This window comes from Cryptomeria japonica, chromosome 2 (genome assembly GCF_030272615.1).
Source record: "Cryptomeria japonica chromosome 2, Sugi_1.0, whole genome shotgun sequence".
Lineage (NCBI taxonomy): Eukaryota > Viridiplantae > Streptophyta > Pinopsida > Cupressales > Cupressaceae > Cryptomeria > Cryptomeria japonica.
In genome coordinates this window covers 516,006,355-516,078,443 of record NC_081406.1, presented here as the reverse complement: position 1 = coordinate 516,078,443, position 72,089 = coordinate 516,006,355, and the positions used below count along the sequence as shown (strand labels likewise).

General features: G+C 36.0%; 2 non-coding genes across 2 annotated transcripts; both read left to right on the top strand.

Moving 5' to 3' along the window:
- Positions 1-38,374: 38,374 nt before the first annotated feature.
- Positions 38,375-38,448, top strand: TRNAV-AAC (transfer RNA valine (anticodon AAC)). The gene has a single exon. It is a non-coding gene; the product is annotated as a tRNA-Val (tRNA).
- A 7,622-nt stretch (positions 38,449-46,070) lies between these two features.
- Positions 46,071-46,144, top strand: TRNAV-AAC (transfer RNA valine (anticodon AAC)). Its single transcript has one exon. It is a non-coding gene; the product is annotated as a tRNA-Val (tRNA).
- The last annotated feature ends 25,945 nt before the right edge of the window (positions 46,145-72,089 follow it).

The window sequence follows — 72,089 nt, the reverse complement described above, 5'->3', positions numbered from 1 at the left end:
TTTTTTGAAACATGTTTTGAATTTTATGTCCTTTTGTTGGATCAAGATCAAGGGATGGAAAAGGTGGTATGGATAGTGATAGGATATCCAAATATGATAAGCAAGATAAAAACAATGAATAAGGGACATGGATTGAAAGTTGTGATAGGCTAAGGGATAGTGAGAGGAGGTTGCCATAAGCTAAGGAATATGGATGAAAGGTTGTAATAAGCCAATGGATAAATACCAAAAGTTGTGATAGACTGAAAGTTGCGAATAGGATGCAAGACGCTCATGAAGATCCTCAACCTTGTCAAGATCAAAGGTGGAAAAGGGAATATGGACATGAGGTATAATAGGATAACAAAGGGTATAACAGGGGTATGATAGCATATGAAGGGTATGCCAAGAGTGTGATAGGATAATAGGATAATGAAGGACGATAGGATATGATAGCATAAATGAAATGTGCCTCCAAGTATGGTATGCAATAATTTCATGGATTACGCATGACGCCTGTTTGCCAAGCTTTCATCATGGTACTTGCCCAAGGTGCCTGTTTGCCAAGTTTTCACCAATGGACGAATTATTTTTCTTTACTATTTTTTTTTCTTTTCAATTTTTGCTTTCTTTTTTGACTTTTTTAATAAAAAATGGACACATGATAGAGGATGGAAGAAGGACTCAAGCATCTTTGTGTTTGGATAGTAGCCTTGAAAAATGGACAATGACCTTTAAAAGTATGCTCAAAGATGCTGGCATGATAATGACATGGATATGCAATAAAACTAAGGTAAAGGTTTATGTAAAAGATTCAATAAGAGGGATGGAAGGATGAAAAATATGGACTGGATAATGGAAGAATTGGGCTTGAGCAGATGGAAATGTTGGCAAGATCAACATTGGCACACATCTTGAGAGTTGGTGGACTGATGGAGGAAAAGTTGATTTTGGATATGGAGATTTTGATGGAGGAATAGCTAGGGATTTTGGGACATAAGGACCCAAAATGGATGAAGGAGGTGATGGAGGAATATATTTTAAATGTTTGGATATAGGAACAACAATTTTGGATGGCAATTTTGATGCTTCTTTTGACTGTTATGCTTTAAGGAGCTGCTTGGGAATCCACATTGTTTTGGATTTTCATGCTTTTGTGGTTCCTTGGAAAAATTGCTTGCACAAGGGATTAGGGAACCCATATAGCTTTGTACTTTAATTTATGAGTAATTAGCCTTTGTGGCCTTTTGGATATTTCATTTTCTTTTTGGATCATATTTTTCTTTGTTTTGACATGTTGATTAGATGGGACATGGTGATCCTTGAATGCATGTGGATTTTTGGACTTATGACTTTTATACTTGGCATCCAAATTTCTTAGAGGGGGAAAGGAATGTATGGATGGGTAGGAATGAAATAGAGGTTGTTTGGATGGATGGAAGGTGCTCAAGGATGTGTCTCTTTGATGACCTTGAATAGGGAATGAAGGGATATAAGGACCTAAGATGGATGGAAGGGATGAAGGGGAAGGTGCATGTTTGGATTTTGGAGGGATCTTGGATTTAGCAAGGGTACCAATGTCTTGATAAATGTCATTGAGGCCATGATCATTAGGATTTATTTAACATGGAGGGGTTCTTGCTTGTGCAGGTTTACACCTTTTCCTTTATAAATATTTTGACCTGTAGGATACTCTCTTCTTCGGGAACAAGATGCGAGTCTATTATGAGGTGGATATGAAATCAAAGGAATGATGAGATCATGAAGTGGCTCAGACTAGACCAAAGTGGAGGAACCCATTGTGCATGTAGGGGGTTCATGAACACTTCTTTCCAACATATTAAAATCATGAGGGGGATTAGGATCAATGACATTCTCTTCATGAGATGGAATGAGAGGAATAATGAGATCATAAAAATAAATGAGATCTTGGAGTGTACATGGAGGATTAGGATATTGAGATGGAGGAATGATAACATCTTGTGGTGGATATAAAGCTGAAAGGATACCCTGGTCTAGAAAAGGAGGAAGATCATTGAATTCCTCTTTAAAGGTGCTCTACTCTTGGATTACAATGGGATCATTAGAAAGGATGGAAGGGATATCTTGACCTCGCTCGGGGAGCAGAATGTCAATGAGACTTAAAAAGGTGTTTTGTTCTTGGATAGGAATAGGGGGATCACCATGACTGTTTGTGAAGATGGGATCGTAGTCAATAATTGGATGGGATGATAAGGTTATGAGATCTTGACCTTGATATTTTTTAGGACTCATTTCTTGGTGCTTTAAATCATCCTCTTGACATGGGGTATGATTTCGGATACATGTGAGGGATTCTGGCAAGGAATCAATGCCTTGACATGGGGGAGACAGACTTTGAATGGGGTCCTCTATAATAGGTTTGATGTAAAATTAAGCACATGATGGCATTGGGTCTAGCACTTCTAAAGCATGGTAGGGACGTACATCATGAATATGATTAGCTTGGAAATCAATCGTGGATACCCCTTGGGGGATTTCATCCTTGGGTGTATTGTTTGATCAGGATGATATGTAAGGCTCTTTAAAATCTTTCAAAGGTGTAGGAATACATGCCATTAGAGAATCAATTTTCTTATGAGGGGATGAGCCATTGCTAGACATAGGTGCATGATTTTGATCTTTCTAAGAAAAATCACTTAGGACTCACTTTAAAAGCTTTGTAATAGAGCTACCTTTCTTTGGAGATGCATTTGAATCCTTGTGAGGTTTAGACATGTTTGGGTTTTGATTTTGAACTTGTTTGAAAGGGGTTTGGTTTTGGTTTGGTGTTACATTTTGATTTTGAATTGGGTTTTGGTTGAATTGGTCTGACATGTTTGAAAATTGGCTTGGTATGAGTTGCAACTTTGGTTTTTGAATTTTTGGTTGTAGTTGTTGATACTAACTTGTTGATTGGATTTGATGTTTGTACTCCATATTTGGTTGAATGAATTGTTGAAATTGTATGTTTGGTTGAGCATTTTGTTGAAATTGCACGATCGACTGTGTTGGTTGGACATATTGGACTATTGGTTGTTGTTGGATCATTGGTTGTGTTGGTTGGACATGTTGGACCATTGGTTATTAATTCATCATTGGTTGTTGGTTCAAAATTTTATTGAACGAAGTTTGATCAAATAAGGTTTGACTTGGGATTTAGTCAAAATTTGTGTTTGTTTCTTGAAATTGTTTCATCATCTCCATTTGAGAGATGAGAGTTGGTATGTCTGATCATTTGATAAGAGATCTTACATCAACTAGCTCAATATTTGGATTCAGACCTGAAAATTTTTGAAACATTTTGGACATGTGTGATCTATTCTTCTCAATGTTTGTCACTCTTTGTTCTAATATCTTTGTTTCTCTAGCTAGTTTCTCCTCTAGTTTTTGTACTTGGACACTTGTTTCATCATAAAAAGTTTGACCAATGTTATCTTGTTGTTGGGTTGGATAGAATTGTGATTGCCTTGGATCAAAACTTGATTGCATTGTGTTATTCATTGGACCAATCATTGGTTGATATGTCAAACTTTGTTGCATCATAAGAACTTGGAACCTTGTTTCAATAGGCTCGTCACTACGTAATATTTTTGGGTTTTTTTAATTTTTGGATGATGTATGCAATTAATGCAACCTAGATTATTGACAATGCAACTAAGTTTTTTTGGACCTTTTAAATTTTTGGAGTGATGATGGTATGCAACTAAATGCAGTTTTGGGATATGAGAGTGCAACCTATGTTTTTTTATTTTCAAAATTTGGATAAACTTTTGGAATGCAAAGCTAAAGACCTAACCTTGGTAAATTAAAATGATGTCAAGACCTAGAAAGGACAAAGGAAAAAATGATGAGAGGATAAGTTGATAAAGTCTCACCTATACGCTTGGATACTAAGCTAGGTTTGACAAATTGATATTGATAAAAGGACAAATGTTGGACAAGGTCAAGACTTCCTAACAATAACTTAGGGTTTGATCTAAAGTTTTGATTTTTCAAGTTTGGAAAACCTAATTTTGGAGACTAAATGCAAGAAGATAATTGATAATGATAATGACCTAGGGATATGATATGATCTAGGGATATGATATGATATGATATGACAAAATCAAGCTAAGACGAGACTTGGGTTTGTGACAACGTAATGATGAAGCCAATGTGATAAGGATAAAGAATTGATGCAAATATGACCTAAGTTAAGACCTAATTTTGGGATGATAATGAGATGCAAGATGTAACCTAATACAAGGCCTAGTTTTGGTATGATAATGATAATGATAATGCAATGGAAATGAAGGACCGAGACCTAAGAAAATAATTTTGAAACCTAGATCCAAAGGGAATTATGATAATGCAAAAGGACTATTATGAAGGCAATGTGAATGTCCCAAGACCTAAGTTTGAACTATGCAAGAGCTAACCCTAAGTGACATGAATTTTGAAATAAGGATATTCAATGTTTTGACAAGCCATGTTTATGAAGCCTTTTTGAATGTTGGATGGATAATTTGAAATATTTTAGACCAAGTTTGACTTTGTTTGAGATTTTTTTGGACACTTGTTTACTTTTGATAGCCAAAGTTGATTATGACTGCTTTTGGAAATTTGATTTGTTTTCCAATGTTTGTGATGTTTATTATGTCCTTTGTTTGTGATCCACTTTTAACAAGCACCGAAAACAAAATGTTTGTTTGACTTTTGCATGAAATAAAAACATTCAATCACAATCCTAAGGCTAAAAGGACAATATTTGTTGAATCCCCTAGCCTAGAATACCACATTCAACCGAATAGTTATAAACTTGATAGCACTGGCTCCCCTCCATGACACTCACTTCTTTGGGCATAGCAAGCTTTGAATTCCTTGGGTCATCACCTCCCAAGAAATTTACTATCTCAAATTGAAGGGCACATGGGGGGTATCTTCGGCATGCACATATCACAATGCCTGATTCAACAAATAGAATGATTTTGGTAAACTACAACAATGGATTTTTAGTTTGGGACTCTCTTTTAGGCATCCATGTACGCTCTCTTGCTTGGGAGGCCTCATTCTTGTAGAACACAGGTACTAGGGAGGTCAACGCAATTAAGCAATTAGCACCCGTCGTGAAGACTTTCATCCTACATATTTTATATAGTGGTTGAGAGGTGACTGGTCTTAGCCAATTACCGCTCTAGGTTGTTCTCCACTCTCCGGCCTTATGGGCTCTCGGGGGGACAAAACCTCTATAAAATACTCCAAAAATTGAGTGTAATTTTGAAAAAATAAAAAATTGAGCATCGTTTTGACCCTTTTCTTGGGCACCCAAAAAGGGGAGAGGATAGTGTGTGTCAAAACTATGTGACCACTCACACGCACAAATTTTCCCAATAAAAGAAAACACAAGAAACCAAAACTTCATTTTAGTGCCAAAATCCAAATGTTTGCTAACTACTAAAAATGAAGACACTTTGTTTCAAGTGGTATGTCTTTGACAACATCCTGCATCAAATTGTATTAGTAGTTTTGAGATTTTCTTCTTCTCCCGATGTTCGCCAAAGTGCTGAACAGATAATCAGTAAAACATAAAACCTCTAAGTCGAGTAGAAAAAACAATATGCAAAAAGCAACATGCAAGCAACAAGAAAAAAAAGAAACATGCAACTAAAAAGAAATAGGTAAAAAAAAAGCAACATGCAAAAAGTAATATGAAAAAAGAAACATGCAAAAGGTGACATGCAATGAAAAAAAAAGCTACATGCAAATAAAAAATAACACGCAAGTGAAGAAAAGTGACATGCAAATTAAAAAAAGCAACATGCAAGCAAATAAAAACGACATGCAAATTAAAAAAGCTACATGCAAATGAAAAAAAAAAAGCAACATGCAAGTGAAGAAAAGCGACATGCAAATCAAAAAAGTTACATGCAAATCAAAAAGTTGCTTTATGGACTAATCACCTAATTAGACTATGTGCAACATTGTCAACGGAAATGAAACTTAATTAACCACCCAATTAGATCTATGTGCAATTTGTTGCATGAAATGAAACTTAATTAATAGCCTAATTAGATCTAGGTGCAATTTGTAGTAGGAAATGAAAGATTAATTCAAGCCTAATTAGGAACTAAGTGAAATTTGTAACATAAAGGAAAGATTAATCCAATCCTAATTAGGAACTAAGAGAGAGTTGTTGCATTGAAAGGAAAAATTAATCCAATACTAATTAGTAACTAAGTGTGATTTGTAGTAGAAAGGAAAGATTAAAACAATCCTAATTAGAAACTAAGTGAAATTTGTTTGTTCAATTTTAAGCCTTTGATTCGTTAAGCCTTGCAACAAGAACATTAGCTCATCTAAAACCTGCATAGAAACAATAATGAGCACAAAAATCAATAAATTTGGTCTTCTAAAACCTGTATCTAATGAAAATTCTCATGAAAAGTATTAAATTAGATGCATGTTCACATTGGGTTCACCAGAAAATGTAACTAGGAAAATGGGAAACACATCAAAGTCTAGAGTTATGCAACCATAAAACACAAGTTGTGAAATTGATCCTAATTCAATCAATAGAGCTATGAAGACAAGATAACTAAACTAAATGCAAACCATTACAAAACGTAGATATCTCCTCCATATTTCTACATTGTTTATGTTTTTCCTTCAAATGTGTTGTGGCTATCACCTACAAGGTTGCAAGTGTGATGGAAGCAAGATTGCAAAGCGAAAACGACAGCGTAAGGATATTAGAGACGTGGTTGTTGAAAATGAGCAATGAGAGCTCAATTTATAAAAAAATTGAGGATTAATTGAATGACTAAAATTGATTCAAGACTGAAATTAATTAACGTACAAGATTGAGTGCACAACAGAGTTTCCATTCAGGGAAGGATGAAGATAGAAGAAAGAAAATGAGAAGACATTATGAAAATAAATAATAAAATCTTTAATTATCTTCTCATAAAAATCAAATTAGCAGGTTGAAGAGATAAGAGAGATAAAAAACTAGAAAGTGGAAGAGCTAAGTGGGGTCATAAATAAATAAATTATTTATTTCACCCACACATAGTAATTAAATAAATTAAAAATTTAATTTAATTAGAATAATTTAGAGAAAAGGATTAAATAATTAATCATGGAAGAATAATTAGCTTAGAATAAAGGGATTAAATAATTAAATGAATTATTTAATAAAAGAGGACTAATTAGGATTAATTAATTAAGATCAAGATTAATTGATTGGAAAGGGATAATGATGAACATTAATTAAATAATAAAGATTATTTAATCAATGGTTTAGAAGAACAATAATTAAATAATTAAGAATTATTTAATTGTAGGAAACTAAAAGAAGAATATTAGTACTTGTAGACATCTAAAAATGGTCAATGCTTGCGGAATCATACTTTAACATCTGCGCATTGCCTTATTTTTAGGGTTCTTGCGTCGCATTAACATTTCCTCTATGTTGCGCACTTGGTCTTTATCATTTGCGAGCATCGAGTCCTTCTTCTACATTCCTCATTTTTCTTGCTTTTGAATTTGGTCTTGTCGATAGCAATATTCAGTTATGATTTTGGTCGATCTTATCCTGTCGCATCAATGTGAGTGCTCATTTATCATCATTTTGGACATCGTCAATCCTAATCGATGATAGAATTAGGGTTTTGTCCTCTTGTCAATCTTGTCATCTTGTGATCGATTCGTCATCGATCCTCGTTCTTGTCAATCTTGTCATCTTGCGATTGATTCGTCATCGACCCTCGTCCTTGTCAATCTTGTCTTTTTGCGATCGATTCATCATCGATCCTTGTCCTCTTGTCAATCTTGTCATTTTGCGATCGATTCGTCATCGATCGTTGTCCTTTTCAATCATGTCAGTTTGGATCAATTAGTCATTGTTCCTCATCAATTGGTGTCTATCAATTTGATCTCTTTGTCAATCTTGGTCAATTTGTCAACCAATCTCAAGCATTTATCAGCATTGGCCCTTTGTCAATCAAAATCATGATCGAATCGACATTAATTTCTTGTTGTCTTGACCTAATTCCTTGTCCTCTTATTTCTAGGGTTTTATGATTTGTTCATTTAATCCTTTTCTTCTTCTTGGTGGGTTAAATAAATCTATTTATTTAGTCCTAGGTCTTTTCATGAATTAATTAATGGATGAAAACTTATTAATTAATTCACCTAATTTCTATTTCATATTTTTCCCCAATTTACTAATTTCTCCTAATTCTTAATTTCTTTTTTCTCTTATTTTCTTCAATTTTTCTAATATTTCCTCTAAATTCATCCCCTAATTTTCTCCTATGTTTATGCTTCCATTTGTTGCAATCATGGAGGCTATTTTCTCTCTTCCCTAATTTCATGGGAATGACATAGCAATCTTGTCAATTTTGTCATAATTTGTCAATCAATCAATTTTGCATAGCAATCTTGTCAATTTTGTCATAATTTGTCAATCAATCAATCTTGCATGTCAATCTTGTCATAATTTGTCATATTTGTCATCCTTGATTTGAAATTTCCTTTCAAATCTCTTTATACTAATCTTGTCATCTCTCCAATTTGTCTATAAATTGGATGAGTTTCTTCAATCAAGGGATCAATTAATCACATTTTCAGAGAATCAATCACGCTTCTAGTATCCTTACGTTGCCATTTCATCTTGTCAATCTTGCTTTCATACTATGCCTTTGCATTTGTAAGTGAGATCCACAAACAAAGTAATTTGAAGGAGAAAGACGGACAATGGAGAATTATGAAGGAGATATTCGTGTTTGTAATGGTTTGCATTTGGTTTGATTGTTTTGTCTTCATATCTCTATTGATTGTTTTTAGGATTTCTTATCATTGCAATCTAGTTTATGATTGAGCTAGTCTAATTTCTATTTGCTTTGATGAATTTCCAAATTCCTATCTACATTTTCTAGTGAACCCGACATGAAACTAACCCCTTAACCATGTTTTTGAGTGCTTTTGAGCTGATTTGCAGGTGAAAACCCAAGAAACAGGGCAACTCAGGGCCTTCTGGACACTTTTGCGCCTGTGTAGGAGGGATCTGCACCTGTGTTAAGGAGATCTGTGCCTGTGTCAAAGAGATCTACACTTGTGTCAAGGCATTCTGCGCCTTTCTCAAGGCATTCTGCACCTGTGTTGAGACATTTTGCGCCTGTGTAAGGCCAGAAATAGAGGTGAAACCAGTGTTGTTACTTGCAAATTATTTTGTCTTCATTCTATTCTTATATTCTAGTTTTTCTTTGGTACTGATTCTCTGTGCAACACCTTGGTGTTACGTGTGACGAAGACTAAAAATGAAACTACTAACAAATCTTATGCAGGACGCGGTCAAAGACTTTTATTAAAACATCTTGCATGTGATTTTTAAAGTAGTTGCACATTTAATTTCTTAAAGGTTAATGAACACCATGCATGCTTTGTTTGTTTTCAATTTGATTGTATGTTTTAAGCCTTAGAGTTGGGCCTGCCTCCTAATTTGCCTGGCACTTCGCACAGGCATTGGTGAGAGGGAACGACCCTAAGTGGTGACGGGCTAAAACCAAGCTCTTCCGAACCACTCTAAATAACTATGGATGCAATGAAAGTTGTAGACAACAGGTGCTAGAATGGTATTGCGATGATTTATTCACCAGATCAATACCCACCCGAACGGATGCCCTTACTAGAATCTCTTGTTTTTAGAGGCCAAAATCCTTCTATCTGTTGGCTCAAGCATTGTGATACGTGCATGCTGAAGACACCTCTCATGTACTCCTTAGTTAGAGATAGCAAGTTCTTGGGAAGTGATGCCCCTTGAACTCAAAGCTTGGTATGCATGAGAAGTGAGTGCACTGTAAGGGGGAGCCAGTGCTACCAAGCGTCTAGCTATCCGGCTGAGTGTTGTATTTTATGGTTAGAGGATTCAACAAATATTGCCCTTGCCAGCCATAGGATTTGTTGTGAATGTGCTTGATTGTCTTGAGTCAAAGTCAAACAAACATTTTTGTCTTCCGTGATTGTCAAAAGTTAAATCAAAAACAAACTTTCAAAAGTGCTCATAATCAACTTGGGTTTTCCAAATCAACAACCTTCAATTCAAAAAAAAATCCAAACAAAAGTCCAAATTTGTCCAAGTATTCATCCAACATTTGAACATGGCTTATCAAAACATTAAATATCTTTGTTTCAAAATTCATGTCACTTTAGGCTAGGTTTTGCATAGTCCAACTTAGGTCCTAAGGCATATTGTCATCTCCTTTCATTTTAGTCCTTTTCATTGCAAGCGTCCTCATTTTGCACTTAGGTTCCAAATCATTTCCCTAAGTTTGCATTTCATTATCATATCCAAAACAGATTTCCATTTAGGTTGCATAGGTTGCATTTTGCATATTCCAAGTCATTGGTCTTCGCATTATCCTTATCATTGTATTGTCATATCATATCCTTAGATCATTTTCATGTCATATCCTAAGTCATTGTCATAATCATTTCCTTCCTGCATTTAGTCTCAAAAATTTGATTTGTCAAACTTGGAAAATCAAAACTTTGGATAATACCCTAAGTTGTTGTTAGGAAGTCTTGACCTGGTCTAAAAATTTGTCCTTTTATTAATATCATTTTTGTCAAACCTAGCTTAGTATCCAAGCATATAGGTGAGACATTGTCAATTTGTCCTCTTGTCATTTGGTCCTTTGTCCTTTAAGACCTTGGCTTCATTTCAACATCCTAAGGTTGAGTCTTTAGGTTTGCATTTCAAAAAGTTTGTCCAAATCTTGAAAAACAAGAAAAACATAGGTTGCATTCTTGCCATAGATTGCATTTTCATTTATTTAGGTTACACTTAGTTGCATATCATACATCATCCTTTTAAAATCAAAAAATCCCCAAAAAATATTGCATTTGCATAGTGACATGTTTGTTGAAATGAGGTCTCAACCTTCTTACAAAGCCATGTCATCACAATTGAGAAATCAATCATGTCAATCCAATCTCTACATTTCTCAAAACTTTGATCAAACTTATCATGATGATGTAAATGTCCAAATACAAAAACTAGAGGAGAAACTAGCTCAAGAAAAGGAGATTTTGGAACAAAAAGTGAAAAACAGTGAGAAGATTAGATCCCAAATGTCCAAAACATTTAAAAAATTTCAAGGTCCAAACCCAAAATTTGAGCCAATTGATGTAAAAGCTCTTATCGAACGATCAGACATACCAGCTTTCATCTCTCAAATAGAGATGATGAAACAATTTCAAAAAACAAGCACAAATTTCAATCAAGTCCCAAATCAAAATTCATTTGGTCAAATTTCATTCAATCAAATCTCGAATCAACAACATATCCAACAGACACAACCAATGGTCCAACTTATACAACCAACACAACCAATGGTCCAATTTCAACAATATGTCCAACCGACTGTCAAGTATCAACAACAAACTCAATGGACAACTCAGTATCGACAACTACAACCAAACATTCAAAAACAAAACTTGCAACATGCACCAAGCCAAATTTTGAACATGTCAAACCAATTTGATCAATATCTAGTTCAAAATCAAAACATGACATTAGACCAGAACCAACTCCTTGCCAAACAAGTTCAAATTCCAGATACAACTATGTCAAAACCTCGAAAGAAAGGTGGCTTTATTGCAAGGATCTTAAGGAAATTACCAAGTGAGTTCTTTGAGGAAGATCAAGATAATACAATTATGTCTAGCAATGCCTCATCCTCCCACAAACAAATTGACTCTCCAGTGGCATCTATCCCTACACCTTTAGAAGTTTCACAAGAACCTTCCATATTGTCCTCATCAAATAATACACCCAAGGATGCAATTATCCAAGGGCTATCCATAATTGATTCCCAAGATAATCCAATTCATGATGCACATCCTTGTCATGTTTTAGAAATACAAGACCCAATGCCACCATGCACTTTATTGCCATTACCTGTTTTAGAGGACCCCATTTGAAGTCCCTCTTCCTCATGTTCAAGCATTGATTCCTTGCCAGAATCCATCACAAATGTTCAAAGTGCATTTCCTTCATGCCAAAACATTGATCCCTTGTCAGAATCCCCCATGCATATCCAAAGTCCAACCCCATCTCAAGAGGATAATTTAGAGCATGAAGAAACGTGTCTTAAAACAGATCAAGATCAAACCTTATCATCCCATCCAATTGTTGACCAGGATCCCATTTCCCCAGACACTCGCAATGATTCCATTATTCCTGTCCATTCTATCCAAGAACACAATATCCTTTCAAATCCCATTGGCATTCCACTTCCTAAGAAAGATCAAGATATCCCTTCCATCCTTTCCGATGATCCCATTAAAAGTCAAGAGAAAATCACCTTTAAAGAGGATTCCAATGATCTTCCTCCTTGTCAAGATCAAATTATTCCTTTAAATCCTCCACAAGATCCTTTTGTTCTTCCATCTCCTTGTCTTAATGCTCCCTACACACTCTATTTATCCTGTTCCATCTCTTGAAGAGCCTATCATTGAACCATGTCCACTACACAATCCTCCTTCCCCTCATGATCCTAATCCCCCTCATGATTCTAACGTGTCAGTGCAAGATTTTCATGAACCCTCGACATGCATAATGGGTTCTTCCACTTTGGTGCAATCCGATCCACTTCAAGATCTCATTATTTCTCCCATATCATATCCACCTCATAATGGACTCGCGTCTTCTTCCCAAAGAAAAGAGTATCCTACAAGTCAAGATATTCATAAAGGCAAAGGAGTAGATCTCCATAAGCAAGAATCCCTTCATGTTAAAGAAAATATTAAGGGTCATGGCCTTAGTGAAATTCCTCAAGATGTGGGTACCCCTACTAAATCCAACATCCCTTCAAAATCCAAACATATCCCTTCCCCAGTATACTTTCCATCCATCTTAGGTCCTTATATTCCTTCATCATCTATGCAAGGTCAGCAAAGGCACACATCCTTGAGTAAATTTAATCCATCCAAAAGAACTCCATTTCATTCATATCCATCCATGCATTCCTTTCCCCCTCCAAGCAATTTGGATGCCAAGTATAAACGTCATAAGTCTAGCAATCCACATGTATTCAAGGATCAACATGTCAAAGCAAAGAAAAATATGATCCAAAAAGAAAAGGAAAAATCCAAAAGGTCACAAAGGCCCATTACTCAAAAACAAAAGTTAAAATCTATATGGGTTCCTAAATCCCTTGTGTTGGCAATGCACTCCAAGGAACCACAAAAGCATGAAAAATCAAAAACCATGTGGATCCCTAAGCGGCTCCTTGAAGCACAAAAGCCTAAAGAAACATCCAACTTGGCATCCAAATTTTCTATTCCTCCATCCAACCCTCTCAAATTTGTTCCTCCATCACCTTCTTCATCCATTTTGGGCCCTTATGTCCCAAAATCCCAAGCTATTCCTCCATCCAAATCTCACAATCTGAGATCCATTTTTCCTCCATCAATCCACCACCCGTCAAGGTGTGTGCCAATGTTGGTCTTGCCTTCATTTCCATCCAATGAAGCCCAATTCTTCCAATACCCTATCCATTATCCAATGTATATTTTCCATCCTTCCATCCCTCTAATCCCATCCTTTGCATAAATCCTTGCCTTAGTTTCATCTCATTTTTCATGTCCTTATCCTACCAACGTCTTTGAGCATACTTTTAAAGGTCATGGTCCATTTTTTTTCAAGGCTACTATCCAAAAAAAAAAAAGGGATTCTTGAGTCCTTCTTTCATCCCGTATCATGTGTCCATTTTTGACTAAAATGTCAAAATCCAAAAAAAAAAAAAAAAAGACAAAAGAAAAAAGTAAAGCAAAAATAATTAGTCCACTGGTGAAAACCTGGCACACAGGCACCTTGGGCAAGTACCGTGATGAAAACCTAGCAAAAAGGCATCATGCATAATCTATGAACTTCTTGCATATCACACTTGGGGGCAGGTTTCCTCCTTCATATCATATTGCCCTTCATTATCCTATCATACCATGTCATTACCCTTCATATCATATTGTCCCTCATGTCCAGTTTCCCTTTCCACCTTTGATCTTGACAAGGCTAAGGATCATCATGAGCATAATGCATCTTGTTTGCAGCTTTTAGTCCATCATAGCTTTTGGTCTTTATCCATTTGCTTATTACAACTTTTCATCCATATTCCCTAGCTTATTGCAACTTTCTACCACTATCCCTTAGCCAATCCCGACCTTCAGTCCATGTCCCTTATCCATTATTGGTCTTGCTTATCCTATCCATATCTTATCACTATCCATACACTCTTTTTCATTCCTTGATCTTGATCTGACATAAGGACGCAAAATTTAAACACGGTTTCCAAAGCCTCTTGACATGTCCCTCATGCCATGTCACTGCTTTACATTGTCATATCCAGTCTCTTGTCCCATCATGCAATAGCCCTTGAAAATTGCATCTGTATTGTCTCCATAATAAAAGGCCTTTGTCTTCCCTCTATCCACCAACATTTCAGAAAGCCTATTTATTCACCTGTCATATTCCTTGCCTTGCTAGACACTGGGGGCAAAAATCAAATAATGTCCTGAAAAAATCATAAAACATCAAATAATGTCCTAAAAAAATCTCTAAAAATCACATAATGTCCTGAAAAAAATCCCTAAAAAGTCAAATAAAGTCCTGAAAAAATGAACAAAAAAATTGTAAAAACTCAAAAAAACGAACAATTTTTTTTTTTCAAAACATCAAAATCCAAAAACAATTTCTTTGGCATTTTGCATTTTGTCAATAAATGATCCCTTTGTGCATAGACAGATCATTGAGCATACATCCAACGACAATCGATCAAACATTTGTGTAGACAACAAACAGATAACATGTCACAACACTGCGCTTTAATGAAATCACGCATTAACAGATAAATTGTTCGACCAAGCAAGCATTCAACCTGATCACAGTTGTCACATCAATCAAAATAGCATCAACATTACCATTGGTCCTTGTCAATATTATCATGGGTCTTATATAGGGTGTGGTATACTTGAAACCAGACTGTGTCCTGTCTTAGACAGGGTACCGCATTCCCTGAAACCAAACAACATGATCATTCTTGTTTTCCACTGACGATCAAACTGTTTGTTTGACTTGGTCGAATTTGTGAGTCTTATCTTTTTACGGATTTATCTTTGGCTTCGATCATGTTCCTATGTTGCTCAAGGATGTCACTGAGTGATTTAGAGTGACCGGGATGGTTCATGGTCCCTGTTTCTTTTCTTTGTTGGGTTTGCTATTTGTGGAATGTTTGTCACAAACTGGGGCAACTATATCATTGGGTGTCTGTGATAAGTACGTTCGCTTTGTGAATGTCGCACATACCTCAACCCTTGATGTATGCACCCTATAATGATTCACTCATTCCTTGTGTGTGATGTGTCTGTCTTTTGCAAAAGGGGTTGCTTTTCAGCTCTGGCCTTCAATGCCATGATGCTATGCATCCGCTTTGCTACATTAAATAAAGGTTCTCACCTACTTCTGTGCATTGGTGAAAGCAAGTTTTTCTTCATCTCTAACTGACCTAATCTATCTAATTTCTTCTTACTAACATTTCTTCTGTCAGTTTGGGCAGTCAGTTCAATCTAGTTCTCCGATCTCCACAAAAAAAAAAACATAAGTTGCATCCTGCATTCATTGGTTAGTACATTTGCATTATATCAAGCATTTTATCCATTTCATATTATAAATGCATCAAAAACACATAAAAATATATTCATACATGTTCCACAATGGTACATAAATAGTGCATAAGCCATCCATGCATGGAAAGTACACATCAGCCATAACACATTGCATCCCATCATATAGCTGCATATCATATCATATATCAAAAAAGTATCAGAGTACAAAATTGGACTGTCTGTCCTAAGTATGACTCGCAGGCTGAATACATAATGTCACACTATATATGTCTCTGTCATAAGGAGCACATGCCTCTATCACTAGGTGCTCCCTCTGTCCTCCTCATCCCTACCATGTCTCAAGGATGATGTCCCTCCTGCCTCGGGTCCTGGCTGTGGTGGTCTCCTAGGTCCACTCACCCCCATGTTGCTCACTGACCTCCGAGAACGTGGCCTACTCTCTATCCTTGACCGTGACCGATATGACGCTGCTCTCTGCTCTAGTGGAATTGCACTCTCATATAGTGTCCTCCAATGGCGTATCTCATCTCCGGTCTCTACCAACATTTATGTCATCTCACGTGCACTGGCATCCCTAATCGAACCAATATACTCGGTCACTCTCTGCTCTGGTTGTTGTGCCTGAGCTATTGCTGTATCTTGAGCCGCTGTCAATCTGGCTATCTCTGCTCTGAACTGATCCTACTTTGTCCTCAAGATAGCATTATGTCTCTCTACTGTCGCAATGTGATCATGTTGACTCGCTATGGTGGCCCTACATATCTCCATCTCCTCTATGCTAGCTATCTCCGGCTCTATGGGTATATCCTGCAATGACTCCTGATCGGCTGGATCTGGCTCATCCTCCTCATCCTCATCTCTATCCTCATCATCCCCTCCATCCTTGTCATCCTCCTCATCATCATCCCCCTCGTCCTCATCATCCCCCTCATCCTCATCATCTCCCTCCTCCTCTCCAGTTAGTGGGAAGTACTCTTGTCTCCTAGGTACTGGAATATCAGGATCTATCAATGGCATAGGCTATCGTCGTGCAAACCATCGCTCATACTCCTCTATCGTCCTAGCATCTACAACATCTGATCTCCAATCCTACTGTCTCCACTGTAGCTGTGTGAAGTCGGTATATGCTATGTGTGGCTGAATCATCCTCCCCCACTGACTCGTCTCTCTATGAGATTGGGCAAAGTGTGCAGTCCCTCTCGGTACATCGTGTCTCTCTCCAATGCAAGGAAACTCAGGTGCGGAAACAGCTTCCTACACTAATCTCTAGAGGAAAGTATTGTGCAAATTCTTTTAAATCCTTACAACTTCAGATTTGTTAACTACTTTAACAAAGATATTGCAGCCATATACCATGCATACAGAAAATAGAGAATGACACAATGATTTACCCTGGGGAAAACCTTTCGGTAAAAAACCCCAACACTCCAAAACCTGCACAATGTATTATCTTCAACACAAGGGTTACAACACACTTGCAATGCAAGTTCTTTTAGGAGACAATCGACACTTCAAGACAAATCCAGTAGCTCAATGTCATACCAACAATACACTCTTTTTGTATCACAGTCTGTAACCCTAAAAAAATGCTTATGTGCTTTCCTTTTTAGGGCAACTTCCAAAGATAGCCGTATTAGGGTTTTACCATTCTTCAAGAAAATAGGAACCCTAAAAAAATTTTCGGGTCAATGCCCCGAACCCCACGATTAAGGAAGAGTGTACAGTACTCAACTTTATCAGTTGCCACATGTCTTGCATGTCTTCACCCGTCATTGAAATCTCCTAGAAATAGCTCTTACGTGTCATAGGAATCCGTCATAACCGTTTTAGCCATGATCTCCTTACACACAATTCAAGATGCTGACACATCAAGTGGAGTGGCACATCAACATGCCAACTAGACATGTATACTCACACTTAATTACATTAATTGCAAGAAATACATTTTACAAAACAAATAATAAGAATAGGAATTATCCAAGGTTGAGACACCTTATTCCTAACATCCAAACTGTCGTCTCACTCTCTCTGGCGATTCACTGGTCGCCCAATCAGGTACCTCTCCTATCTGTAATAGGGTAGCTCATCGCCATCACCATCCAGGGCAATCCTGATATGGCCTCCATGTGAACTCTCTCAATCTGTCTAGCTCATGTCGCCAATACAATATGTATCCGAATGGACCCTATCTCAATGTACCCCCATAGCAGTACACATATGGTCGATGTGGTACTACCTGTCTCTCTACAATCGGTCGACATATGGCTATGTGCTCAAATGCCCATACCTGTAACAGTGTGACCTCATAGCTCAAAGTTTGAACCCTTTGATATGCTATCTGATGTAGCTGAAAATATAGCATAGCAAGCACACATGGTCCCCATGTGTACATAGTCCCCTCTATCGCCATCCCCTCTAGCACTCTTCCCCATCCAATCGGGAATCCATGTCCTCATCTATCCCTTGCTAATAAGCATGCTATAACCACTGCTATCACCACATATCACTGATTGTACTCTGCCGCCATGGTCTCCCAGCGGATCTCCCTCTCTACGATATCAAGGTCATCTGCATCGCACTCAAATAATCTACACAATGAGTCTCTCCCTGTCGCTGGGTCATATACTATCATCTCCCCATGAATCAGAATGTGGAGGATACGCCACACATCCTCTAGTGTCACCGTCGCCTCTCCAGTCGGTAGATGGAATGAGGAAGTCTCTGAATGCCATCGCTCTGCCAATGCGGTGAGCAGTCCTATGTTTGCCCTAATCTTGGGCATGAATGTAATATAGTATAATCCAAGTCCCGCTAATGTATCTTTGTCTGTGCTCCTGAGTCTATGTCACCACATGAAGCAGTCAGGTCTGTTCTCCTGCGTAATCAATGGATACTGTCGACTCTGCATCATAATTGGGGCACACATTTGTCAGTTTTAGGGTTTTCTCCTAAGGGCTACATTTCCTTGTTTCATGCACCAATCAGGGTTTTTCTTATCTATTTTGACCTATCCTACCCTTATCCCTCTTTTCGGGATCATCCGCGCGTTGTTTTCGGTCAAATTCGGGTCCTAAGTGCACAACTGCGCCTGTGTACCCTGTCCTGCGCCTGTACAGTATCAAACTACGCCTGTGTACCTTACACAGGCATAGAATGCGCCCACATAGGCACATAAGTCTCTTTTTCCTTCCTCTGTGGGCCTCGCAATGTCCCACAAGCAAGCAAAATTCATGAAATTTGACATATGGGTTTTTGAGCTACATACCGTTGCTCCTGCGTCGTCCGATCATCTGTAGGTGTGTACATGTTCCCCGAGGTGATCTGCCATTGGAATGTTCACCATCTCTATGCAAGGGTCCTTTTCCAGAGCAACAATTCCTCCACTTTGGCCAGTGCAAATGAACTCTTTTCATTCTCTTTGTCTCCTATATAGCTCTTTGTCTGTACCTAGATGGGCATGCATCCTCTCCATATTATGCTGGTCGCGGTCTTTTGCACCTTCCACTATTTGTAATTTGTGCATCCGACCTCCGATTTTTGATCCGTTCGAACCTATCGTCTTCTGTCATTCTTATCGATCAATTGGCCTCTTTTTTGGATTTTTCCGGCCAATTCCTCGAGGGGGCATGCATATGTCATTGTCATTGTCTAGGGCATTTTCATTATTCTTCTTTGAAACAACACTTAGAATCGCATTGTCTCAAAGAGGGGCAAAATGTAGACATCTAAAAATGGTCAACGCTTGCAGAGTCATACTTTAACATCTGCGCATTGCCTTATTTTTAGGGTTCTTGCATCGCATTAACATTTCCTCTATGTTGCACACTTGGTCTTTATCATTTGCGAGCATCGATTCCTTCTTCTACATCCCTCATTTTTCTCGCTTTCAAATTTGGTTTTGTCAATAACAATCTTCAGTTATGATTTTGGTCGATCTTATCCTGTCGCATCAATGTGCGTGCTCATTTATCATCATTTTGGACATCGTCAATCCTAATCGATGATAGAATTAGGGTTTTGTCCTCTTGTCAATCTTGTCATCTTGCGATCGATTCGTCATCGATCTTCATTCTTGTCAATCTTCTCATCTTGCGATCGATTCATCATCGATCCTCGTCCTTGTCAATCTTGTCATTTTGCGATCGATTCATCATTGATCCTTGTCCTCTTGTCAATCTTGTCATTTTGCGATCGATTCATCATCGATCGTTGTCCTTTTCAATCGTGTCAGTTTGGATCAATTAGTCATTGTTCCTCATCAATTGGCACCTATCAATTTGATCTCTTTGTCAATCTTGGTCAATTTGTCAACCAATCTCAATCATTTATCAACATTGGTCCTTTGTCAATCAAAATCATGATCGAATTGACATTAATTTCTTGTTGTCTTGACCTAATTCCTTGTCCTCTTATTTCTAGGGTTTTATGATTTGTTCATTTAATCCTTTTCTTCTTCTTGGTGGGTTAAATAAATCTATTTATTTAGTCCTAGGTCTTTTCATGAATTAATTAATGGATGAAAACTTATTAATTAATTCACCTAATTTCTATTTCATATTTTTCCCCAATTTACTAATTTCTCCTAATTCTTAATTTCTTTTTTCTCCTATTTTCTTCAATTTTTCTAATATTTCCTCTAAATTCATCCCCTAATTTTCTCCTATGTTTATGCTTCCATTTGTTGCAATCATGGAGGCTATTTTCTCTCTTCCCTAATTTCATGGGAATGACATAGCAATCTTGTCAATTTTGTCATAATTTGTCAATCAATCAATTTTGCATAGCAATCTTGTCAATTTTGTCATAATTTGTCAATCAATCAATCTTGCATGTCAATCTTGTCATAATTTGTCATATTTGTCATCCTTGATTTGAAATTTCCTTTCAAATCTCTTTATACTAATCTTGTCATCTCTCCAATTTGTCTATAAATTGGATGAGTTTCTTCAATCAAGGGATCAATTAATCACATTTTCAGAGAATCAATCACGCTTCTAGTATCCTTACGCTGCCATTTCATCTTGTCAATCTTGCTTTCATACTATGCCTTTGCATTTGTAAGTGAGATCCACAAACAAAGTAATTTGAAGGAGAAAGAAGGACAATGGAGAATTATGAAGGAGATATTCGCATTTGTAATGGTTTGCATTTGGTTTGATTGTTTTGTCTTCATATCTCTATTGATTGTTTTTAGGATTTCTTATCATTGCAATCTAGTTTGTGATTGAGCTAGTCTAATTTCTATTTGCTTTGATGAATTTCCAAATTCCTATCTACAGTACTAATTAAATAATTAAAATTATTTAATTAGTTTAGATGAAAAAGGTTAGTGAAAAGTATCATTGAAGACTTAGGACAATTTTCAATGTCTACAGAACTAGGAAAGAGGTGTACCTGAACCTAAATTATGTCAGAAAATTGATCAACTAATCTGCCATTTCTCAGACAAGGGCATCTGCGAAATCATACCAAAAAGTTTCATGTTTCTTACAAAGCTTAAGGAGTGATCCCATCTGAAAAGGATAGACATTCAGATCACTATCGAGGCCAAAAATGTAAGCCAACATTGAGGAAATGTCTTTTAGGTTTCCCTGTTTCAAATCACTATGTGCCAATGGGAATTTTGGAAGTTGCATGAGCTTTTTATCCATTGCACCACTGCAAAAAATTACAACATTTGTCCTCTTTCGCCAATATGACTCCAATACCTCCTAGTGGAAAATTTGTGTTTCTTTTGTGAGCATGGGGATGCACAACATGTCCCTGATGGCATCTACACTAATCTCTACCTTTAGTGAATTGCCCTAAATAACAATAAGGTTCGGACCAAAACTTTGTGCACACACTTCGATAAACTTAGGGCAATGGGGAACCATCAAGGTAATATATTGTGGAAGTCTGTAATTATAGAGCTTGACTATTGTGGAGCTTGAGTTGTTCTTCTTTTTATGCATCCTTGCACAAGAGGCTTCTCGGAGGCCCTTCGACTACTTTTGCAATTTGGGGTCATAATACTCCTCAAATTTGTCTGTAACTAGATAAGGGTTTTTGGTCATAGTTCTAGTCTTTGAATTTGTTCTTGGGTAAGTAGGCTTTGAAGGCATGGAATGAGAAGCATATGTGAGCTCTCCATACACATCCACCCAAGAATTAGATGCTGAGGAACATGGTACATCACCTGGAGCATCCATCTCTATAAACTCTTCCTTGTTTTCTGCTTCCAAATCTTTACCTTAGAGTGAATAGATATCCCTTGCAAAATTATGCAAAATTTAAAGTCGTTAATCTTCTTCAAGATGCTACATTCCTTGATTTTCATGCTAAAAAACATGTTAATTGTGTGTCTTGCTTCACACATGTGCCACCTAAGGATCGTGCGAAATTAATTTTGCATGACGCTTGCATAACTGCCACCTCAACTAAGTTGTCAAGCTATTATGTTTCCTCGCCGCTATTTGAAATGTTTGGACGCTTGCCTTGGAAAATGAACATTCCCTCATTAATTTTGACTAAAATGATCTGCAACAACATATAGAAAAGGAGAAAAGCAAAGATTTGCCAAAATAGGGAATAGTGCTACAGAAAGATGTGTGGAAAATGCTCATGCCTTACACACTCTCTGAAACCCTTCATAGCCAGATTATGATCTTTAATCAATTACTTTCACCTGTTGTGAAAATTTATGCCATGGAGCATCTTGCAGAGGCTTCTGAGCTCTTCGTGTCTCCTCTCAGCCTAAAGTCATTTCACTACTATAAATATGACTCAGGTGGGTAGCTATATTCATTCTAGCATTCAACTTAGTTATAGATAATCAGAGCTATGGATACTCCTATCAGATTGGTCAATAGTAGGTCACGGATGGCTTTCTTAAGGAATATACCAAACCGAAGTCTTCAACACATGACTGGAAGAACCAATCTGATCCTTATTAATGCTATAAAATGGGTGTTGGGAGAAGATTTTGTTGGTGTTGAAGATAGATACCGTGTAAAAACTGACATTTGTTCGTGGTTCGTGGCTTCCTTGCTAGACGTTGGCATGAATGGATAACTTGTTGCCCATCTTACTGAAATGATTTTCCTTGAAATGTACTTGGGTCGATTACTGGAGGTGGTCGAGGTTGTTGTGCCTTTTGTGGGAATTCCCTTGGATTAAAACCTGAGGATTTTCAATGATCATGGTGAGGTAGTCCCATGGATCCCTTTTGTCTTTGGCTTCAAGAATATGACCCTATCCTAGCACTAGGACAGGGTGAAACGTGATTCATATTTTTTGTTATGCCTGCATTGCTTAGTTCCTACTGATGGTGTTGCTTGGTATGCTAATTTTTTAGACTATATTTTCTCAAGAATCCTGACTCCCGATGAGACTCCGACTTTGGTGACGGTTATGCTCTTTTTAGACTCTGACTCCGACTACATGGAAGAGGAAGACACTAAAGAAGAAGAAGCACAAGAAGATGATGACTGAAAATGTGCTTCCAAATGCTCCATTTTGGCTTTACGCTATTATGCTAAGAAAAGCCTAAGATCCATTTTGTATATTATGTAAAGAAAAATAGTATATAATACAATATAATGCTTTTCACTTTCGTGTTACAATGGCTCTTGCTGAAATGTGTATTTATTTATGCTTTAATCAAGATTTTCAATTTTTAGATTATAAAAGGGCTTAAGAACTTCAAAAGCTCTAGACATAGGACAAAAACGGTCTCCGAGAAATGGGAAACACGCTATTTACAATATTTACACAATTAAAGAAAATGGAGCTTAATTGAAAGGTTTAAGATGGATCCCATTAATTGGGATCTTGAGTATTTCACCTTGCATATCTTCTATAGTGAAAGCATTGAACTACTTGCATTCAATGATACAGAAAGGGCCTTCCCACAAGTTATCGAATTTCATGTGCTGACCTAGTTTAGCAGCTCGTTCGTTATATTTCAAAACGAGGTCCTCGCACTTGAAACCTAGGTCTGAGCTCTTTTTGTTAAACCATCTCTTAATAATTTGTTGCCTATTATGGAGGGAATTGAAAACCTTCTCCCTTGTTTCTTTCAATTCTAGGAGCTCTGCCAACCTTACTTCCATAGGTTCACTATCTTCTAACTCCAAGGATTCAGAAGCTATAGAGCAGGGATCTCTAAAAAAATGAGAAATGAGATTCCTTACCATACACAATCTCATATGGGGAGTTCTTCAATATTTTTTTAGGGGTCACTCGGTCCTCCCAGAGCATAGTCCTTAAGTGTTTGTTCCATTCTTTTTTATGCTCGACTCCTACCCTTTTGATGACTCGAATCAGATTCTTGTTTGTTGACTCTGCTAAACCATTCCCTTGTGGGTAATAGTTGGAAGAGGTTTTCATGTGAATACCATAGTTGGTAAATTATGTAACCCGAGAACCCAAAAATTCTTTGGTGTTATCTGAGATGATGGTCATTGGTGGATGAAAACTTGAAACCAATTCCTCTAAGAAACCTAAGATTTCACTCTCGTTTGCATTTCTTAAGGGAACTACCTTCGTCCATCTTGTGAAGTAGTCCATTGTAGTGAGGATCTACTTGTGGCCAACCGAAGATGGTGGGTTGGTCATCCCTATGAAATCTAATCCCCATTGGGTGAAAGGTTCATCTACCATTATAGGCCTGAGTGGTATGGCCATGTTTCTACATTTTCCAGCATAGAACTGACACTCTTTACATTTGTAGACAAGAGCATGCACATCATTGAACAATGAAGGCCAGTAATACCCTGCGCGGGTGATCTTGATAGCGGTTGTTTAGGCGTAGAAGTGACCTCCTGTGGGGCCATCATGTAAATCATGTAAAATTATCTTGGAATGTTGCTTATCTACACAATTGAGTAGCACCCCATCGAAGTTTCTTTTGAATAAAACCCCTTCAATCAAGTGATATCCACTATTTTGTAATTTGTAGAATTGTCACTTATGACTAGGAAGTTCAGGGGGATACTTCCTAGTCTGCATGAATTCCATCTTGTCTGACATCCAACTAGCCTCATCTGCGAATTCATTTAGAATGACTACTTCACTTTGCTCCTTATTTGGGGCTCCTGCTTCTTGGGCTAAATAATAACACAGGCCCTTTCCTCGAACTAATTTTGTTGGCCTTACATCGATGTCGTACTCTAGGATCTTTGTAATCCAATTAGCTCTCTTTTTCAGTAATTTCCCCTTCCATTATGTATTCCCAAACACTCGAATGAGCAACATACACTATAGTTTTATTGCGGGCAATGTAATGTTTGAATTTCTTCAGTCCTTTGACAATTGCAAATGCTTTCTTTTCCATGAAGTTGTATCTAGCTTTTTACTCTTTCAAGGTTTTTGAATGGAAAGCAATCGGGTGCTCTCCTTTTCCTTGTTTGTCTGAGTCATAACCATAGCAATGCTGAAATTACTAGCATAAACATACATTTGGAAGTCTTTGGATAGGTCAGGGTTAATCAAAATAGGGGTAGATGAAACAAACTCTTTAATCTTTTGGAATGCCTCTTGATCTTCCAAAGTCCACTTAAAGTGTGAATCCTTCTTCAACATTTGAGTGATTTGTCTAACCATACTGGCAAAGTCAAAGATGAATCTGATGACAAGGTTAATTTTTCTAAGGAATGATTGGACACCCTTCTTGTTGACAGGCAGGGGAAGTTCTCTGATAGCCTTGACATGATCTGGATCAATAGATACTCCATCTTTGGGCATGACATGTCAAAGTAGTTTCACTTGAGGAACACCAAAGATACATTTTTTTAGGATAAGAGAGACCCTGAACTCCAAGCATTTCTGAAAAATGAGCACTAAATGATCAAAATGGTCTTCCTTATGCTTTGAAACCACAGTCAAATGATCTAAAAAGATAAGAATGATTTTATTTATGAGCTCATTAAAATCAATATCCATGGCTCTTTGAAAAGTGACTGCCACATTAGACAATCCAAATGGCATTTTCTGATAATCAAATGTCCCCCACTTTTTGGTGAGCGTGGTTTTATGTTGGTCTTCTAGCTTGATGAGGATTTGATTATACTTCAAGAAACCATCGAGCATAGAAAACATCTCAAAACAAGCTATTGTATGTAAAATTTGTTGCATGGAGGGAAGAGGGTAGTGATCCTTTAAGGATGTCATGTTTAGGTCTCAGAAGTCGACGCAGAGGTGGATATCTCCATTTTTATTATGTATAGGAACCAGGTTAGATACCCATGTTCTATGCTTGACCGAATAAATGATCAGGGAATCAATCGGCTTCCAAAGTTCTTGGGACATTAGAGACTCAATTTTAGGATTCACTGGCCTCTACTTTTTTCGAACTAGCTTTGCCCCTTCAGGGAGCTCAATGGTGTGCTAATTATGTCAGGTTTGTAGCCTTTAAGATCATCAAAGGACCATGTAATTACTCCCTTATACTTTTCACAAAAATGTGTTAATCTATCTTTGTCTCATTAAGGAACATTTTTACCAACTTTAAGCTTTTTGCCCTCTACAACCTGAAGGTCGGTGTAATCTCCTTTATCAACCACAAATTTTATTTTATCATTTTGTGCATCTTCACAATCAAAAATATTTTCCAATATAATCAAGCCTCTTGGGAGCTTATTTGAATTCAATTGAATCACCTAGTCACCATATGCTTCAGTGCCTTTGTGTTGCAACTGCTCAGTGAACTCGCATGATTGTTGTATGAACATTATTATTTGTTCATCGCTCTCAAAGACTTGCTAGTGCAAGTCATTGTCTGGTATAGCTGGTCTAACAATTACTCAGACCAAATACTTGTTTTCCAACAAGCTTGAGATAGGGTCAAACTAAGCTCCTATCTTAGCCATGTGGTCTGCCACTTAATTTTGTCTCTGGGAGACTCTTTGCATATTGAAGGTTTTAAAACTCTCAATTAGATCCTATACTCGATGATGATAAGAATGCATGCAGACATGTTTTGTGGCAGATATGCTTCAAACTTGATGGACTACTAACTCAGAGTCTCCAAAGACTCTAAGTTGTTTGATACCTAGGTGTCTAGCCAAACTTAATTCATGGATCAACCCCTCATATTCTGCTTCATTATTTGAGCAAGAAAAATGGAAGCAGAAAGATCTAAGAATCTATTTTCTAGAGGGGGATGTCAAGAAAATACCTGCTCCGGCTCCATTTTTACATCGAGCCCCATCAAAATTCAAGGTCCAGAGCTTTGAGAGTCGATCTTCTTCTTTCTTTTCTTTATCCTATGGGTCCTTTGACACTATGGGAATGGTCTAATCTCCATCAAATATCACATATGTCCCAAGACCCATGGCATGACAATTCCCAAATGGGCTAGCATCTATAAACTCATTGAGGAAGACCTCTTGATCTGAGGTAAGGCTATCGGTTACCTCTTCATCTTCAAGCAATTCAATTTTCTTCATCTAATATCTGGTAAAGGAGGTATGAGTGGATTCAACATTTAACATGGCTTCATCAACTACATGCTTCGTAAAAAAGGTTCAGATAGTATTTTCAACTTAGCTCTGTGTTTGGTCCTAAGAATAAGGTGAGACCAATCTAGAGAAAGACGTCCTCCAATTTTGGCAGTAAAGTCTCTAGATAGGCACACGCCAAAAATGGGGGGGTGTCAATTACCACAACTTCTTGCAGCACAGTAATTCTTGGACAAGCAAATAGAGTTAGATGGAGACTCTTAATCAGAACTATGGCCTATACCTTATTTCCATCAAGTTGCATAACTCCCTTGTCTAGGGGTTCATATTCTAATTTTAAGACCTCAATTATTTGCTTGGTCATTACCATAGTGTTGGCTCTAGAATCTATCATAGATTTGTGAAGCCGTTTATCTCCTACTATAAGAGTCAAATAGAGCTGGGTTGTTTTTGGTTTACCTACCTTGCCATTATCGGGGACTTTTTCTCCATTTGCAAGTGTTGTGGGTTGTTGTAGTTGCCTTCCGAATTCTATCTACTTTCCCTTCAAACTTGGGCCCACTGTAGGTTTAGCTGAAGGCTTATATACATCTTCCAATCCCTCTCGTAAGAGGTTTTTTTTCTTTGGAATGGCGAGGATATCCCATAAGGATACTTTTGTTGGTGCTTTCTTTAGTTACTCTACCACGTTGAGAACTAGAGGAATAGAAGCTTTTGATTCCTTAGGCTTATAATATGTAAACTCCTTGAATTTTATAATAACAGGGGATCCGGTAGGTTGCTCCAAAGGTCTGTCTGCACTTTCTTTCAACTACTGTGCAACAGGTTCACCCATAAACTGACGTTTAGAGCAGAGGTTGTAGTTAGAGTGGACCTAAAGCGTCTTCTAAGATGATAAGGAAGCGTCATTACCAAACAAGGTTTCTTCGCCTTCCATCCAAGAGAAGAGGGCGTGATTAGACATTATTTCTACCTCTTGTTCTAGAGACATCCCTTAAATTTGTTTCATAAGCGCAACATCCTGCATCCCCGGAGAAGCATACACTCTCGCATCAGGATTCACTCCCTGACTCCTCTATTCTGAGACCTTCTGCTACAAGTTTCTCTATGGGTAATTTCTGGGCATGTGGGATTTGTTACAAGAAAAACACTAGGAGTTAATATCATCAGCTAAGTTGTTCTAGCCTGCGACTAACTCCCTACTATGATTAGAAGGAACAACTTGTAAAGGCATCGATACAGGTACAATTTGATCATTAGGTTGCATCTAGGATACCCTTGGTCCTCCCTGGGATTTATTTTACTGGTATGGGGATCTACCTCCTTGATAATTCTGAAAAGGGGGCTTGGGTGGTAATGCTTGTTGCCTCTTAAGGTTGATTATTTCATTAGAAAAGGTCCTAAGCAGATTTTTCATATCACTCACTTTAGTAGCCAAAGATGAAGAGGCAAAGGCATTAGTTTTCTAGACATTTGGATAAACATACATTGATTGCGGTGCAGATGTACTTGGAGGATTCTGTTCAGGCATTTGGCTTGATAGCTCAAGGAAAATTGGCATGGGTGGCCTTGGAGGGAGCTTTCCTGCATCGATGAGATTATTCTCTGCACGAACTGCAAATTCGTAGGCGTCAGGGAGAGTATTTACCCCTAAGAACTGGATCATGACATATATGTCATAGTTAAATGCTTTGAGATAGAAAACAAAGGCCATATATGCAGGGGATGGGCTGCCAAGGGTATCCTTTGCTAGGTCTTTTGGAATCTAGAATTGAAATCTGGCATGACCTCTTAGGGAGCTCGTTTAATAGTTATGAGTTGTTGTAAAAAGGAAGACTTGTCTCCCTTTTCTCTGAAGCGTGTAAAGAACAAATCACCCAACTGATCTAGGTCAGCTATCGAGTTCGGTCAAAGAGACTGATACCATTCTTGAGGCTTTCCTTTGAAGGAGCCTTCTAGCAGCCTTAATGCCATATTTTGTTGTGACATTATGCACAACACATAAGTTCGATACGTCCTGCAAATGTTCTTGGGGGGTTTAAGAATCTTCTCCAGTAAAATTTGGTAGGGCCTTCAATGCAAAAGTTGGGATAAAATCCAACTGGTTGGGGGGGTAGGTGGAATAAGGGGACTTTTGTTATTCTAGGCAACAAAATTTTGAGGAATCGCAGCCATTTGCATAGGAGCTCGGATTTGAGCTTGTATACCTCTTGTTGAACTTCTAGCTTGGATTGTTACCAAAGGCAGAACTAACAAGTTTGGATTCAAAGTGGATTGGGATTTGGTAATAGGTCTATGGCTCATACACCCACTTAAGCTAGGGGAATTTTGGTCCCACCGAGCATGCTATAAAAAGAACTATTGATCACTAAAATTGCTTTTAGAGAAACAACCTTATGGGAAACTTAGTGATGGGAGACTTGCACGTTTTCACTAAGTGACCTCCGGGATTTTAGAAGCTGACTCTTCATTCATTGGGGAGAGAGAAGGGAAAGAAGAAAACATAAAAGTAAATCTAATCTAAAGCGATGTGCTGAATTGATTTTTCCTACCAAACTAAGTAGCATAGAGAACACATATATATGTCATTCTGAGAACTTCACATAGAGAAACATACATAGAACATCCACTAGATAAAGAGTATGAAATATGATTTGATCAGTACATGATTTAATTAGTAGAGTTTGAGCATACATGACTAAAGTCATTCCAGAATTTGAAAATACACAGAAAACCATCAATGTATAATGAACAAAGTAGTTCCAAAGGCCACTGGCATAGTTTGATTATCTAAATTCGAGGATACAACAATAGTCTTGAGGCTAAAATTTCTACCTAAAAATCCTATCTTTTATCTCTCTTAATACAAAACAAAGTTTAGATCCTTTTGCAAACACAAACAATGTACTTCTTATAGGGCGGGGCTTAACAACCCAACACTAGAAAACAAGAAACACATTTGGAAAATGCGCTGCTAGCACCTCCACAATCACCTACAAAAATAATAGGAAGCATTGCTGGCACCTCCACAATCGCTTGCAAAACTAGTAGGAAGCGCTAAAATTATAACCACTTTCAACATCTAGCGCAACTGTCTCCAACCTCCTTTCGATCATATCAAAATAGATTCACAGTCATTCCTCAACTGTCTGCGGTTTGAACAAAACACCCCACTCTCTAGAAATTGAATGCAGGGGACATCTCGACCACCACTATGAAAGACACGTGGCAATAGGAGGGAGAGACCTGGACTTTAGTAAAACTACAATCCATGACCTCCCAAGGAGCTGCCACGTGCCAGTTGATCGTGGCTCCACGATGAAGTGAAAAGTGATTCTTTGAGGATGCGTGTTGTGCCAACATGTGGGGGGTGCATGCGAGCTATGATAAAACTTACGCAAGAAAAAATAGGGGCCATTAGCTTGGACAAAAATACAAAGGATACCCCTTTAATGAGTGGTTTGGATGAATAAATCCACAATATCTGCATCAACCAAAACATAAAACACCTACACAACATATATATCTATACATACATGTAACAATAGTATCAATAATCATAATCAATCCTCAAATAAAATAACCTGAAACATATGTTAGTACATCATAATCTATCATAAACATAATACATCACCTTATATCAAAATCATTAGGAATCATTAGCTATAACTCTAATATCACCAGTAGGCCCTTAAATCATTATAACATAATCATGTCCTAAACCATAGATTATTATGCATAACCAACCTTCAATAAATGAACTGAGTATGTCTACTTCTAACATACCACTAAAGTCAACATAAATCCAAAAGAAACATAATCAATAAATGGATATAGAATGTATTACCCGAGATCATAGTTCATTTCCCAAAAGAGATCGCATAGAAAACATGGTTAGGTAATCCACTTGTCAAAAACACATTCCATCATCAACAAAGTATCATTAAATACCCACCTCCCAATTAGCACAATAAGGATATTTTCACATCACGCCTAGCCATCCTCATGACATTTAGGAAACCAAAATATTAAATTCACTGGAAGGGAGATTTAAAATCACATGCATTCTCATTTATTCATATGATGTGATATTATCCATTTCCATCTATATCTATAGAACCATATCCATGCTAACTTCAATAATTAAATATATTAGTAGAAACATTATCATCATAGTGACCACTAGATCCAACACATATCTCTGTATACTTTGATTATCACTTTAATACTTACATAATTTGCATTTAAGTGTAGGTTTTATATCATAATCCCTGCTTCATCATATGAGGGCTGGAGAGGTATTATGTAACACATTAAAAACTAAGAAGATTGGGTCATGCAAAATTTTGAGGAAGATAAATGAGAATTGTCGAATCAATTTAACTGAAGACTAGGATAATAGTCCTATCTATAAGATGATCTACACACCATATTCAACTAGAGTGAATGATGATCAAGGAGGGGATGAGAAGAATGAGTAGGAAGGTGATCATTGGATCAGATATTTGCTAAAGAAGAACAGATAGCATGTGAATTGAGTATTGGATGCTAAACTAATGACTACATTGTCCAATTCTTATAAGCTATATTTTGTTAAATGGGAAGGATCATTAGAATCTTACAACTCATGGATCATAGAAGCCAACTTGTTGAAGCATGATCTAACAACTCTAAAACTCTAGTAAGTTTAGATATTTTGAGAGGAGGGGAGGATTAATGTAGAACATCTTCCTTCAAATCTTTCCTACCCGTTAGTTGGGTTGATTGAATATTTTAGGATTTCTTCTTTCTATTTTTAGCTAAATTGTTTAGTAGTTTTATTGTTGTTGAACACCTATCATTATTCTCTAATTTTAGACTAAAGACTAAAATTAGTAATTGAATAACTACACTGACATTTTAAGTTGGATGGATGAAAATTAGGGAGTTAGTTTTTTAGGCTGGATAGAAGAAGAAGACTAGAGAAAAGAGAAGGAAAAATGTTTACCTATATTGTTATGAGTATTATTAGAATATGAATTTTATGGTGTAAGATAGATTTAATAGAGTATTTCCTAATCTCCTCTTCAATTATGTGTCTTACTTTTTTCTATATATCTTCATGAGCTAGAGATAATTGATAATTTCATATTCTTGAAGACTAACTTGTAGGTAGATCTCTCTCTCTCTCTCTCTCTCTCTCTCTCTCTCTCTCTCTCTCTCTCTCTCTCTCTCTCTCTCTCTCTCTCTCTCTCTCTCTCTCTCTCTCTCTCTCTCTCTCTCTCTCTCTCTCTCTCTCTCTCTCTCTCTCTCTCTCTCTCTCTCTACCTCTCTCCCCCTTTCTCTTCCCATATATATGTATCTCTCTCTTTTTCTATCACAACCCTCTTTTCTCTCCTTTATTAATTAATTGTTTTTTTCGGTAATTTAACAACACATAAAATACTGATTTTTATTTTAAATCAATTTGTTTATTTACTTCTAAATATCATTTGTTTATTTTCTTTTAAATATCATTTATCGTCCAAATTATGATTATGATCATTTTCAAATTTTGAAATTTTAAAAGCATATGATTTAATACAAGATTTGCATTTTGTAACTGTCGAGAGTTACAAATATAGTCATTAAGGTGTATTTATTATTCTAAGAGGAAAAAAAAATTGAGAGGGAAACTTAGAGTGGGGGCAAGGAAGAAAATGGAGAATACTAGATATTCAATACTTAATTCTTTAATATTGTCGAATAAATACTCTTCTATTGCATTATTTACGTTGTATATGTCCTTGTTATTGTTATGAATCTTAGAATTAAATATAAATTAAGGTAATATAATTCTAGATATTGTAACAAAGTTAGATATACTTGGTAAGACATATTTAATAGTAACTTATAATCATTATCGAAATTTTCAAAACATTAGCATTTTATGATTTAGAGGTTAATTTTTACATACAAGAATTTTATGATTGTTTTTAAATGAAACATTATAATTTAGTGCTACAATATCCTTTTGGATAGTTATATGTATTATATGGTTAATATTTTTGTATAGCTAGAAGATATTAAAGGGATCATCAATTAATAGTTTGATCAAAGAATAGGATTTCAAGATTACCAAATTGATATTTTAAATAATGAATGGTTATTATTCTTAGTTATCATTCTTGACCAACTTGTTATTAGGGAAAATAGTAATTATACTAATAGATACCATCAATAAATAATAATATGTTTTGGATTAAGGCAAAAACAGGTTTTGAAGGGGACCTGAAACCCTTAACAAAGAAGATTCTAAAAGGTTTAGAATCATAAATTCAAAACAAAAATACAAGACGAAACAAGCTGCAGAAGATGGAACAATACATATGGCAGCCAAAGAACCAGCAAAAAACCCAGACGGGTAATAATCCAAACATCCACAAATAGGGACCCTCAAGATTTTCCTTTCGTACTTTCCTTGTGGGAATGAAGAGTCATGTCAAAAGAGGGCATATACATCTTAGATTTATTTCCCTTAATAGTAATCTAGCCCTCTTCCACCTTAGCAATCTCATAAAACCAATCCAATGAACCCAACACTGGTCCATCAAGATTGTGAGAAAGAGCATCAACAACACCCTCCTTCTCAGAAGCGCAGTAACTCCCAACAGGCAAAGCATCAGCCTGAACAATTCCAAAATTAGCAATCACAACACAATGACTGGGTGAAGACACAAATCCGCCCAAGGAATCAGCAAGAGGGGCATGAGATTGCAGACCAGCCTCAACAACCGCTCCACCAGAAGCCAGAAAAATCGGAGAAGAGGTCGCAATATCCTGAGCCACCATTTGAGAAACCTTATGAGTTTCAATTTTCTTCTCAACCAAGTAATTCTCATTAGAAGCACCCTTCCACCATGAGGCCGACAAAGTCTTCTTTTCAAGCCTACAATGCTTAGCCACATGACTTGTTTTAAAACATCTTCGAAACCTAAAGGGAATCCCTTCATAGTCCAAGGTTTGAACCTAGCTTCCCTTAGAAGATTTGATAACAATATGAGTAGGCAGACCTTTTGAAACATCTAGCTCAACCAAAATATAGGCAAAGGTTGAGTGTAGAATGTCATACGAATCATTATCCACCAGCAGAAAATCCCCAAAAGCATTACCAACTTCTTCAAAAAGAGAATCAACCCACAAATGAAGAGGAAGATAAGGAAGCCGAACCCAAATCAAAACCTTATTAAACATTTCAAAAAAATGATTTAAATCAAAGTGCCACAGTTGAACCATTAAAAAGAATTTATCTTTCCAATAAAAATAATTATCACACAAGATTTTCTTTCTATCCTCAACATTCTCAAATTTTGCAATAAAAAATCCTTTAGCCATAGGGTAAATATGAACAATACCAGAAATAAGAGGTTCCCAATAATGGGAGATCCAATCATGTAGCTCAGGGAGATTGGGCCATCCCTAAACCAACATATAACACCATGATCAGAAAAAATAGGCACATTATGTTCTATCTCTGGCTCAATCTTCTTATTCACCTTTACTAAAATAACACAAGAGATGAGGATAAACCCTCTATCACCAAGATATCACTTAGCCACATGCTTAAGACCAGACAAAGGGCCCCCCAAGGCCGCCGCCACAACCCCACAGCCAGAAACCCTAGCCGTCACATTCGCAGCCGAAGAGGAAAATGGTGCATAATAATATGTTATTGTCTTAACTTATTATCATAATATTGGGGCAACTTATACAATTGCTTATTAAGTAGCATTATTTACATATTACTATTCTTGAATAGTAGAATTGAAAAAAATAGGTTTTGGACATGATTAAGACATGAAATGGTGATTATGATGATTGGTTAAATTATCTTCTATCCCTTTTTATGAGAGTCCCAATTATTTCTCTAATATAAAAAGATGATTCACCTTAAATAGATAAAAACATTATGTATATTAAAGTTTCTATGTCCATACAATACTTGAGATATATGTTGATAGATAAGAGGAAATTTAGAAGGTTAATACATCATATCACTAAGTGAAATTCATTTTGATAACTCTTTGACCCTAGGAAAGTCTAATACCTTCTTGTTTATGTTTTTCTTAGTTAAGGCTAGATTCAATTATGAAATTAATACACTTAGCTACATTTGATTTGTTAGGATTATGATGGCATAGGACGATATATATTATTTATTTATCGTACAAATTGGTATGTGACATTGAGATCCTTATTGTTCTCTAGTGGAACAAGTTCATTTTATTTTATGACATCTCCATGAGTTACCATACCAATAGTTTGTGTGTGTGTGTGTGTTTGATGGTAATGTCTTGATCCATGTTGAATAAATTTTTATTTCATTTAGCAAAGGTTAATCTATGGCATGTATTTGTATACCCAAATTAGTAATATTTTAAGGTTTATCAAAGCTTGGATGGGTGTCGAATATAGAATAATAAAGTAGGGTAGTTTTCTACTATTAACCTGCCTAATGATAATCGGCTTGAAAAATGCTTTAGCCAAAGCTTGCTAATCATTAGTAATAGTTACTATTAGATTATTTATTTTTCTCTTTGTCATTTAACAATATAGATACATTAGCATTTTAACATGAATTAAGATTAGATGAGATGAGTATGTTATTTAATTTTTATCTTCTTACATTTTCTTACATCTTGATGATGGATCACAGAATGTGATCTGAAACGTTGATGCAAAATAAGACAGACAATCAAATCCAAAAGAACATATTATTATTATTCCTTTGTTTTCCTCATATTCCAAAAGACTTCGGATAAGAAAATTTAAAAGATAGTTTATTAATAAAAATGAGAAGCATATAAATTGAAATGGATTTTTTTTTTATTATAAAAGTATGTTGAAAATTTAAATGATATAATATTTTTTATTATTATTATTTATGAATTAAAGAAATAATTATCTAGAATTCTTCATTATAGAATTGTCATGGTAATTGTGAGGTTGGTAGTCTACAATCAGAGTATAGGGTGAAAGAATTGTGTTCACAAAATTTATTTTTTTATATAAATTTTTTGTCTCTATCTCCATCATTATCATGCAAAACTTACAAGTTGGTTGCTCAACTTGAGCCTTCTAGAATATTGTGATAATTTTATGACATGTCTACAATAGTTTACAAACTTGGGGTGCTCTGAAAGCATGCTTTGCTACTGCACTTAGCTGCTCAATAATCTAATAATTGTTGCAATGATTAAAATTGAGTTTAAGACAAAATTAAGGAACAAAAGAGAGGATAAACACAACAATATACCTTGGAAATACCCAATGTGAGAAAATTTCATATGATGGAGTTGTTCATCCTTATCTTTGATATTGTCACATGCAAAATTTACAAGCCAATTGTTGAAGTTGAACCTTCAAGAATATTGTGGAGCTTTTGTAACACTTCTAAAATATTAGAGAAGCTTGGGGTGCTTCGAAAACATGTTCAAACAATATGCGCTACTACAATTAGCTGCTCAATAATCCAACAATTTTAGAATGATCTAGAGTCAACTATTGATTGGCATTCCTCAAGGGGTATATTTATACCATGGATAGATGTTAAATGTCATTTCTCATAAAAGAAAATTGGATAACATAAGCAAATGAACCTTCGGGAAACTCCAAACATGTGATTTATCATAGAAGGGCATTGGAGGAAATGTTTTAGCTATGGTTTTTTTTGTTATTTTAAATGTCATTTCTCATAAAAGAAAATTGGATAACATAAGCAAATGAACCATCGAGAAACTCCAAATGTCATTTATCACAAAGGGTGTTGGAGGAAATATTTTAGCTATTGTTTTTTGGTTATTTTAATTTTTGTCTTTTAATGGGAAAATTTGGCATGTGATGAATACACACAATTAATAATATTCATATAGCAAAGGCTTCCACACTTGAAACCTCATTAGGAACTAGTATATCAATATTTAAAAATATAGATAAATTATGTCGAGAGATATCTTGTAATAGAAGGGAATCTGACGATTGCAATAATATTAGTAGTATACAAGAGTTTAAAAAATATGGATAATAATAGAGTTGATTGTTCCCTTTTAAATATCATGACACTCTTTCACTATCATTTGAATGTAACGGTTTCATATAGTTGGAGACAAGTGGCAAGGGTTCTATTTTATTTGGAGTAATAAAATAACACCTCCACAAAAACCAAAAGATGACATATTTCATGCATTTACCCGTCATTTGCATGTCAAATTGTTTCAAAATTGAATTTTTGTTTATGAACATTTTGATGTCATTGTAGATGCCTCTTGGCATAATTAGGTGCTTGTTGATGATGTTCTAGACCTCTTAAAAGGTTTCATGTATTTTTTTTCAAAATTTGGAATCTCGTTAAGAAATAAACATTCATCAAGAACTTTGTCAATGATTAACTAGAAACTTAGAACCTTGGTGGAGGTTTTTAGTTCCTAATCCCTTAGGAAGCTATGATGACCTCCAAAGCCCCCTACACCTCTATGTTGGACGTTATTGCTCGTCAAGAACTCTTGAGAAGCATCACATAACATCTCTTTACGCATATAGAGTTATATTGGGAACCTTGTCAAGAGTTAGACATTCATAGGAAATTTGAGGCTGATTGGGAAATGATAATGATGATGAAAGACATTGATTTCACTCTCAGTTACATATAAATGGAAAAATGTATGACATACTCATTCAATATAAAGTCTGATTCATGGAAAGACTTGATAATCTCGGTGGATGGATGAACAAGATGATGATGTTAGACGATTTTGGAGAAGTCGGCAACATCATGAAAATTATGAGTGTGTGGAAGAGGCATATTAGCATTATAGAATATTGGAAAGTGGTCATTTTAAGGATGGTGGATAGGATCAATCTACATCTTCAGTTTGTTTGCAAAAAAATTGGTTGACAATGAGCTAGAGGTCTGAATTCTCAATGATGAAAGATTTAATGCAAATGATTAGGACTTTAAATTTTTTGGAAAGAAAGTAGATGATACAATGTTAAGGAATGCCTCAAACTCTACCTTGAAGAACTTGCAAACTTTTGGAATGCCAAAGAATGAGTTTTTGGGGCTTGAATAGATGGTATGATATGACTAAATAAAATAATATCACTTAATCTATTCTTTGATTTATTAACATAACTAATACACCTCCTTAGAATACAAAGACGAGCTACTGTAATATTACTACATGCACATGTGCTGGTGTTGTATTTATGTTTAGAAAATGAATAATGAATATCAAATCTTAGCAATGTGAGGTGCCGTGGTGTAGTTGGTTATCACGTCAGTCTAACACACTGAAGGTCTCCAGTTCAAGTCTGGGCGGCGCCATAGTTGTGGTTTTATAATCTAATATCTACGCTATGGATTGGTAAAGAACCTCTATAACGATTTTTTGAAGAATCTTTCTTTCTGCAGAAGAAATTCCACTACAGTTGAGTTCATTAATCTGCCAATGTCTAACATGATCTTACATTTTCAAGGAATTAGTGTAGAAGTTGCTGAGAAAGACATTTAAAAGATATTTTATTAATAAAAATGAGAAGCATATAAATTGAAATGGATTTTTTTAATTATGAAAGTAGGTTGAAAATTTAAATGATATAATAATTTTTTATATTATTATTTATGAATTAAATAGAATTGTCATCGTAATTGTGAGGTAGGTAGTCTACAATCACAGTATGGGGTGAAAGAGTTGTGTTCACAAAATTAATTTTTTTATATAAATATAAGAAATTTTATTGGGATTTCTTATGAGAAAAAAAATTACAACCTAACAGCTTCATTTAGTAGAAGAAGATTTCATTCGTCCTTCATTCTCTTTTTGGTAAATTTGACAATAAATTGAAAGTGTTTGAACCTAAAGAACTTATTGTGTGCTTGACATGTTTGAAACAATGCATAGAAATTGAAAGGTACCTCATTTTCAAAGAAACTGGATAAGTCAAGATCGTTGGACATTGATATCAGCTGCAAATGTTCGCATGTATCCAATATGATCCAAAGCTAAAGTTGTTAGATGTATAATTTTCATGTGAACTATATTGGAGGAATGATGGCATGATAGAGTTAATCAATATAGGTATTAAAGTTTTCTAGATGTTGTAAAGAAACAATTACAATAAGAGGATGTTTATTTGTGTATCATCAAAGGTAATTTTCTCATCATCTTAAAGTTTTACAAGATTGTTGTAGTCTTTCTTAAGTCATTGATTTTTGTAAATATTGAGGGAGAGATGTTTTAGCTATTTGTTGTTATGAGTGGAGATTGTGCATCGATAATTCATGACAAAGTGAATATTTTTTCATTTTCTACTATGTTTCAAAGTAAGTGTCATCCCTAATCTATGGTGCTCAATGTTGTTGTAGGATCATGTTTGCATTTTGAGAATCTACAAATTGTTTCCATGGATTATCACAACTAGAAACCCAACGAGTAAGGGATTCCTTTGAATTTAAATGGTGAAGAAACAAATACTAGAATGTGATTGTCCAATTTTAGTCTTAGTTTGTACTTATTTCTCAGAATTATGGAAGTATAAGATGTGACACATTTGTTTTGTCTCTTAACTCACTTGCATTTCTTGGAATGCGAGTTTACGATCCACTATAATAAGTGGAATTTGATAGATTTGAAAACCCTTTTCACTAAGGTTTATTTTTTCTTTTCTTTTCCAAGAATCAAATCGTGAACAAAGGTTTGGGTGTAGTCTTTTATTCAAAGAAAACAAACAAACATGCAAGAAGTTTACCCACTTGTTATATCATTATTCTATATTCATTTTGGGTGTTTAAATTTTCATTGTTGCCATACAAGTATTAGCGTCATTTGTTTAACCTGAATGTAATTGTTTCATCTGAGTTGACCCAGCTACAATCTATTTTCTATGTTCTATTTCTATCCAATTCTCATTTTATTGCTTCCATCTTATTTTGGTGGAAACTTATTTTTTTAATAGTATTTTCAGTAAGAAATTAAAAAGGAATATCTGATGATGAAAAATAATTTTAAAAAATCTTCAAATGGTACAATCTGTAATGGTACGAGTGGAACTTATTTAGTAGTAAGTGGGTGAAATTCTATAGTGGATTTTAATCTTATATTATATGTAATTCAGTAGTTTGTAGATGTCTCGAGGCATAAAATATGAGCTATGCAAATTGATTTGTGGTGCTAGGTCAATTGATATAGTATTCAAGTCTCTACATGGAAAGGAGAACTAATTCAATAGAATTGATGTGGGAGATAAATTTGCAATCATTCAAGATGAGTTGTAATTTTTTTTGTTGGATATGAAACAATTAATAATACATGTTTACAAGAGTAAAGTTGATAAAAAATTTCAGCTAGAAAAGTTCTTTCTATATTTTAGCTAAATGCAATGAAATCAAGTTACAAAGATTGCAATGCCTTATATGTTTTCCAATAACTATATAATGTGCATATTTTTTCCTATGACCACCTCTATTGAATATCGAACCCTTCATTTTGAATGACAATTATCTTAAAAGATTTCTTTAGGTTTGATAATTTTTTCGTAGAATTTCTTTCAATCTATGTCTAATCTCGTTTCATGGATTTAAGTCTTTTGATTTATTATGGTCAATTTGTTGCAAGTAAATAAATTTATTTTCCTTTAAGGCCATAAATTAATAGTTATAGATCTTGAAAGAAATCATTGAATCATTTTCTCAATGATGAAATTATTCTACTAAGAGTGAATCATGTACATAACTTTTAACAATCGTTGTGTCATTCTAGTTTCACTAGTGACTAAGAAAATATAGATATTTTTGTCATATGTAATAGCATATCACTTACCATTTTGAGAGAATTGAGCATATAATTGTTATTTCTGTACAAACATTGTAAACTCTCATTTTTTAATTTTCAATCTCCTCGAATATTCCAATGTTTTTATTGTTCTCTAAAAATTTATTATTTATATTCACTTATGTGCTAATTCAATGCAACATGTTACCAAAACAAACATATACAAGGGTAGGGAATTGATATTATTATAGTTATGGGTTGTCATCTACTTCTATCACATGTACATGCTCAAATACAATGCCCACAATACTATAAATAAGACTTTGAATAACTCTCTTATGCTACTACGGATACATAACAATTACAGTTTACACAATCAATGGTGTAACGAAGAAGTAGCCTACTTCATTAAGTTGTATGAGACTGAATTCTACTTCTACTTGCAATTGTAAATAAATACCATCCTTGCAGTAAATTAAATGTATAGTTTGTCATGTAGTGTAGAAATTTTTGAAGTTGCAAATAGTAAAATTAAGTAAAAGACATAAATAAGCACGAAAAGAGAGAATTAACACAACAACCGAAGATACCCACTATGGTAAACTCTAGAAGCATTGAGTTTTTTGTCTCTATCTCCATCATTATCATGCAAAATTTACAAGTTTGTTGCTCAACTTGAGCCTTCTAGAATATTGTGAGAATTTTATGTCATGTCTACAATATTTTACAAACTTGGGGTGCTTTGAAAACATGCTTTGCTACTACACTTAGCTGCTCAATAAACTAATAATTGTTGCAATGATTAAAATTGAGTTTAAGACAAAAATAAGGAACAAAAGAGAGGATAAACACAACAATATACCTTGGAAATACCCAATGTGAGAAAATTTCATATGATGGAGTTGTGTATCCTTATCTCTGATATTGTCACGTGTAAAATTTACAAGCCAATTATTGAAGTTGAACCTTCAAGAATATTGTGGAGCTTTTGTAACACTTCTACAATATTCTAAAAGCTTGGGGTGCTTCGAAAACATGTCCAAACAATATGCTTTGCTACTACAATTAGCTGCTCAATAATCCAACAATTTTAGAATGATCTAGAGTCAACTATTGATTGACATTCCTTAAGGGGTATATTTATACCATGGATAGATGTTAAATGCCATTTCTTATAAAAGAAAGTTGGGTAACATAAGCAAATGATATAGGAGTTGAGAAAATACAACACCACAGGAGCCCAAATGATCTCTGCAAGCTAAAGAACTTGTTACAAGGAGAAGCAAGGAAACAAATCACAGAAAAAACAAAAACACAGGAAAAAAATGCTCCAAAAGAGAGAGCTCAATAATCTCCAAAATGTATTGTCAATAATAATCCTTCTTCATACAATGAAAAGAAAGAACTCAACCTTTAATTGGTCAAGAAACCCTAAAAGGGAAAACCCTAGGCTTGCATATAACAATTAATAAAAGAATTAATTATTATGCACCTAAAGTTAGCTTAAGTGTAAAAGAGATAAAGGGAACTTAAATAATTAAACAAATATTGTTTAATTAATCAAGTAAATACCCGAATACTCTAATACCCCCCTTAAGCTAGACTTAGGGAGAAGCTAAAACCTAGAACAGCTACTGAAAGCAATAAAGATGGGTCCCGACAACAAGGCCTGATCAGGTACCCAAATACAATGAAATCTCTATGAACTGGAGAAATAGAGAAAACCACATGGGAACAAAACTCTACTCCAAAAAGAGATGGAAAAAAATACCACTGAAGCATGAAGAACCTGAAAACTCTATTGAAGAATAACTGCTGATCTGAAGAACCTCCACTGAAATAGAACATGACCAGGTAGAGAAGACTGTACTCTGTATGAGTGCCCTCAAATGACACTACTCGAATCAGATGGCAAACAAGGCAAACACTGAACTCGAAGATACAGATAGCATGAGAAACCAAAGCCTGAAGAGCTGATCAATCAAATCACGAAAGTATTAGAACCAATAGGACAAACCTCCCCATAATGCAGAAGTGGGAGAGGGACAGGAACACTGAAAAGATCGGCCAATAAGAACTGCATGATGAAGAACCAGGAACATCAAAGGTGTTGAGAAAAGTACATGGTGTCGTGGAAGTAACACTCACTTGACACACATCATGAGGTGAATGTTGTGGAAGGAACACTCACTGGACAAAGGAAGATGGAAAACAACAGGCAAACATCAACCCCCTCATGACACTTTATAAGTAGTGCATGTACAACAAGGCACAAGATATGCAAGATCCCAAGTAAACAATGTATGATGGCACTTTATCTCAGTGTGTTTGTATAAATACAAGCTACAATGATAAGAAGACTGGAAATAGAAACGAGAACCAAAATAGAGACATCCGAACCAGACAAGAGATCCCAGGACCTGAAACAACCAAGATATCCACTAGAGTGCTGAAAAACAAAAAACTGAATAAAATATGCATGGAGAAGAATCTAGAAATAAAACTTATATGGCTGGAAATTACACAACACACGCTTTCGAAAAATATAAACTTTTTGAAAAATGGAGTTCAGATGCTCATTCTATGTCTCCTGGAGTGCAAAAACAAGACCTCACTTTAACTGAAAAAAAACACAGTCAAACAGCAAAATCGGAAAAAAAATACCAACATGACGAGGTTCGGCTTGGAACCAGCTTTCTGACACCTATTCGTTTTCGAAAAATGACTCTATATGCCCAAGATAAGGCCAAAAAACCAAACCCCCCTGAAAGAGGCAAAAAAGGTAGTCTGGTGGCTCTGGCAGGCGGAGGTGGCCAGGGAGTGGTGCTTTGGTGGTGGCCGGGTGGTTCTCCGGTGGCTGGCATGGGCGGCGGGTGGCGGGGTCCGGGGAGTTGTGACAGCAGTGGGTGGGAGAAGCCAGTAGCGGGGGGTGGGAGAAGCCAGCGGCAGGCGGCCGTTGAGTCGCAGGCGGCACGACGAGTGGAGGAGGCCGCAGGAAGCGTAGCGGCCGGTGAGTGGAGCAGCGGCTGGGGAAGCGCATGGAGCCGGCGGAGGCCACAGGGAGGTCGGCAGCGGGGCCGGAGGGAGCTACCGGTGGGGGCCAGGGATAGCTACCGGCGGGGACCGAAATGGTGTCGACGGCGGCGTACGGGGCCTGCAGCATGGCAGGGGCCCCACGGTACCCTGTGTATCGTAGGAACCACCCCCCCCCCCCTCCCCCGCCCCCAATTTTTTTGCTAAAAAACAAAAACAAAAAATTTAAACCCTTGTTTTTTTTCCACCCTTTTGCTTTTTGATTTTTTTAATTTTTTTTAAAGAAAATTTTGGCCTGCATGCCGTAAAAAGGCAAAAAAAATTGAAATTTTTTCTCGAACTATGTGCCAAGGTCGTACGACCTGGATCTGGAGAAAAAATACTCCCAGAGGCTCAAGAACCAAAATAGGTCAAATTTTATATGACCATAGAGGTTTTCAGGCCTTCTGAACACAATGGCGAGGTTCATTTAGGCCCAAAGTGCTCAGAAAAAAAGCCTATCCCTAGGTGCATAAAAAGTTTCTGAAACCCCAGATCTGCTTCCAATACAAAAAATCTCAAAACAAGAACAAACAGTTGCAAATCTGAAGCTCTGATACCATATAGGAGTTGAGAAAATACAACACCATAGGAGCCCAAATGATCTCTGCAAGCTGAAAAACCTGTTACAAGGAGAAGCAAGGAAGCAAATCACAGAAGGAACAAAAACATAGGAAAAATATGCTCCAAAAGAGAGAGCTCAATAATCTCCAAAATGTATTGTCAATAATAATCCTTCTTCATACAATGAAAAGAAAGAACTCAACCTTTAATAGGTCAAGAAACCCTAAAAGGGAAACCCTAGGCTTGCACATAATAATTAATAAAAGAATTAATTATTATGCACCTAAAGTTAGCTTAAGTGTAAAAGAGATAAAGGGAACTTAAATAATTAAACAAATATTGTTTAATTAATCAAGTAAATACCCGAATACTCTAACAAATGAACCATCGGGAAACTCCAAATGTCATTTATCACCGAAGGGCGTTGGAGGAAATATTTTAGCTATTTTTTTTTGTTATTTTAAATACCATTTGAAATTGGATAACATAAGCAAATGAACCATCGGGAAACTCCAAATGTCATTTATCATCGAAGGGCGTTGGAGAAAATATTTCAGCTATTGTTTTTTTAGTTATTTTAATTTTTGTCTTTTAATGGGAAAATTTGGCATGTGATGAATACACACAAACAATGAGGAACATTCGGCATGTGCCAAATTTGTACCAAAAATGAGGCATCTTCGACTTCTTCTAAATATGCACATACTTTGTCTTTTGTTTGTTGTGGATGAATACTAATTATTTTAATTTAAATTTTTTTATATATTTCTTTTAAGTAATTATTTTAATTTTCTATTCTCTTAAATCAAACATTTAAAACAAGATACACATTAACATATAAGAAGAGATTCCGTTACTACTTTTCAAAAATAAAGATGACTGTGATAGTTAGTAATATTTAAGATAAAATTATATTTTATCAATTAGATAAAATTGAAATATATTTAAGATGTAATTTTAAATATATATCATTCATTATATTATATTATAAAAATTCAATTATTTATTCTATTTATCCAAGTTTTGTAATATAATAAATACAATTAAATATTTAAAGAAATTATGAGACAAAATTTTATAAAATATATTTTATTTAATATATCAAAAATTATTTAATACAATGATATATATTTAATTATAATCATATGAATGACAAATAAATATATCTTAATATATCTAGATAAATTATTATTTTATAACAATATTCCTTATATATTATTATATTAATATTTGTATTCTAATTTTAGAATATAATATATACAATTAAATATTTTAAAGAAACTATTACACAAAATTTTATAAAATTTATGTTATTCCAATATTTCTAATTTATTTATTGAATATAATAATATATATTTAATTATAATCAAATGAATGACAAATAAATCTATCTTAATATATCCACAATAAATTAAGTTGAGATATGCTCGTTTGTATTTTATTATTTCAATGTAATTAGTATAACTCCTCATAAGACGGGCCACTGTAATATTACTTTTATTGTATCAACTAATATAAACTACCAAATTATTGAATGTGAGGTGCCGTGGTGTAGTTGGTTATCACGTCAGTCTAACACACTGAAGGTCTCCAGTTCAAGTCTGGGCGGCGCCATTGAAGCTTTTTCGTGAATGTAAAACAATTTTACACGGTTCTGCTACAACCAAGTCTTTTTCCTTTCATATATTGTATCTAACCTTGTTTCTTTCTGCAGAAGAAATTACACTTCTGTTCAGCTCATAAAGTCTGCCAATGCCTTAACATGATCTCAGAAAAACATGATGAATTGTGGGTGATATCAAAACAATTTTACAAAGGAATATCTTCCATACAGAACAAGTTGTAAGTAAAACCACAAAATTTCCAAAGAGTTCCTCATAACTAATAAAAGTGTAGAAGCTGCTGAGAAAGACACAAATGACAGATTCGCTATATCATTGGTTGATGCTCAACTCTAAATGTTAAGGAGAACTCATTCTCACTAAATGAGAATTTTCCCCTTAGGAAAAAATAGGCTTAAAGGTGCATTTAGAATTTCCTCCCAATACATGAAGGAAAATGAGGGAAGAACACAATATTAGGAAATAATGTCCATCAATCTCCATGGTGGTATTATGTGGTGCCAATATTTGGTCGCATGTTTTAGGTTCAAATATAGATAGTGGCATGTCAAGGAAATGTGGAGGATGAGTTGGAATAAGTTTCAAGGTGCATCTATAAGAGCAATGACAACTCAAAGAGGAAAACTAAGTTCTCAAGTGGGTCCTTCAAATTTGAAATATGAGACTCGATAAATAGATATGAAAGATCTATCAAATAAGTATCCCAATCATTGTAGCTAGAAAACATGAAGGATTCTATTAAGAAGAAATAATAAAAGCTTTTGAAGAGATGCCTTGGAACACTACATAATTAATAGGAAATGGTCAAATCTTAGTGAATGTCTTAAGGAACTCTAGTATGATCCATGTTCAAATGACTATCTTATCATCCCAAAAACTACTTACATATATCATGTGAGTATGTAGAGCCATTAGCAAAGCATCATGTACAAAATGTGTTTTGACTTTTTACTATAATCACATTTAGCACTCTCTTTTATTGATGAATCATCATTAGGGGTGTAGACATATAAATATGTCCACTTAATTAAATAAATATTCAGTATTTATTTGATTATTTAACCATCAATCAACAATTAATTAAATCAATATTTAATTAATTCATCTTGAACCTCTTCTCCTATTAATTAAATAAATTATTCAATTTATTTAAATTAATTCATTAAACCATACTTTAAACAATTAATTAAATAAATAAAGCATATTTGTTTAATTAACCCCTCTCCACATTGAAAATAAATAAATATTTATTTAAAACTCTAAAACACTCCCACTTACATTCTCCTACAAATGCAAGTTGTACCAATAAATAAATTTTATTTTTAATTAAAATCATATTTTCTCTCACCCACCAAACCCACTTGCATCCTAAACCCCTTCTAGATTCTTCTAATCTATTCCAAATTAGCCTAATCCCCCTTCCTAATTATTGTCACATTCTTAAGCAAAGAGAAGTCACTTCTCAAATCCTCCAAAGTCTTTGAAAAGCATTAAAGGTTTTTTATCCTTCAACAAGTTAACCCCCAAAGTCTTCTAAACCATTTATGGCGCTTACATAACCATTAATGGTTAAACTCAACTCACCCACATGGTTAGAGGTTTTTCCTCTAACTCAACCCTCATTTAACTCATGGGTCTCTTCAAGCATTCATTGCTTTGACTATGGTTATCTCCATTAACTCTTGCACAATAATTTATCCATTGGATAAAGGCATTATTCATTGGATAAAAGCTTTATTCACTAACTCGAGCCTAACCAAACCCTCACAGGGTAACCTTCATGTCATCTCAAGCATTTAATGTTTCTTCCCTCTCCTCTCAAGCCATCTCATATTGACATTTGTCATCATGAGATTGGGTTGAAAGCCATCACATGGATTGATTAACTTTCAATCCTGACCCTTGTTAAGATTATTCGATCTTGACCATCCATTGCCCTATTTCCCCTATAAATAGAGCTCTCATTCTTCATTTTCATCATCAGAAATCTTTGTGCATCAAACTTATAGTCATTTTCAAGAGAGCATTTAGAAGCATTTGCATTGTTATTTTGCTAAAATTTGCATAGACTAATTAGGTGGTTTCTCATAGTAACTTATATACACTTGCATAGGCATTTGTTCTCATTTTCATAACCATCTTGAATCTTCATAAGACTTCCATAGATAGTGCTAAAAGCTGAAGCTACACTCATGTGGGACTTGGAGAGGAGAGGAATAAGGGAGGAGCATCTATTAGCATTTTGCAGAGCATCTTGGGGGGTTTTCTCTCCCTCTTTCGTCTGTATATGCTTCTTATTGTATGTTTTGTATCTCTCTTGATATGCATGTTTAGGTTTTTAAGTTCATTCGTATTTGGTTTTGGTTGTGACTAACATATTAACGTTTGAATTGTGCCTTGTGCCCCTTTTAGCATGCATCATTTGGTGAACCCAACGTGAGTTGAACACACAACCTTATGATTATTCAGTCTGACTTTTTTTGTGATTTTCTTATAATTTTCACACTTAGGTTGCGCTTTAGCGCTTTTGTCTCGCATTTTGGCACCCTTGTCAGAAGGTTTTTAGCGCTTTGGTTCAAGTTTTAGCGCTTTCTCTATTTTTTTAGCGCTTTAGTTATAGTTTTAGCGCTTTCATTCATTTATTAACGTTGTTGTAATAATCTAGTGCTTTTGCGCTCTTTGTTTGTCAGTTTTTTTTAAAAAAATTGTCAAACCTTTTCAATTAGCGTTTTTGTTAATAAGTCTAGCGTTGTTGTTATTTGTTTTGCGCTTTTGTAAGTACTTCAGAGCTATTGTCCGAAGTAGTGCTTTTGTATTCTCACAGAGTAGTGCTTTTGTAATAGAGAGCTCAAAAAAAAAATTGTAACCAAAAAATTAAACTTAGGCTTGTGGAAGCCCACCAAAAGATTTGACATTTCACTAACTTTTCTTCTTACAGGATTGGGAGAGTTAGAATTAGGAGTTTGATTTCTTTCTAGCTTTTCAAGTTGGGTAAAAAGAATTCATTTTCCTTTGGTTTAAAAAGAAACTCATCTTTCATTTTGGGCTAAAAATGAACTACATCTTCATTTGGGCTTAAAAAGAATCTCATTGTAAGGTAAAAACAACAACAAATCAAACACTTTGTTTTCTTGCAAGTTAGGGAAAAACATTTCAATTTGGGCTTAAAAAGAACAAACAATCTTTCATTTTCTTGCAATGATAAAATTCACAATCAACCTTTTATTTGCAAGTTAAAAAGAACAAACAACTTGTCCATTTATTTGCAAAAGCGATTTTCTTTTAAGCAAACGTGCTTTCATTTTGTTGACCAGGATTTTACTTTCCTAGTTAGAAAAAAAATTGCTTTGTGGAATAAAAAGAACATCATGTCTATTGGAGCAACATCTCCAAATAGCAAATAGATCATATTGTAATAAAAGGTTAAAAAAAACAAGTGTTTTTCGTGTTTGGCACGCTTGTGCAAATCTGTAGAGTGGTCCCATTTCTAACACACACTATCCTCTCCCTTGGATCTCGTGGTCCTAGGTGCAAGAGAAAGTGTTAGTAACACTCTAAATTTTATATTTTTAAGAGAGGCTTGCCAAGAGACACATCACTCTTAGGAACGACCTTGTGCAGTAAATCCTTCGAGCTGCTATAGAAATCGGGTGAGAGTGAAAGATGTAGCCTTGGGTGTAGTTGTTCCTACAGTGTAACTTGTTGAAAGGACATCTAGACCCCACCACAAGTTACAAGGCTCTAAAGTGGGTCACTGCAGAATGAAGTGACATCCAAAGACATCAAACATTACTAGACACCTCTTATTTTAGAAGCCCACCCGTTCTATTGATTGAGGATATTTGTGAAAAGTTCAGTGCAAGAGCATAGATGGTTTTGCTCCCAAGATACTCACCATACATATTTCGTTGAGTAGAAACAGGGTTTTTTGAAAGGTTACTTGTAGCTTGATGAAAGTGGTGACTCCCCTATCATAGGAATCATCTATCTGTTATGCTCATGCAAGAATTATTATATCACATCCTTACCTACCACGGCGAGATACGTAAGGTATGTAGTACCAAAGTCGAAGAAATATCAAGATGTGGGCTGAAAATATCGTAATTGGCCATGACCTTAGGGATAAAAAAGTGTTTGAGTTGTCTTCATCTTGTTTGAGACCAGTAAAAATTTGGGCCGACTTTAGGCTTTGGTAACATACATACATTTATAAAGGGTCAAAAAGTTCATGATTGGGTTGATTTAGACCCACACCTATTGTGCCTTTATTGAAAAGGGGCAAGATTATTATGCTTGTGTGCTTGTTGCATTTTCTTGTCAAAGGATTTAAAATAATTGAAACAAAGTATCCATCCAACAAATCTACATCAACATTGACAAATCTACATCAACAAGTGAAACAAAGTATCATTTTGTATGACCATCACTCATTCTTGAGAAAAAGAAATCTTCATCAAAAGACCAAATTGAAGAAGAGACAAATTGGTTCAAAAGATTTTATCAAGAAAAGGAAATTTTTCTATATCAATAGACAACTCTTTCTCTCACATAGAGTATTCTTGCGTCATATGCACTTGTACCTTCAAGGAAAATCCAACGAATTTGACAAAGAGCCTTTGAGAAATAGAGCTTTCACTTAGTATAGAGCTTTTGATTATCACAAGAACAAAGGGGGCAAGATCAATCTTGCTTTCTTTCCTCAAATCTGTATCACATACAACGAAGCTTGAGAGGAACCACCAACCCCTGTACGAGAGGAAGAAGTAGAAACCCCCTTCATAACGGAAGAATTTTATTGAGACACATATTATATTCACTCTCACATCCAAACATCACAAATTCACTTAGATCTAAACACAAAGAGGTCTTGTCCTTAGTCCTTTCAAATATTGCTTAAAACAAACCAACAAATCACTTTTAGAGTGTCTTTACATCTAGGATCAATCATCCTAAGAGACATTTCTACACATCTAGATAGTTTAAAACTAGTTTATGAGGGCATCTTCTCATTACTAAGTAGCTTGGATTGTAACACATCTCAAACCTTGCTATACCTCATCGCATCAAATTGTTGAAAAACATAAAAAGAAATTCACAAAGAACTTTGTTGACATCCAACCTTCAGTATTAAAGATCTATCTCCCACCAAAAATTTCACAAAACTTGTCTTCCATCAAACATTTCATCGCAACCCCATAGTCATTTTTACAACATCAAGTTTCAAAACCATGGCTCAAACAAGATCAATGAGAAATCGACAACCAAAAATTGAAGAGGAGGAAGAAAATCTCAAGGATTTTCATGAGGCCTTTGGAGGAGGCACTAATGATGAAGAACCCAACACTCCAACACCAGAAGATATAGAAAGAGCACAACATAATCCAAAATTGAACAGACTCTTTGATGAAATTCTTAGAAACAATGCCAATGCTCATTTCTTAAGACTCGCTCCAAGAGGGTGCCAAACTTCCCTCCAACTTTGATACAACACAATTACGACAAACCTCTGAGCAACATAGCCATCACGATGGTGGAGGAGGTAGAGACTACTTCCGCTATGACCCTAATCATAAAGGGAATCCTCCACTTCCTCCTCCTCCTTCAGAAATAGACATGTTGAGGCAACAAGTAGAAAATCTCGCCCAACAACTGAACAGTGGTGTGAAGACCAATCGATTCTCACTTAACAAAATTTGTCCCTATCCTTTTGATAGGAACATGATTATGCCACCTTTTCCACGAGGGTTTGAAACACCCAAATTTGAAAAGTATAGAGGCAAAGGAGATCCTAGGGACTATGTGCGAGAATTTCACTCTGCTTGCTAAGAGGTGGCCTATGAGGAAACATATCTATTGTGCCTCTTTCCTCAAAGTTTGGGAGGCACAACCACACAATGGTTTTCACGACTGCCAGGTGGTATTAGAATATTTGAAGAACTGGTCCAAAAATTCATCACTCATTATGCACACAACATAGAACGTGATGTCACCATGGCAGATTTGTGCAACATAAAACAAAAACCAAGAGAGTTGTTCTCAACTTTCCTACAATAGTGGAGACAACTATCTAGCAAACGCTCCCTTCATCTACTTGAGCAAGAATTAGTGGAAATTTTTAAACTTAAATGATGAAATGGAAATTAATTTAGACATGAAGGGCATAGAATCCTTTGAAAAAATGGTCACTCAAGGGCTCAAATGTGAAAGAGCCCTCATCAAAAAGGGACTTATCAAAATTCATAATGAACCCAAAGATGGTCCTCGTCCATATTATAATAGTGACAAACCAAAATTTTGAAACAAAAACAAGAACATTGTCAATGATGGGATAGTGGACGCAAGAACAGTAAAAATTGCACAACCTCTGGTCAAGTTTGCAGGTTAAAACCCCCCTCCTAAAAACAACCCCATCAATAATCCACAAAATCAAGGTCGCAATACACAACAATAGGAGCCAAAACAAAAGCAACAAAACTACAAGCCAAAACATACATATACACCCTTAGGGGAACCTATTGAAATGATCTTACACCAATTGATATCCTCCAATCTTGTGACCTTACCAAAAACATCCAATTATGAGCCTCGGGTCAAGCCTCCATGGTGGTGAGATCATGAACATTGTGAATTTCACCAAGGAAGAGAGCATAAAACAAGCAATTGCCATCGACTAAAAGATCTTGTTCAAGATCTTATTGATAGAGGAGAAATTGAGGGACATGACCCTAAAACATCCAACGATAATCACTTAATGTTCAAGAATCCACTTCCATCACATGATCAAAGGGATCTTTCCACTTCAGGGAGAAACATAGATACCACAACCAATTACACACAAGCTGCATACAATTATACTGTGAATCACCTTTATGATGTGGATGAACAAGTTGTAACTCTTATCATAAAAGATCAAAATCCTACATGCAATGTTGTTATGCGTCGTAGTAAGATTACTATTCGAGTGGCACCACAAGGAATGATGTCCCTCCCCAAACAATATAATCTTGTAGAGCAATTGGATAAGACGCTAGCCCTCATCTCCATATTAGAGCTTTTACGCTTATCCCCCTCACATAAAACAATCTTGGATCAATCTCTCCAAGAAGTGTCTATCCCCGCCAACCTCAACATGGATCAATTTCAAGCCATGGTTGGTAGTCTAAAGTCATCACCATGTCTCACTTTTACCGAAAGTGACAACACATCCTTCCAACAACCCCATAATGCCTCCCTCCATATTGAAGGATACGTAAACCAACATAGAATCAAGCGAGTCTTGATTGACAATAGAGCTGGCTTAAACATATGCACCTTGCAGTTAGTCACAACATTGGGTTATGTATTAGAATCAGTGGATGTCAACAAAAAGAGAACCATCAAAGCAAATGATGATGCAAAACGTTCTTCCAGAGGAGCTGTTATATTACCCATCAGGGTTGGGCCAGTGGTGAAGCATATAGTTTGCCAAGTTCTAGACCTTCCTTTGCCATACAATCTCTTGTTAGGAAGACCTTGGATACATGTCGTGCAAGCAGTCCCATCTACCTATCACCAATGTATCAAGTTTCCACATAATGGGGTAGAAATTACAATGACTAATACATTTGGCCTAAAATTTTGACGGAGAAGGTATATTGTGACCAAATTTGATTTTTTTTTTGAAAAATGCCCGCATTCGTTGGAATTCTGACGATAATTCAACATTTGGTTTTGACAGAGAAGGAATTGGCAATGAATTTTTTGTTTTTTTAGAAAAAGTGCTCGCATTCGTTGAAATTCTGACGACCCAGGTATTACTTAAAAAAAAAGACCAAGTCATTTGATAAACATTAATCCTGCCTCTTCGTCCCGTCAACCTCTGCCATCACAAAAAAAATGGGCATTACAAGAAGGGAAATAGTTTTGGATTGGGGTGCCACCAAGATCTGGTTGAAGAAAAAAGGTAGGATATAATCAACCAATTCATTGTTATACATATTGTGTTGAAAAATATTATTTTCTTTTCAAATATCAAGATTCAAAGTTTATTATAGATTTATCAGATTAATTGACAATAGCAGAGATGGTGAGAGCTTTCTGTAATATGATATGATTGATTTAAAAGAAGAATTTCTTACAAGACCTAAACCCTTGAACAATCCTACAATCATGTATTAATTAAACACTGCATTTTAAATAATGAACAATTTGATAATAGTTACAAAGATTGACTTTTTTTTATTCGAAAAGTTACATAGACCTGAAATAGCTTTTGTAACCTCCAATATCTTCAATAACAAAGATGTATAAAATAAATTTGGGATATATTTTGTATGAGCATTGTAAGCCTGAAACATATTAACACTACTTTCCATATTTAAAATATATCCTAATTAAGGAGCGGGATGACCTAAACCTGCATGATAAAATAGGGAAGAACCACTGATTGTGCCACTCTTGTATCCAACATCCGCTAGAAGTGGCCTGAACGTAGACTCTAGCTGAGGAGCTTACCTTGGGTATGGATGTTGGTATATATGGTTGTGACAAAAACTCCCTGCTACAGGACCGTGAGACCACTGTGTAGTGATCGAGTGCCATTTTTTGTTGGTGTTTTGGAAGGGAGGATAAGTGTACCATGATAGGAAGGTGGTATAAAATGGAAGCTGAGAGGTATAAGGTTACGAGGTGTGTGTTAGGATAAGATAGGGAGTTAAGTGATGAAGGATGTAATGGTGAAAGAGTAAGTTAGGATATGTTAGGGGTTTGGAAGGTAGGAAAGTGAAGGGGGGGAGGTAAAAGGATGTGAAGGATGGAATGGGGTTAGGTAGGTGAAGTAAAAGTAAATGTGTATGAGGTTAAGGTTTAGGATAGGATGTAGGAAAGTGAAGGAGCTTAAGATAGGGGATATGAAAGGTAGATGGAAGGTAATAATGATAGGAAGTGAGGTAAAGGTTATGAGGTGTGGGTTAGAAAATAGGGTGTAGGAAATGGAAGGAAGGGTCATCCATGTCGTAGTGCTTCAAGAGGAGCACATTCACATGAGGGACAAGAAGAGTCATATCACTTTGAGAGTTTTCACCAAGATGAGTAGCCCAAGTATGGACATCAAATATTACAAGCCTTATAGAATTTGATAGGTGTGATATAGGATAGGTTTTCACCCACAACAAAGACACCTCGTGAGGATCCACTTGTAGTAGAGGAGCATATACTTGCATCTTGGGAGCTTATGAGGAGTTCGCTTTGAATTTAGGAAATACACATAGAGGAGATAGAAGATTGATCAATACACATTACCTAACCTCATCATGCATAAATACAAGAGGTATATACTATAGCAAGCACATATCATGAGCCAAAGGATCGTATTCGAGAGTTGCTTCATCTCCAATCCTCTACATTTTTAAGATCCACAAATGGGGTTGAGGCTAAGTCTTGGTTACTTAGCTTGGACTTATGCTTTGGGTTGCATCTATATGTGAGCAACCTAAAGGCATAATTTTCAATGCAATTTTTGAGAGGACTTGCTTCCACAAGGATAAAATGCACCAACTCACATTGGAAACCCTCTCATGGGATACCATTTTTGAGTGCTTCAAAGTGTGTTCTAGTTCAAAATATTTTTGACAGAGATGCATAGATGAGTTTCACAATTTACATAATGAGGTTTCGTAGTGGCTCAACATGAGAGTTAGTTTTTGGAGTTCTTGTAGTTTGTAGATTACATTCAAGACAAGTTACTTGTCAATTATTTCATTAGGGGTGGAAAGCCCAAAATTTCAGTTTTCCTACACATGGCTAATCCAAATGACTTTAGGGTTGCTATGGAAAAGTCTCTTATGTAAAAGGAGGTACATGGGAGGACACAAGAGGCATGAGAGAAGTTTGTAACCTTGATCAAGGGACTAAAGTGTCCATAGGCCTCCCCATCCTTCAAAGAATAATTTAGACTTACTATAGGATTTCAAAGAAAAACCCAATAGTATCAATATTAGGGACAAAGGTCTAGATCGTAGTAGGGGCCATAGGGTAGTCACATGTGACCATCATCAACACAAGGATATTTTAGGTATGATAGACTATAGGGCTATCAAGCTAGGCCTTTTATGACTCAACAACCTTTTAGGGGAGAATATAGTGTTTTTAGTAGTTAGGATCTTCTAATTATGGTGGGGACTAGCCAACATAGGGTTATATGAGAGGCACATGTTATGTATATGTTAGTATCAGAAAAAGAGTGCCCACAAGGTTTTAGAGTAGGTTGTCACCATCCTAGAATGTCAAAGTAGATAGTTGATATGTGGGTCTTTACCCTCCAACCACTCAACATATACCACCATGGGTCTTTACCCTCCCAACCACCCAAAGGTCAAAGGAAGATTCACTGCTGCAACACTCACTTTCTGTGACAGTCTCAAGCACTTAGGACAGTCACTCCTTTCATGTCCATTCTTCTTCACAACACTCTCTAACATTAATTATGATGATAGTGTAAGAACCACATATCAACTATAAAAAGTGAGAGAATAAACATTCATGTTCTTTTGGTATTTTGTGATTTCTAAACCATGTTTGAATCTTTCTTATCTTATGTGAAATAATCTTAGCATTCTACCTTTAAGTACACAACCTTAGATACACAATTTAAAATTTTTGACATCATACCAATGGATAACAATTAGATCTAGGAATCGTCAACCTTGAAAAAAATATGAATTTAAACAACTAATATTTGGACCATACCCATTATCTAGCCTAAGGATAAAATCATATATGTGATTCTTATATGATAAAAAAACTAGCACATATGAATTTTTAAATCTTGCAAGCTCAAACTGCAAAAGGTCAAAAGGAAGTAATCTTATGTCTAAGACTTTTGTTGAGGAAGTTAGGGTGGTTGTCACCTATGTTGCCTTTATTCAATGAAATTTGTAGCAATTTGTTGAATCTTTACACCTCAAATTAATCATTGATAGTGTTGAGTTGGTTGATGATAAGTGATGAAATGAGGGTAGAAACAAATACTAGCTCCCTCATCTTGTGTCTATGTCTATTTGGCTTGTGGTACACTAGGTTATCCTAAAGCAAGACACATGTCAAGGTTCGTATAAGAGTGTATGTGAGTGTAGTGTGTTTTCTATGTAGAATGTTTCTATTTTTTTGAAGATCGATTACCAAAATAAAATCAAAGTACAAAGTCAGGTTACAATAATAGTGACCAAGTTGATTACTCCATCATATCCCCAACCAGGCTAAACCACCTTAAAATTAGAAGAAAAAAAAAGAATCAGTTTATATGATTAAGAGTAACGTGTAGAGCTTCGAGTCAACATCAAATTACATCAATATTATATCATCTATTGACAACATATTCAAAAAGATAAATTGTAATAGCTTATTAAGATTCATTATCACTATCATTATGCAGATTCTCCTCTTTCTCTTCATTCTCTCCATCTTCATTATTAGCTTCTTTGTCTTTTCCTTTGTCATTATTCTTAGGTTCAATCCTACTAATTTGGAAAGTATCAAATTCTCTTCCAAGGGGTGCAAAGCTCCTCTCTCAACTAGAACAATCAAAGTTTTGGTGAACCATTTCTAGGTGTCTTATAGCTTCACCCCTCTTTAATTGACATTGGTGTTCTTTTTGGTATTTATTATAAAATTCCATATACTCTTCCTAGAATTTATTTCCTATCTTTCTTAGATCTTGGGGTCAATAGGCAACATCCTAAATGTCTTCTTTATATATCGAAGAGGAACCTTCATCCAATATCTTCATGAATCTTCATGTTGGCATCTTCAATGTAAATGATACCTATTCAATAATCATTAGAATTGTGATTCTAAGATTACACTCAATAAGAACCCTCCATTTACCTTGGAACACATTCTCATTCCTTCTCTTCCAAAGAAACCAAATAATTTCAATAGACAATAAAATCCAAAAATAGTTAGACTTTTTACTCAAATTGCAGACATACCTGACAATAATTTCAAACCATGAGGAATTATCAACAATATTCCTACCTAAAATGTTATAATGATTGACAATCATGAATTTTCTCCTGAATAATATCTTCCATGGTTCATTCCCTTCTAAAGCCTTGACAATCCATTTGATTTCTAAGGCAATACCTTGTTGCCTAAGGTCTTTGATACCCAATCCACCTAAGTCCTTACTCAAGTAGTACCATTTCCATTTAACAACATGCATCCTTTTCTTACCTCTTCCATCTAACCATAAAATTGCACTGACGAGAATGTTGTGGGTCCGACGGTTTTGGCCATCGGTGCATGAAAGCATTGCATGAGTTCTACTTCTAAAATTACATAAAACATTTTTAATATTTGATTGAGTCTTATTTGAAAAAAAGATTATCAATGATGTTTCCTTTCTCTAGGAATTGGATCTAGGATCTTTCCATCAGATAATATGTAACATCCAATGACTAAATCTTTTCTTTACAGATGTTTATTTTATTTAATCATCTAAGCCTGAATTATAATTTATATTTGTGTAGAAGCAGAAGATACAAGCTGAAGAGTCGTGTGCAAGTAAATTTCATAAAAGAAAGCAAGCATGCATTATCTTGAATGACATGGAAACAAGCTCATCAACTGCCCATAAGAGAAAAATTGGAGAAAAATAGAAGAAAGTGTTAAACAGTGATAAAAACATAGAGAGTATGCAATACAAACAAACAATTTCTGGAGTGTGTGATGTGGTCTCTAATTTATGTCCGGAGGGACTAACTGGTTTTGGAGTTCCTGGGAAACCTATTGGGCCACCCTTGGAGGAAATCAATGTGTTCATGCAAGGGCCACCTTTTTTCTATTATGAGAATGATGCTTTTGCACCAAAGGATATTTGGAAGACAATATCCAAAAATTTATATACTGTGGAACCAGAGTTGGTGGACTCGAAGTACTTTTTAGCTTCCAGAAGACCAAGAGGTTATGTAAACAATCTCCCAATAGAAGGGTGATTTCAAGCATTACCTCTCCCCCCATGACTATTTAGGAAGCACTTCCTCAGACAAATGACTATTGGCCTCCACGGGATCAAAGAAAAAAATTGAATTGCATAGACTCTAGACGATGTGGTAGTGTCCTTCGTGAAGAACTCTAGACTATAATTGAAAATTCACAACGAAAACTACAAGATAGTGGACAAAAATACATTCTTGAAAAGTGTGAAGAATGGAACTTGGTTTGGGTGGGGCCAGGTCAGGTGGCTTCTCTAGAGGTTGACGAGATAGAAATTATATTAGGATTTGAGAAAGATCACACTCGTGGAACTTCTTGTGCAATTGATCGATTGCATTATTTGGGTAATACATTCCAAATAGATATAGTTGCATACCATTTATCTGTCTTGAAAGCATTTTATCCTGATGGCATTAAATTTCTTTCTCTATTTTCTGGATTTGGTGGAGCAGAGGTTGCTTTGCATCGACTTGGGATACATTCAAGTTGTGTTGTATATGTGGAAATATGTGAAAAGAACAGGCTTGTCCTTAATAGTTGGTGGACAAAAATCCAACATATGGGTAGGTTGATTCAGAGGGAAGATGTCCAAGATTTGAATACAGAAGTACTAGAGGACTTAGTAGACAATGCTTTCAATTACTTCTGAGGATCTCAATAGATGTCTTTAGGTCTCAATGGATGAAATGCCATAGAGTCCAATAGGTAAACAACATGTGTCAAGTAAACAACATGGATCTTACCCTTCAATGAATTATATCTTGCCATCTCAAAATTATCGGTTCAAGAGCTCAGCTACCCAGATGATTGAAGAGGATTTTCAATGGTTTTGTCCCAATAACTGTCCCATTCATGGTTTGACTACTATTTTGGCCAAGGATTTGGCTGATTATGAAATAGGAGAAGCTTTGCCTGCACATTATGGGGAGTTTTATCCTCGTAAGGATCCTTCAAAGCACAGAAGGGTGGGGATTTTACTGCATCGTACCTCTTTGCCAGGTCCCTATGGAATTGGTGAGCTCGGCCAAGAGCTTTTCAACTTCCTCAATTGGCTTGAAACCACTGACTGTAAAGTTTGGCAATTATTTTTTTTCTAGTTTTGTTTTGTGTGTTGTAGTCTTTATGTTGACAAGCTTATTTTTCTTCTTTAGAATTTAAACTTCTTCACATTTGGACATATTTGTTTGAGGTCAGCTGGCCTTGATGTGTTTGACCTAGGTCTTAATTTGCCTCTAGTTAGTTTGGGAGATCCAGAAAATAGAACAAACAAGCCTTGTAGTGTTGCACCCATACGAAATATACAATGAGCGTTTAAGTTTAAAGCTAACGTCTACTATTGTCCCAAGTTGAAGTCATGGTCAAGTCTTTTCCAGTTCATTTTCTTGTCCTTTGTGGCTCTTTTCTTAATGTTCACAGGATTATGGAATGGAGCTCTTCAAATGATTTGATATGATGAAAAAGGGGAGGTTACTGATAGCCAAGATTGGAGCTCAAGCACACCCTGTAAAAAGGAGGTTTTCAAGGCCAATATTGGAGTTAAGGAACACAATTGGCCGATAAAAGTATGCTGGGATGCACTTTTATCTTCAATGGTTAACTTCCATGCTAATATTGTGTGATTTAGAACATTGAGTCATCCTTCCTTCTAGGTCATGTAATTACATTTACTTTGGGGTTAATTCTTGCAAATTGCTTGGATTAGAGTTATTTGTCGACACCTTACCTTCTATCCCATGATCATGAAGGCATTGTTGTCATTTCAATGTTCTAGTTGCACGTTTTGAATGTCCCTGCCAATATTATACTTTTGATCTTTGGATTTAGGTTACTTTTCCAATGCCAACTTCTTAATTGTGCAATTTAGGGTATATTTCCACTTATTCCATGCCTTGTCATGTGAATATGAAGTCCTTTGGCACCTTAAAACCTTTTTATGCATTTTAATGCTTGTTTCCACGAGATTTCCTTTTGTCACATGATTAACTTTATTTTGCCTTACATTTCTTTGTAATTCATGTGATTATTGATATTCTGCCACTTTCTTTTCCTTGGTCACGTGAGTGTAATCTTTTTGCCTACATTTGCACCCTACGTGCGATTTTGCGACTTAAGCTAACTTTGAATACCCCAATCTTGAATCAAGCAACCAGATCTATTAAGCCATCAGAAACTAGTTTGATTGTGCCCCATAATTGCTTATGTTGTCAATTGCCTTGTTGTGTGATTAGAGTTTTTGAAGCCGTCTTGAACAAGAGTTGCCATTGCTGCATTTGAACTCTTTTAACACTTCAAACTTTGCCTTACGTGATTTACCTGCTTACTTTGTTGTAGAGGATACCAATCTCAATCCCTTAATGCTATTATCTACTCTTCAGTGTTGTTGACTGGAAGACTGCCATGGACTGAATGAGAGAAGGAGGACAAGTGCAAGTGATATAAATACACAATCATTTATATTATTGAAGACAAAACTAGTCGGCCATAATTTTAGGCAATATTAGGTTGGTCCTAATTGAATTTGACATATTTTTTTCTAAAATTTTAGTAATTGTGTAACAGTTTACATCATGTTTTTATTGCAAAACTCTTTTTCCATTACTTTCTACCCTTGTTCGACACTTTTCGAAAGAACTTTAGCCAGTGAATATCAATCTTGGTTGTGGCATACCAGTGGAAGTGATCAAATCATTGAAGGTAGGGTAAAATGCTCCAAAATTGTAGGGATTTTTCTTTACTATATTTTTAATGCATGTCAAATTCCTTCCTAAGGAAAATGTTTTACCAAAGCTTAGGTTGCCAGCAACTCTCCACATTTTTTGCAACTTGCCATTGTTGCTTCTCAAGGAAAGGCAAATGATCTAAGGAGGATCTAACAATTTGATGGATTTGAATGAAATGGTAGTACTTCATTACATATATTTCTTCACCACTACCTTTAGCACATTGCCTAAAACACGTGTTCACATTGCAACACTCTTAACTCCTTTTCATTTTAATCTCACAACTTTGACAATGATAATGCTATTTTTGTTTACAAATTTTCAAGAAGACAAAAAGACATGGGACATGGACGGACAGAAAGTGAGTGGTTGCGGGTCTTGTAACTTCCATGACACTCATCTTTACTCTTGTATAATAATGTAATACAATTGTTCCTAGACAGAAGAATATAAGACTACAAAAGATAGACAACTGGTAGATACTTTTACATAAACAATCTTGCAACCTACAGTTTTAGTACAGTGTCTTCTCATTCTTGAATCTCTCTTGTTGTGTGGCACTGATATGTGCTCTCTAATACATTTGTATTCATTTTTGTGTGTTTTCTCTGGGAACACCTGAGCCCTAGATCACTAACATAGGGTTAACCATTACGTTCTACAACAAGTTTCTGTTTCAGAACTTCAAATAAACATCACTCAGAGTGAGTCCAACCTATTATATTCAGGTAGCATTTTCAGACCTTGGTTTGTTGAAACAATAGCTAGCTCGGATACCTATTGTATGCACTTGTATTATCCTCTACTTAAATATGTCATTGGGCTAGACCCAAAATGTAACGTGGGAGACATCTTAAATTGGGCTAGACCCAAATGTAGCATGATAAAGGAATTCAATGTGTCATTGGGCTGGGCCCAAAATGTAACGTTCTAGGGGAAATTAAACAACTATTGGGCTGGACCTAATATCCAACATGGGAATATAGACTAATAATTTATTATTATTTCCAAGCCGACCTGAGGGTGATTAGCGCCTAAGGTTGGTATATAATGCTCCAAGATGAAGTCATTTGGAGACACAACACAATTCATATTTCTTCTATCTGTTCTGCTAGCAGTGATTCTCTCTAATGCAAACTTGTCCAAGACAATTATGCAAGGTTGAAGATAGAAAAGTTGTCAAAGTATCTTGTGCAAATCAGATCCAGACTTCTACTACTCTGCTTTATCATCTGTTGTTAAAGGGCTCCATTCAACATTGATTTCTTGAACTAAAATATGAGATAAGTCTTGTAAACTATCTACATTTGAGATAATACATAACACATTTAAAGGTTGGGTTTTTCACCTCCAGGAGGGAGGTTTTCCCAGGGTATTGGTGTCTTGTGTCTTTTTTTTATTGTTATTATTGTTCTTGTGTCTTGTGTTTTATTTCTATTTACTATTTATACACAATCTAATTATAATCAAATTGGTTACATTAACATCTAATTGCTTAAAAATAACATTATAATCAAATTGGTGGAGTAGAGGTTGCTTTGCATCAACTTGGGATACATTTAAGTTGTGTTGTATTTGTAGAAATATGTGAAAAGAATAGGCTTGTCCTTAATAGTTGGTGGACAAAAACCCAACAGACGGGTAGGTTGATTTAGAGGGAAGATGTCCAAGATTTGAATATAGAAGTACTGGAGGACTTAGTAGACAATGGTTTCAATGAATTCTAAAGATCTCAATAGATGTCTTTAGGTCTGAATGGATGAAATGCCACAGAGTCCAATAGGTAAACAACATGGATCTTACCCTTCAATGAATTATATCTTGCCCTCTTAGAATTATCGGTTCAAGAGCTCGGCTACCTAGATGACTGAAGAGGATTTTCATTGGTTTGGTTCCAAAATCCTTGGCCCAAATACTTGGTTGGCCCCACCCAAACCAAGTTCCATTCTTAGCACTTTTCAAGAATTTGTTTTTGTTCACTATCTTGTAGTTTCCCTCGTGAATTTTCAATTATAGTATAGAGTTCTTCACGAAGGACACCACCACATTGTCTAGAGTCTATGCAATTCAATTTATTTCTTTGATCCAATGGAGGCCAATAGTCCTTTGTCTGAGGAAGTCCTTCCTGAATAGTCATGGGGGGAAGAGGTAATGCTTAAAATCACCCTTCTATTGGGAGATTGTGTACATAACCTCTTGGTCTTCTGGAAGCTGAAAAGTACTTCGAGTCCACCAACTCTGGTTCCACACCATAGAAATTTTTGGATATTGTCTTCCAAATATTCTTCGGTGCAAAAGCATCATTCTCATAATAGAAAAAAGGTGGCCCTTGCATGAACACATTAATTTCCTCCAAGCATGGCCCAATAGGTTTCCCAGGAACTCCAAAACCAGTTAATCCCTCCAGACATAAATTAGAGACCACATCACACACTCCAAACATTATTTGTTTGTATTGCATACTCTCTATGTATTTATCACCCCTTAACACTTTCCTCTTCTTTTCTCCAATTGCTCTCTTTTGGGCAGCTGATGAGCTTGTTTCCATGTCATTCAAGATAATGTCTGCTTGCTTTCTTTTATGAAATTTACTTGTGCATGACTCTTCAACTTGTATCTTCTGCTTCTACATGGATATAAATTATAATTCAGGCTCAGATGATTAAATAAAATAAGCATTTGTAAAGAAAAGATTGTCATTGGATGTTACATATTATCTAACGGAAAGATCCTAGATCCAATTCTTGGAGAAAGGAAACATCATTGATAATATTTTTTTCAAATAAGACTCAATCAAATAAATTAAAAATGTTTTATGTAATTTTTAAAAGTAGAACTCATACAATGCTTTCATGCACTGACGACCAAACTGTCAGACCCACAACATTCTCGTCAGTGCAAAGTTTCTGATGTCGTCGAAATTATGAGAACAACTAAAGAAACATCCGACAAGGATGTTGTATGTCCGATGACACTTCCTTGTCGGATGATCGTCGATGCATGGTGGTAGGGGAGCGTCAGAATTCCGACAGCCATTTGATGACATTTTTGGCCAAAGGAGCGATCATAGCCGTTGTCAGAAGAGTTCATGGTGTCATCGGAATTTCGACATTCAATGGCATCCTCAGGAAGTCCGGCAATGACTTTTTGATGGCTACATTTGTCGGTAGTTCGATGAAAAGTAGTCAAACTTCCGATGATAGGCCATCAAAAATTAGCCCCAAATGTACTAGTGAATCCTCGATGATGCTAATCCATTTGCATATTGTAATAATATTCACCATCACCCAAAGTTCACCATACCTAACAATAAAGAAGTTATCCCTTCCTCATTATATGTTAATCCAGCCTCTCTTTCTAACTTAACAACCCTACACCAAAGCAAGAGAAATTGAAAATGAAAATGGCTAAGGAAGGTCTCGGTGAATATAATCTTATCCAACTCTTTTGCGTTGGGTAGTTACTCACATCCCCCATAACTCATGGCAAACCTCAAGGTTTACTTCAAACACCGTGGACCAATGAACTTGCACTTTGGCATAATTCACCCCTGGTAAAAGTCAAGAGGAGGAAACCATGGATGAAGACCTAGCAGAATGGATCTACATAGACCCTCCCAATAAAGAAAGCCCAAAGGCTAAGCTCCCCACTCACAAATATGGCAAAGGCTTCACTATAATGCAAAGAATGGGCTATGATGGCCATAGTGCTTTGGGACCTTGCAAGCAAGGATGACAAGAGCCCTTACAATCGAAGTTGAAACCAAGAGATAAAACTGGATTAGGTTTTCAAAGAGAATCTCTTCCTAAGATTCGATTCAAAGGAAAACCCAGCAAACTTGTGTATCAACCAATTACTCCAAGGATGCAATCCTTGACTATATCAACAACACCAACAACCCCACCAGCAACACCAACAACCCCACTAGCAACACCAGCAAACCCACCAACCACATCAACAACACCAACAATCCCACCTCTAAAAGTACATAATCCAATAACTAATGCATTATTCAATTCAAAAGACATCCCAGCTTGGTACAGTAATCGAATGCTAGAGAGTGATTCTGAGATAGACTCACATGAGTGGGAATGGGATTCAGTGCATTTAAATACTTCAGACGAGGAAGAAACATCACCTCCCCCACCTCATAAGGATATACCAATTTATGGAGAAGCATTGATTAAAACTTTTTGGGTTCCTGAGCTAGAAGCAAATTCCATAGGCCCTACGTCAAATCCTACGCCTAAATTTGACAAGGAGAGTACCATCGATGAACTTCACACCTCTATATTAACCCTCACTTATGCTTCCTATGAACTCAACTTAATCGATGAAGTAATGCCTATCATTCATCCCGAACTCATTGAATGAAACCAACCAAATCCCTCATGCCTTGACCATTTCCAAAATGATGAGGCACTCATAGACTTTCTAGAATTACGGGATAACATACCAAGCCGAGATCATAAAGTTGGGTTCGCCATTGAACTTAACAACGCAACATACTTTGGGGCAAATACCAAACCTTTCAGCTGCAAAAATATTACAATAAAACATGGATCTTCTAGTGAAAACCACACATTGGCACTTTTTGATCCCAAAAGAGTAAAAACAAAGAGCATATCCAAAGGTGAAAACCTCTCTGAGGCACCTGAGGATGAAAGGTTTGACATCATGACCTTTAGTACAAATCAGGAGAGATCAACCATCCTAATAGAAGAAACAAAAGAATTCAATGTGGGGACCCTTAAGACTCCTCACAAAATACATTTGGCATCTCTATTAACTCTTGAAGAACAACCAAAATTTTTGGAATTCTTCCAGAAGTGCCAAATCAGCTTTGTATGGTCTTATGCAGGCATGCCCGACTTAGATCCAGATTTGGTCATGCATCACCTAACTGTAGAAGAAGGGGATAAACCTGTCAAACAAAAGCTCAGAAAGATGCACCCACAGATTGTCGTTCTTGTCAAGGCTAAACTTAAAAATCTCTTGGATGTTGGTTTCATCAGACCAATTGATTATATAGAGTGGTTCTCCAATATTGTACTCATTGGTAAACCTAATGGAGGCATCTATATCTATATGGATTTCAGAGATTTAAACAAAGCATGTCCTAAAGATGACTTCCCCTTACCAAAAATCGACATGATTGTCGATCTAACAACAAGTCATGCGATGCTTTCTCTTATGGATAGCTTTTTAGGGTACAACCAGATTAAAATTGCTCCAGAGGATCAACACAAAACTGCTTTTACATGTCCATGGGGAACATACTGTTGGAATGTAATGGCATTTGGTCTAAGGAATACAACATCACCATATCAAAGAGCCATGACTACCATCTTGCATGATATGATGCACACGATAATGGAAGATTATGTAAATGATTTACTAGGTAAATAATTAACAAGAGAGGGTCATCTTGCAGTACTAGATAAAATATTCAACAGATTAGAACAATACCACGTCCATCTCAATCCAAAGAAATGTGTCTTTAGAGTAACTTCTAGGAAGCTCTTAGGATACATTATCTCAAGTAAAGGCATTGAGGTAGATCCTGCGAAAGTGAAGGCAATCATGGACATGCCACCTCCAAAGAATATTAGTCAGTTGAGGACATTACAAGGGTGACTACAATCCATTTAGCGGTTCATTGCACAATCAACTGATAAATGTCATCCCTTCACCCATCTATTACACAAAAATATCCACTTTCAATGGGATGCAAAATGCTAGCAAGCATTCCAAATGCTTAAATATTACCTAATGAATACACCATTGTTGATTCCACCAGATCCAAGCAAACCTCTGTTGTTATACATTTCAGCTACAACCATGACATTAAGAGTATTGCATGCACAAAATAATGCGGAAGGAAAAGAATGTGTTGTCTACTACATCTCTCAAACACTGGTAGGCTATGAACTCAATTACACACCTATTGAGTGAGCTTGCCTAGCTGTTATCTTGGAAGCCATCAAATTAAGGCACTACATGTTGATGCATAAGGTACAACTTATTGCCAAGATAGATCCACTCAAGTACCTACTCAACAAGGCAACATTGACAAGCTTCTTGGTCAAATGGGTTATGATTTTGAGTGAATTTGATATTGAATACGTGGACCATAGAGATATCAAGGGACAGGTTATTGCAGATCAGTTGGTTGATGCACCACTGAAAGGTGACCATCCTCTTATTTCCAACTTTTCGGATGAGGAAATTTTCCTGATCATAGCTACACAACCCTGGAAGCTATATTTTGATGGCTCATACACCAGACATTGGTCGAGGGCAGGTATTATTTTTATCACACCTCAAGGTGACAGTATTTTGAAGTCCTACAGGCTCACTTTCCCATGCACAAATAATATAGCCAAATATGAGGCCTTGATAACAAGACTCAGATTGGCCACACAATGGAATCTAAAAGAGCTACAAGTATATGGAGATTCCCAGCTGGTCATTCGACAAGTCATTGATGAATACCAAACAAAGGATGATAAGCTCATGTCGTATAAAAGGATGGTGGATAGCTTCAAGAATCATTTACAACTATCACATTTGAGCAAATACCAAGAGATCAGAATTGAGCTATCAATGCAATGGCTACAATTGCATCTCTCCTAGATCTTCCACAAAATTTGACACGCTATGAGTTCTTGGTAGAACAGCTTCGGAACCCCTCTTATCATATCCCCGAATCTGAAATGATATGTCACCTTATCGGTTCTGACTCCCCATGGTACGGTGAGTTTTTCACTTACCTACGTGACCACACACTTCCCCCTAACCAATCAAACAACCAACAAAAAACCTTTATCTGCCAAACTGCTCGATACACCATCATTACCGAAACCCTATACAAGCAAAGTCTTGATGGTACTCACCTTTGATGTTTGGAACAAGATGAGATAACAAAATCCTTGGAAGAGGTACATGAAGGAATTTGTGGGGCTCACTCAAGCAGTCCTTCACTAGCAAAGAAAATCATGCGAGCTAGATAATATTGGCCCTCCATAGAGAAAGACTCCTACTACTTTGTCAGAAAGTGCAAGAAGTGTCAAGTTCATGGAGATCTGATACATGCCCCAACATAATAATTACAGCCTATCACTACACCATGGCCCTTTTGTCAATGGGGACTATACCTTGTGGGTAAAATCCATCCATCCATCTTCATCCAACGATCATAAATTTATCATTGTCGCCATAGAGTACTTCACCAAGTGGATCGAAGTAGTTCCACTCACCCAAGTCACCGACAAGCAGATCGCCTCATTCATCCTCAATTACATCATCTATCGGTATGGTGTAGCCATGTCCATCATCGTAGATAACGAGCTCCCTTTCAAAAATCAAAATGTCTGTGAACTCTGTGAGAAGTTTGATGCTAGCTATAATTGGCACATTCGTTTTAATCCAACACTATGGGCCTATCGAACTAGCATTCGAACCCCTACAGGCATAACCCCCTCCTCACTAGTTTACGAAGCAGAAGCCATCTTGCCTACTGAGGTTGAATTACCATCTCTATGGGTCTACTTGCATAATCTAATAGATGATGAAGAATACCGAGTCTCATGTCTTCAGGACTTGGAACTGCTTAATGAAAAGCGACAAGCTGCCTAAAACCACCTAAAATCCTATCAGCAGTGCATGAGCATAAGCTACAATTATTGGGTCAAACCTCGCACATTTGAAGTAGGAGATCTTGTTCTTAGGGAGAATCCTCGCAACCAACCAAATAGAGAACATTAGGGCAAGTTTGAATCCAATTGGCTAGGTCCATATGTCATCACTGTCATCTTCGGGTCTAGGGCATATTAGTTAGTAACTTCAAATGGAGAACCACTAGCAGATCCGATCGACAGGCATTTACATCAATTATCTAAGTCACAGTAGGTCACTTTGATTCACTTCCTCAGACTTTATCATGTCCAAGCAACCAACTGACATCAACTGTCATGCTTTGACTCAACCGGGTCAATTCAACTGATTGCACTAGATTGTCCAACCAATTTTAATCAATTGTATAGTATCAATCAAAAGAACAAACACTATATCTCTTGCATGACCTAAGGGTACTCACTAGCTTTCCCTTTCTCCGTATTCACTCCATCTTCTCCCATTATTTCACCATTATTTCTAAATTCTTCTATTCTACCTCCCCCCAACTTCTTTCTCTTTTCGAGAGATCGCCTGATTTTTTGAAATTTTCGGCCCATCTCTTGAGGGCGAATACCACCCACTAAATTAACATTTCTGGAGTGGATTTCTTATATCTATCTTTCTTTCTTTGAAATGACGTGATAAACTGCACCGTCTCAAAGAGGGGCAAATGTAGACACATAAATCTATCCACTTAATTAAATAAATATTTAGTATTTATTTGATTATTTAACCACCAATCAACAATTAATTAAATCAATATTTAATTAATTAATCTTGAACCTCTTCTCATATTAATTAAATAAAGTATTCCATTTATTTAAATTAATTCATTAAACCATACTCTAAACAATTAATTAAATAAATAAAGCATATTTGTTTAATTAACCCCTCTCCACATTGAAAATAAATAAATATTTATTTAAATCTCTAAAACCCTCCCACTTGCATTCTCCTACAAATGCAAGTTGCACCAATAAATAGATTTTATTTTTAATCAAAATCCTATTTTCTCTCGCCCACCAAACCCACTTGCATCCTAAACCCCTTCTAGATTCTTCTAATCCACTCCAAATTAGCCTAATCCCCCTCCCTAATTATTGTCACATTCCTAAGCAAAGAGAAGTCACTTCTCAAAGCCTCCCAGGTCTTTGAAAAGAATTAAAGGCTTTTTATCCTTCAACAAGTTAACCCCCAAAGTCTTCTAAACCATTTATGACTCTTACATAACCATTTATGGCTCTTACATAACCATTAATGGTTAAAATAAACTCACCCACATGGTTAGAGGCTTTTCCTCTAACTCAACACTCATTTAACTCATGGGTCTCTTCAAGCATTCATTGCTTTGACCATGGTTATCTCCATTAACTCACGCACAAGAGTTTATCCATTGATAAAGACATTATTCATTGGATAAAAGCTTTATTCATTAACTCAAACCTAACCAAACCCTCCCAAGGTAACCTTCATGTCATCTCAAGCATTTAATGCTTCTTCCCTCTCCTCTCAAGCCATCTCATGTTGACATTTGTCATCATGGGATTGGTTTGAAAGCCATCACATGGATCGATTAACTTTCAATCTTGGCCCTTGTCAAGATTATTCAATCTTGACCATCCATTGCCCTATTTCCCCTATAAATAGAGCTCTCATTCTTCATTTTCATCATCAGAAATCTTTGTGCATCAAACTTATAGTCATTTTCAAGAGAGCATTTAGAAGCATTTGTATTGTTATTTTGCTAAAATTTACATAGACTAATTAGGTGCTTTCTCATAGTAACTTATTTACACTTGCATATGCATTTGTTCTCATTTTCATAACCATCTTGAATCTTCATAAGACATCCATAGATAGTGTTAAAAGCTGAGAGCTACACTCATGTGGGACTTGGAGAGGAGAGGAACAAGGGAGGAGCATCTATGAGCATTTTGGGGAGCATCTTGGGGGGTTTTCTCTCCCTCTTTTGTCTGTGTATGCTTCTTATTGTATGTTTTTTATCTCTCTTCATATGCATGTTTAGGTTTTTAAGTTCATTCGTATTGTGACTAACATATTAACATTTGAACTATGCCTTGTGCCCCTTTTAGCATGCATCAAGGGGAATGTGTCAAATTCAAATTTTAAGTTTGATGAAGACTTTTGCTGATATATTGTGCTATAGTCATGTGATGGGAAGCTCTAGAATTAAGAATCAAATTCATTGTATTGGGAGTTGAAACTACAACAACTACCTTGCCCTTTCCTTTATCCAATGTAGCAATATATGTATAAGTATCAATGGAAAGGAGTTTGGAATGATGATATGATTCTTCTTAAGAATATATATCAACTAGTCAATCTACTTCTCACATGCTTAGATTATATGCTCTAACTTTTTTACAATAGCCACACTTAACCTTCTCTTTTATTGATGATTCATCATTGAAGGAGAAAGACAAATTTAAATTTGAATTTTGGTGAAGATTTTTGCTAAATAGTTGATGTATTTCCCTTTTTGGGCATGTTTTTCTTCTTATCCTTGTTATTGTGACGTTCTTTATAGGTAGTTCTATGAATTTCCAC